The 61,115-nt window shown below is 33.9% G+C and overlaps 4 protein-coding genes across 5 annotated transcripts; 3 read left to right on the forward strand and 1 right to left on the reverse strand.

Moving 5' to 3' along the window:
* LOC109330300 lies at nt 12,006-15,020 on the forward strand. Its single transcript, XM_019564448.1, has 4 exons — nt 12,006-12,462; nt 13,129-13,385; nt 13,753-13,936; nt 14,112-15,020. The coding sequence occupies exons 1-4, from the start codon at nt 12,019-12,021 to the stop codon at nt 14,733-14,735; spliced, it is 1,509 nt and encodes a 502-aa protein (XP_019419993.1). The 5' UTR covers nt 12,006-12,018; the 3' UTR covers nt 14,736-15,020.
* On the reverse strand, nt 16,475-19,714 carry LOC109330408 (thioredoxin-like protein YLS8). The gene is made up of 3 exons (XM_019564614.1): nt 19,630-19,714; nt 19,318-19,458; nt 16,475-16,982 (listed from the first exon to the last, which is right to left on the reverse strand). Exons 2-3 carry the CDS (start codon nt 19,435-19,437, stop codon nt 16,674-16,676), a joined length of 429 nt encoding a protein of 142 aa, XP_019420159.1. The 5' UTR covers nt 19,438-19,458; nt 19,630-19,714; the 3' UTR covers nt 16,475-16,673.
* On the forward strand, nt 26,493-30,626 carry LOC109329402. The gene is made up of 3 exons (XM_019563066.1): nt 26,493-26,768; nt 26,859-27,125; nt 27,663-30,626. The coding sequence occupies exons 1-3, from the start codon at nt 26,493-26,495 to the stop codon at nt 30,624-30,626; spliced, it is 3,507 nt and encodes a 1,168-aa protein (XP_019418611.1).
* Nucleotides 43,980-45,778, forward strand: LOC109329093. Of its 2 annotated transcripts, none has more exons than XM_019562762.1 (4): nt 43,980-44,142; nt 44,717-44,842; nt 45,083-45,253; nt 45,530-45,778. In XM_019562762.1, the coding sequence occupies exons 1-4, from the start codon at nt 44,065-44,067 to the stop codon at nt 45,632-45,634; spliced, it is 480 nt and encodes a 159-aa protein (XP_019418307.1). In that variant the 5' UTR covers nt 43,980-44,064; the 3' UTR covers nt 45,635-45,778. The 2 variants fall into 2 exon arrangements, with proteins under 2 accessions (XP_019418307.1, XP_019418306.1); XM_019562761.1 differs by having other exon boundaries at nt 43,995-44,142; nt 44,714-44,842.

A 61,115-nucleotide genomic window follows, 5' to 3' on the forward strand; every position in this document is an offset into this window, starting at 1 on the left:
GGTCAGAGTTGTCTCGGTCAGGAATTGAGCCTGATGCGTCTGGCTCCGTGCCAGGGCCATTTTTGGCGCCTTGCCCAGACCCTTGGCCTGAGTCCTGCGCATGGCCTGGTCCATCCTTGGCTCAGTCAGATCCATGGACCAAGATGCTAGTGAGCATCTTTACACCCCTTTGGGCTATTTTTGGCTCACCATCATGGATAAACATTACAAGTTGTCCAAGAGCATTTTGAGCCCTTTTTGCCCGAGCCCTAGTCATAGGACCACTTATACCTTCAAGACCACCAAGATCAAGATTAGGCTCTTTGAGGATCATATCAGTAATGGACCTAAGTAATGGATTACTAGAACCAAGTAATGAGTTATTGGAATCAAGTAATGAGTTACTAGGACTGAATAACTAATTACTCAAACTAAGCAATAAATTATCAAGCAATTTCTAAAAAAAGTAACGGATTACTCATTTGGCAAAAAAAAATTGGTAATCGGTTACCCAATAAATTAATTGATTACAAAGAGATGTTACACCATATTTTCAAATCCAAACTGAACCAGCTTCATCCAAAATGAATGTTTGTCATTCTAATCTACTTCTACCTTCATGTATGAGTCTTATGGCTAACTGGAAGCCTATGTAAAGGAACTTAGACATTCAGATTCATTCAATAACTTTCTCATAAGTTTTACAACACTTTCATAACACTCTTCCTAGCAACTTGTGAAAAACTTTCACAAATCTTTAAGTTGTTGTCATGTGTTTTCTTCCATGTTTCATATATTAAAAGCACTTGAGAATTTATGTTATTCTTCGTGATTGACTTTAAGGATTGTAAGTTTATCAGAGCCAAATTCTTTCATCATAGGGTACGATGAAAAATGGAAAGAAAGTCTTAGAATAGGTGTTCTTCTAAGTGTGTAAGATTGTGGTGAGTGTGGTATGGAGACAAAGTCTCGGGATGAAATTTATAATAGGTTAACTCATCATCACTAAAATCTATTGTTCTTGCAAGGGGGTTGAATGTAACCTTCAAGTGGACAAGAATGTGAACCAATATAAAAACCTAATGTATCACTTTCTACCCTTCTCTTTACTTTTTATTATGTCTTGTATTTCTACAACTTACATTTATAATTTGCATTATACTATAAACGTTTTTAAAGTTGCAAAAATGTGTCATAGTGCAAAAAACTAATTTACCCTCTCTTAGTTTTCTATCTTATCCTTAGAATTTGTATAAGAGCTTAAGTAGGGTAAATTACTTCCTAGATCCAACTTTAAGATGGCTCTCTTTTCTAAGAGTAGATTCTGATATTAATAGACCTCCAAGTTTCATTAGAGATCATTATGCATTCTGGAAAATCAGAATGAAGATCTTCATAGAATCCCTAGACTTAGATATATGGAACTCAATAGAAAAATGTCAATTTATACTCAACATAGTTTTTGATGGGGTTAAACAACCTAAACCCAAATGTGCTTAGACCAATAAAGAGAAAATTAGAGTCCAATATGACCTTAAAGCAAAAAATATTCTAACAACAACTCTAGGGGTGACAATTTTATCCATAATCCATCCAAATTCATCCAAAATAAATCCATCCAAATCCATATGTTAGAACTAATGGATTTAAATGGATAACTCAATGGACAGTGTTGATAATAGATGAATTCAAATCCATCAATTATATTCAATGTATATTCATTGGTATATCGATTTGGATGGATACCCAATCCATCCAAAAAATAAAAACATTTTTTTTCTAATTAATTCAATATTAGTATAAAAAATCTTTCTCACGTTTCTAACCACACTCATTACAAAAGTTAGAAATTGAAATTGTGATTTTAAAAAGTGATTTTAATGTTTCATTTGCACTGTTGTGATACTGGTTTCACTCCTTATTTTATGTTATGCTCCAAGATATGGTCAGAGCCATATGATCATATATATTGGAATATGTTCTCTCATAAGATCACTTACGGTACTAATTAATTCATTAATGCTCAAATCATACATCATTGAGAATTACCTTAAAAATACATTGTGACATGGTCTCTATAAATATAAATTATTACACTTAATTCTAATACTAATTTATATATATATAGGTTAAGAGTGTGAAGGCCGTGGGGATCATTTGAAGTTTTTTTTATAAAAAAATCACTTTTAAAAGCATTTTTATTTTTCAATATTTTTTAAATAGTATTTTTTTTAAATTACTTTTTAAAAGTTTTTTATTTTTAAAATCACTTTTTAAAAATACTTTATTAAATAATAATTGAAAAATAAATTCTTTAAATAATACTTTTTTAAAATGTTTAGTTCAAATTAAAAAATGGGTTGGGTATCCATCCAATCCATTAAAATGGATACATGGATAAAATGGATGGATTGGAATTCATTGGATATGGATAGATTAGAATCCATTGGATATGGATGAATTGGAATCCATTGGATATGGATGGATTGGATAATTTAAAAATGTGATGTAATAGATTTATATGGATTGATGGATACTTTTCCATCCATCCATTAGGATCCAAATTCAAATCCATCCAAACTCATCCAATGTCACCCATAATCAGCTCTATGAGTAAAAGAGATCTTTAGAATGTCAAGTTGCAAATCTTCTACAGAAATATGGGACACTCTAGAAAAGACTCATGGAACCAAAGAAATAAAAAGCGTTGCCACAAATAGTGAAGCATCAACATCGGAGCAAGACTCCACATGCTCTAATTGCAGAAAACTAGATCATTTTCAAGGTGATTGTCCAGTCTTACAAAAACAAAATATTTAAGAAGAAAGAATGACAAGAAACGCAGAAGAGTATTTGATAGGAATAAGCACATCTTTCCTTGATGATTTCACACCAATCAAACAACGATTATATGGTTAGTTAATCTGAACAAAATAATACATTTTCATATGATGAGTTACAAAATGATTTTAATGAATTGCATGAAGAATATATTAGATTCTCTAGAGTATGCATAATAGAACTTTTGGAGATGAATAAGAATAAAAACTGGCAAAAAGACTTGGATACTTTCAAATCCAAATCTAAAGATAATTGCTCTAAATATGACATGTGTACTACTCTTGAATCAAAAATTGATAGTTTAAATCAAGAGATATGTAACTTCAAACAAAGTGATGACAACCTCTAGGGGGCTGCCTTTATTTTGGATCGTTTTTAGCTTGAAAATCTTAAGTTTGGAATCTCAAATTCGGTTTTGATGTTAATGGTTTTTTTTGGCTATTTTTGGATAGGTTTGTGTATGGTAATTACGTGGGGTCTAGGTTAGGTTGTATGTGAGGACTTTTGGGGAATGTTTGGCTTGGGTTTGGGATTAATCTTTTAGGCTAGGTTTGTGTTAATTGTTGGGTATATTTGGGGCTATTTGGATGAAGGTACGTGTATATTTGGGAAGGATTTAGGGCTGGGATGTTTATGGACAGAATTGTATGAAGTTCATGATGTTAAAGATGATTTGTGGAAGGTATGGTCACGGTTTGATGTATATAGAATTGAAAAGGGATTTGTGTTGTGCGTGAGGCACTAGGGAAATGGAAAAAGTATGATGATGAAGCGCCACAAGCAAAGGATGCTTGATAAGCCAATGCAGTCCGCCACAAGCAAGGATGCTTGATAAGAACAAGGTATTCGCCACAAGGATAACTCCTTGATAAGAATGTAGACGCCACACCGAGAGGGTGATGAGTCTTAGAACGCCACAAGAACTGATGTTCTTGATAAGTCCAATGATTGGCCACGGCCAAGATAAGAGTAGGAGAAATTCTCAACTAAACACTTAGATTTTTATCTCAAATTCAACTTAATCCATTCATGTTTAAAAAGAATACATAAATAGGGAAATTTGACTAGTCCTAATTTGAAATTTGAAATCCTAATTAAAAACATGTAATTAAATGAGTTTTAATGGCTGAGTTATTTTGGTATTTGAAGTTGGCCGAATTCCCTTGAATATTTCCACCCATGTGCTTATTTGATTTTGATAACTTGAATGTGCCTTGATATGGACGGATTCTTCAAAAAAATGCTTGAAAAGGAAAGTTCATAATTGATTGGATCTCCATGACTTGAGTTTGAATTCATATTTGAATGAGTTGATTGCCTTTTGTTCCTTGCAAATCTGAATTGAAGAGGTGAAGATTACCAATTTTCATACACAAAAACGTTGACATTAATAAAAAATTCTATTCCGCGAGTCCCATTAAGTTTCAGGCAAGAACGATCGGCGAAGAAAGCAAACCACCCCTGGAGGTTCGCATCATAAAGTCATTGCCTTCAAATATCTTTAGCTTCACCTTGAATTTGAATTCTTTGATCCATGCTAACTTCTTCTTTTATTCCTAGGCTGATTGGAAACATTTCTTTTTAGTTCTTCTTCACGCCATATTGTACTTGGCATGCCATTGATATCCCCTTGTTTAATTACTATAATGATCCTACATGGTTTCTTAGTATTCAATTTCTTGGCCACTATTGGACCATGTTACAAGGAAACAAAATACATTCCCAACCCTCATATTACATGATTTAATGAAAATAAAATACTTAACAATAATTTAAAAATACTCCTAACACTACCCATGAGAATTAATCCCACTTATTCGTGCAATAAAATAAAAACAACTACCATATAACATCTAAGGACATAAATGCCCTTTCCCCATGTAATCTCCAGGGTCAATTGAGTCCTTTGTGACCTTAAGGAGTCTTGATTTGGCTTTGGCCCTAGTCATAGGACCCTCTTGACCTCTCTTGCCACTTGAATCAGAACTTGGCCTAGGCTGGTTCATATCACAAAGTACACATAAGTTAGACACCTTATTGAGCAATCAATGACATATAAATGATTGTAGTCATTTAGGTCAAACAAGTAGGGTAAAGAAAATCATTTTCATAAAATCCAGTATTTCTTGTAAGCATTATCATGTTAGAGAATTTTATGACAAGAAATCCTTCTATGTTTTAAATGTACAATGCATAAACCTACTTGTTTTTATTGCAATACAATAGGATATGCACCTAACATATGTAATATTAGAAAATATGCCTTACCAATGGTCAACCTAGATGGGTTGAGAAATGTGTTAACCCTGCAGGACCAAAATCACGTTAAGTACTATCACGCTCTGATTTTCGGCTGCACGACTTTCTTAAAGTCGACATTATATTTTTTATGGTAAGAAAATGTAGAACAATCTTTTAGCCCAATCACACTAGGTTGAATTTTTGATATCTTGGTTTGGGAGTCGGTTACGGAGTAGGGAAGGTATTAGCACCCTATTCGTCCATTTTAAACGATATCTCTCACTAAATTGTATGACTTATTTTATACTTTAAATTTATTTGGATTATTTAATTATTTATTGATAAAGTAACAAGTTTTATTTATTTTTATTGTGATGCTTAACAAGGTGAGACATTGCTCCTACGTATCTCCATGGTAGAGAATGACTCAAGACTACATAGTTCTTAGTTGAAAAATGATTGTTGGTTGATTTTTTTAATTAGGAGCAGAAGCGACGTATCGTGATCGTCCAAATGATGAATTGAGGAAAAGGAGCCATTAGTGGCGACCCTTCCTCTATCCTTGATGTGGTTAATCATTTTTATTTTTTTAGGTAAAATTTTAATTTTTATATTTATTTAAATAAATAGAAGGGTCATAACGCGACCATTCAAAAATGATATAAAGACGAGAAGCATTATTGTGATCCTCCTCCATCTTTGGTAAATCTGCAAAAGTGATTATAATAAAACTTTTCATAAAAAGAAACATATTTTCAAGGTAAATAATTTTTTATTAGTGACATTTTTAGTGATGTTAATTCTATTTTTTATTAACATATTTTTTATTTAAAAGTTTATTAGATGGTTGCTATATAAAATGGATATTCTTGATTATTTATTATTTTTTCTATTTATCCACATAAATTATTATTATTATTGTTTTTATTATAATTGTTATTATTAATATTAGCGATGTTAAATTAGATAGTAAATAAATGAGTAGTAAAAAATTGCATGCCTATTAATGGAAGTGGAGACCAAAATATAGTGGAGAATATGGGATTAATGGAGAATAGAAAAATGAATTAATGTTGTACAAGAGCCATGACCGGTGTGATGAGTGTAGGAATAGGTGGCCACGTGTCACATTCTAATTTGCTGGAGGAGTTGTAGATCCGTCAATGATTGCTGGATAAAAGGGGTGCACGGTTTAAATGTATACTTGGATGCACTCCCACAGAGTAAAGATCCGTTGTAGTGGTGCACACATGCACCAGTCCACGTTTCATCATACGATTGGTTTTCTACGCAATCAACCAAATGAGGAGACTGGATGCCGCACAGCTGGCGTTGATTCGCTGGCCTGTGGGTAACACGGGATTCATTGTGAATTCGCCCACACTAGATTGCCATACTTAATTCCTGGACTTCACGAAATGAATATTGTAAATATATTTTGTACTTTTTTGGATTTTTTCTGCAATACCTTCTCTAAACCTAGACTCCCCTATTTATAAAAACAAATAATTAACCCACCCTTAAAATTTTGTTTACCAATTTATCTCTACATTTTTTTTAAGGGATCTTCATCCCACGTAAAATTCCTGGTTTGACCAGGTTAACCTAATCTTTAAAACTTAGTTAGGTGGAAATATTTTTTTAGATAAACTTGGTTACCCCTTTTTATGACATCCTAATCTACTAAAAAACTAGTTTTGGCTCGTTACTTTTTATTATTTTAGTATTTCGAAATACATATATTTACTTTTTTTGTTGAGAAATCAATTATTTAAAAAAGAGTGTCGGAGTTTTTCTAGACCGAAAAAAATGAGTGTTCATATGTACCTATAATTTTATTTTAATTTGTTTTGTAGGATTGCCTAAAAACCGTAAGCAAAATGTGGTATCATGACAACGACTTTTCAAGGCACATCACATGAGACGATTTAAAATTTTCATATTAAAAAAAATAATAAAGGCTTTGTTACCTATATAGAGAACAATAAAAGATCTTAGTATCGGTAAAGTTGATAATCTCTAAATTTAATGCATTGTTATAGGAGAATAGTAGACATCCATATAGATCAACATGGTGAATTAAGCATGAACCATTTGTTGGTTTTCCCAAAATTGAAATTGTTAAAAGACAAATTATAGATGATTGTGAAAAGGGTAAACTATAAAACTACTTTTGGCATGTGCATGCTTATTAATTTTTTTTATGAAATGGATATTTAGAGTCTGGTACGACCGATTAACTAATTTTCTAAGTGAAAGAGACTTTGTTAAAGGAAAGGTCGATACTATACTCTTTATAAAGAAAATAAATCATCATACTTTACTTATTCAAATATATGTGTATCATATTATTTTTGGTTCAACTAACAATGATTTGTCTAGTGAGTTTGGTAAGATGATGCAAGGTGAATTTGAAATGTTCATGAAGGGAAAGTTGAATTATTTTCTTGGATTTCAGATCAAACAATTGAATGATAACTTCTTTTTAAGTCAGTTCAAATACTACAAGGATTTGATGAAAAGATTTGAAATAGACAAATGAAAAACGACTGCCACTCCAATGGGATCAAATACATATGTCGATACTAATGAGGCTGGTAAATGCATAGATATTACAAGTATCAAGGTATGATAGGTTCTCTTCTTTATCTTATTGTTAGTAAACATGATATCATGTTTACTGTATGTTTGTGTACATGATATCAATCAAAACCTAAAGAGTCACATCTTGTCGTTATAAAAAGAAAGGAATAAAGCATGTCCTAGTGTGAGGAGAAAAGTTATCTCATCACACCCACTCATTAATGGACACTTGTATTATTCTACTTTTTGTTTTCTTATTTATTTTAAAGAATTGTGAAATATTTGAAAGGAAAACAAATGTTGGACTATGGTATCCTAAGGGAAGCGTATGTGACTTGGTTGGTTATTCAAATTCAGATTTTGCTGGTTGCAAAACTGAGAGTAAAAGTACTAGTGATACTTGTCATATATTAGGAATTTCTTAAGTCTACTGGTCGTGTAAGTAAAAGGTATGTGTTGCTTTAAGTATTGCTGAGGCAAAATACATAGCGACGTGTAGTTGTTATTCCCAAGTATTTTGTCTCAAAAAACAATTACATGATTATGGTTTATACTTAGGGTGCATCACTTTGAAATGAGATAACACTAGTGTGCATTATAGAGTCAAGCACAAAGATATAAGACATCATTTTCTAAAGGACCATGTCCAAAAGAAAGATGTGTTCTTAGAATTTGTTGATATCCATGATCAACTCACAGATATATTTACTAAGCCTTTAGCAAAAGTAACTTTTTATAAAATTAGAAGAGAACTAGACATTTTAGATGAAGTTGACTTATCCTAAAATGTATTTATATGATTATATGTTTGCTTCAGGATATTTATTGCATGCATACTTGTTTTCATATGTGTTTAAATTCTTCATTTTTACACGTTTTTTAGTCTGTAATCAATTACTATGGTAGAGTAACTGATTACCATGTATTGGGATACCTGAATAATTAAATGAGTGAGGAAAGTAATCGTTACTGGATGAAACAAAGAGATTGGGTAACCGATTACCTGACTTGAATTTCAAGAAAACTGGGTTTTCAACAGTTGAGTAATCGATTACTCTGAGTCTCTTTATAAGTGCCTTTTCATTTTTTCTAGAATTCTTCATCTTATTCATCTCCTCTAACACGTCTTTACCCCCTCCACAACCTAGAAATCTCATTTCTTGATCATTTTGCTTGAAGTTTGTGGCTAAACATACTACATTTTTTATTCTAAATACTTGCCAACACAGATTTCAGTGTTCGAGCATAAAATCAAAAAAACCCAATTTTAAATTCTTCAAAAACTAATTTTTGAAAACCTCCGTTGTCATGGATTCTACTTCAAGAACCAAGAAGCAACGCTCCAATGCTACTCAAAGGAGTCCACCGACTGCTTCTGAGACCAATTAGCTAGACTTGTCGAGGCTTCTTGCAAATGGTGATAAATGTTTCGTGTTCCAGGAATACTTCCATGGATGACCATTGATTGTTCCCAATTATGAAAGGTTTGATTCATTGGAGTTTGAAAATTTCCATTTTCCTGAACTTCTTAGGCAATAGACTCTCTTGGATTTCTGTGAGGTGAAACATGTCTATTACCCCAAACTTGTCAGTATATTTTATTGAAACCTGAATGTAAGGATGAATAAGTTGTTCTCACCAGTCAAAGAGCAAGAAATTGTCACGGACTTGAGAACCTTTAGTTCAGTTTGTCTCAAAACACCTCAATGGAGTCGAAGTCGACTTTGGACTTCATTGTCCATGGGAGAAGTTTGATAGGAAGAAATTCTACTATTCATTATGTAGATTTTCTCAAAGGGAAATGGAAAATAAAAAGTAGAGGATAATGGGTGAGTCTGTGAAAAACCAAGATATATTCTCTGTTGGAAAACTCACTTTAGATTAGCGTTTGTTGCATTATTTTCTTAGCTACATTGTAGTCCAAATTTTCCATTCATTCTCAAATCAATGATATGAAACTCCAAGTTATGTATGCTATTAAAAATAATATTTCCATAAACTGGGCTATGATGATAATATGACACATGTGGCCATTTAGAGGGAAACACATTCCATTGTCTTATGTTATAATCATAACCATCATACTTGAGCACTTTGGTATTTCAACTATTGGGGAATCCAAGATTGAGCTTGATGTGAGAGATAACAAGAGTGATTTAGATGTGATCCACAAGATGAGTTTCTTTCAAGACCCAATTGATCTGCATTTCAAATATCGAAATGATCAACAGATTGCTCCTACGGATGTTCCTATCTCTAATCAACTTAACCCTCAACCCTCTCAATTTCAATTCGATTTATCCTCATCTTCAAACATGTCTACCAGTCAGATGATCATGAATGAGTTGGTTTCACTTTGATGCTACATCACCAAAAAGATGGATGCTCTTTATGTTCAGAACCAACAAGTCCAGGCTAAACTCAAATGATTATCTAATTGAATGACTACATGGACATCAATGATAATAGCGATGAGCCAAAATCTTAGGGCTGTTGTCTGTTTTGGTAGTTGATGTTGTTTATTGTTTGTTTAAGCATTTAACTTTCCAGTCTTGCTTTGAACAATGTTATGTTTGTATGAACTATTTATGCTTCAATGGTATACGCTATATGCTTATATGGTTATTATATCTTAAATAACATCTCTAAATATTGTTCATCAGATCTAACTTTGGCTTCATGAAATTAATATAACTTGTACCATTTATGCTATATATAATGTTGTGCTTATGGAAACATGACTTTTCCTTCTTTTTGATGAAGACAAAAGGGAGATAAAAGTTGGAGTTTTGTGTTTTCTTAGCTAAACTTTTCAGGACGCTTATTCAAAAACAAATGAGAATATACAAGATAAGGGGAGCATACACAAGTTCAAATGTCTATATCAACACATGTATGCAAAATCAGAAAACTCAAAATGTCAAGAAGATCTTGATTTATGTGTGCCTTTAGGTTTACGTGTCTGACAATTATTCATTTTGCTCATACGTATTCTTAGGTGCAATAAGAAAATCAACGTTATATAGTTTTGGATTAAAAATTGATTAATGTTTGTCAAAAGAGTGAAGTAATAACTCTAATATTTGCTTCACATCTCATCTTAAGGAGAGAGAAAATGACATCGCTTTATGTGTGCCTTTATATTTATGTGATTTATGTGTCTGACAAGTATTCATCTTGCTTCTATGTATTATTATATGTAATAGGGAAATTAACATTATATGGTTTTGGATTAAAGATTGATTAATGTTTGTCAAGAAAGTGAAGTAACAACTCTAATGTTCACTCCACATCTCAACTTAAAAATAATTCAACATTTATAATTATTCTCCAATCCACTCCAAGAGCGATTTAATGTATGCTCAATATTTCCACTTGTTCTTCTTAAATGAAATTTTTTTATTATTGAGCTAATAATTATCAATTAATTTGCTTAAAATTTTTATTTGTAAACAAACGAAAAGGAATGAGCGATTAATTTTGGAATGATATCTCATGATTATTGAGTCAATAATTGTCAATTAATTCGCTTAATTTTTTATTATTTTTTATTTGTAAAAAACAAAAAGGAAGGTGACGATTAATTTTGGAATGATATCTCATATTATTGAATAATTAAATGTCCATTAAGGCACTTAATTTTTATATGAAAAAATAATGTGAATTTTAAAATGGACATTGAAATTATTTGATTTCTAAATTTATCTTTTTAAATCATTATCCTTTTGTTTATTATTTTATTTTTAATTAATTAATTAAAAATCATTTTTTACTTTTTGGCCAATAAACTTAGGTATTCACAAGTGCATACTTGTTGCTTATTTGATAGCAAACAAAATAAGATTTAAATGTTATGAATATGTATTTAACCCTCTATCAATACAAGAGAGTTCAATATTGTAATACCAGGATAAATTTGTTTAAGAAATTTGATTTTTTTATTGAATAAAATTATGGTCACTAAAAGTTTTTATTTGCACCTATCACAATCCCAGTTCTGGATGTACTAAAGAGAATCCTCATGTAAATAGCTTATTTAGACAAGATAATCACTAATGACATGTATATAACAAAAAAAGTTGTGTACCTATGGGGGCACATGCCCCACTACTCAATAATTAAATCTGCCTCTACTCCCAATTAGATGGAGTTTCGTCCATTTGGTCCCTCTTTGTTATATTTTATTTCTTAGAAGAAATAGCTGTATTATTAGAAATTTAAAAAGAAGTGGAAAAAGAAGTACCAAACAAGATATTTCCTACCTTTTCAGCAAAGACAAGATTAGAAAGCAAAAAAATATCTTGTATCTTAGATTCTTAGGACATCAAGACTAGTCACTATATATAGGAGCCATGATCAAAACTCTACCATATAATGTCTTATCCTCTTACCTTGCCTTCTTCTCAATCTCACACCATCAAAATGGCTAGTGCTGCAGCATCTGCATGCCTTCCCTTGAACACTACAACCTCTTATTCTATGATAAGAACGGAATTATCAACCTTGGGATTTCACACTTCAACTATGCACAAGTCTTTTTCTAAGTCTAATAGTTCTTCCAATTTTACATGCAAGGCATCATCATCATCTTCTTCATCAACAAGTTCCTATTCTTCTTTCATGCAAGACTTAGATTTGTATGACCTTTTGGGCATTGATAGCTCCTGTGATCAAATACAGGTGAAGATGGCATATAGATCTCTTCAGAAACGATGTCATCCTGATATTGCTGGCCCTGCTGGGCATGACATGGCTATTATACTAAATCAAGCTTATGCTATTCTTTCTGACCCAAATGCACGCATGGCCTATGATAAGGTTAGTGTTCTTTTATGGGTTGGTTTTGTTTCCTTCAAATTGTATGTTATAGTGGAGAATAGTTTATCTAAGACATTTTTGGAAGCTTCTTAATGAAATGAAATTTTTTTATTTATATAGAACTATATCCTAGTGCCAAGGAAACAATGACTTTGTAATTGAAAACTGGTGAGCAGTGTTAGACATATGTACACATATTGGAGAAGTGATGGTACTAGAAGCACGTCCAACATTTGACATAAATCGAGTTCAGATCCTCTCCAGTTTTTAGTAACCGAGATGATCTCCCATTTCTTATTTTGGTTAGCAAATTGTAACCATAGATGAGGTGAAATTGGCAAAAAAAAAATGAAGATAAAGAAATGGAGAGGATGTGCTTCGCATGTACCAAGTTCACAATAGAGGCAAACCATGATCAATAGCCTTTGCTTGTATCAATTTATCCAATTCAAACTTAAGTGCAGTTAAAGATCTTTGATTACAAATTAGTAATTGGGCTATGAAATGAACTGAATTGATGTTTGTTTCATAATAATTATTAAAAAATGTTGAATATGAAACAAACTAGCATATTATGCATTACTTGAACTTGGAATGTTTCAGTATTAAAGTAGTGAACAATTTGTTTTGGTTGGTTGCTTAGTATGATGAGAAAATATAATGCAGGAGCAAGCAAAAATTTCAGACTTCAAAGGCTTCACTGGTAGACCCATATACTCAGTTTGGTATGGGTCAGAAAGTGAACAGCGAGCAATATTTGTTGATGAAGTCAAATGTATTGGTTGCCTGAAATGTGCTTTGTTAGCTGAGAAGACTTTTGCTATTGAATCAGTTTATGGAAGAGCAAGGGTTGTTGCTCAATGGGCTGATTCCGAACAGAAAACCCAAGAGGCTATTGATTCATGTCCTGTCAACTGCATTTCGTAAGTGTGTATACCATTATACACTTTTCGTATAGACGATCAGTGAGATTAAGGTTTGATTGTTGTTGTATTTCTAGGTAATCGTATTTGGTGGGTTGATATATTCCTGGATTCTACTTTTGTCAGTAGTCAACTAGTCATTGATAGGGTTAATAGTACATGATTGCATAGGACAAGTTGAGGACATATTTCTATATTCTCTATTTATACATTGTAGCTCAAAATAATCATAGAAGTCTATGTTTGTATTGTTTTGTTGCAACTATTTCTGGAATAGGTATGTTAGTATTCTTTAGGTGTTTGGCTTGTACAAATTATGGAAGATATTTGATTGTAAATGATCATTTTTCTGCTTTAAATAAAATAGGATGGTTGAGAGGTCCAACCTTGCAGCTCTGGAATTCTTGATGTCCAAGCAGCCGCGCGGCAATGTAAGAGTGGGTGCAAGTCATACCGCCGGTGCTCGTGTCTCTAACATATTTGTAGATGTGGAGAAATTTCAGAATAGATTTCAGGAAACCATGGAAAAAGCTTCTACCAAGTTTTCTAAGGTATATGTGACACTTTAACATGTAACAATGATTTTGGGGTGCTACAAAGAAACCATGAATTGGAATAAGAAACTGTCTTAGACTCTTAGTAGTTAGTTCTGCTAACTAAGAATTCAATTGCTGTTTATTCCTCACATTCTCCACTTCATGGATTAACCAAGAACATCTCATTCAGGAAATGGACTTCCAAAGAGAATCCAGAATGTCAGCAATTCAGGCAATAAGATCAATTTCCAATTGGTTATACTGGCAATCACCTATTGCAAGTGGAAGCTCATCAAGACCCAACAACAGCATGACACGAATTACGTATGCATTACCTGATCCGACTATCGGTAAGCTCAGAGACGCTGTTGCGAGGAAGAAAATACGAGATAGCGAAAAGGCCAACCATCAAATCCCATTAAACGCAGCTCATCCCGAGGAGTACTGGGCTCCATCGACGCAAGTTATTCCATCTTCAATTACAAATATTGCAACTCCAACATCAGCCAAGAATCCTTCAGTTACCAAAGGACAGAAAAGAACAAATGAAATAGATGCTGAAGATGCATATGAGAATCAGAATAGTCCTTTTAGATGGGGATTCCCAATGGTGACTGCATTCATTGCAGTGGCGACAGTTCGATTACATGAAGTAGCGCCAGTTCATGAATTGAAACAACATGCAGCTGGTTCTTTAGCTTTGGACATTGTTAACAATCCTTGGTCACAGAGTATATTGGCAGGAGCTACATGGTTTATGATTGGATTGGCAGTTATAGAACTTGTGGCTATCATTGGTAACACAAAAAGATAGAAGTACAGAAGATTAAAAGGTTAATAGAAATGATAGGATAGATACATGTAATTATAAGTAAAGTATATGAAGAAACACATGAATAATTGCAAGCTGTGTATTACAAATTCTCTTTTTAACATGTGTTTGCGAGTTGGTTTTAGAGAGTATTAGAATAAATAAAAAGATTTAGGAGTCATGAAATACACTTATAATATGACTCTCAAGATTTTAATGTCCGTTCATTCCCCTTCAAAGCACAACTTGCAAAAATACCGTAAGAATATCATACTTCATTAATTCTCTGAATCAAGCTTCTTCTGAATCTAAGATGTGACATTAACTCAATCTTTTTCTGAATCAAATGATTTAAGGACATTGAGAATTCTAATTTATGTCTCAGGTGAGTTGGTTCACTTTTTTTTTAATGTAGGGAAAAGATTATTGTGAGAAACATCTTTGTGATTTTAGCTTCTTTTTTTATTACTTCATTTGGATAATAGATAAGAGCATTGTTTTAAATTGCATACCGAATCAGCTAATATAGCCACAATATTGTGGTTGAGATTATCGTTACAATCGCATCATACTAGACTTATAGTAAGATACTAAATTATAATGATATGATTGTATCAGATTATAACGTAACTGCATTTGTTCTCTATCTAATTCAGAAATATTTTTTATCACAAAACTATAACATTTTAATGATGAAAGTAGAGAAAAATGTATTAGAGTACATGAAAGTTAGGGGTAAAAATAGGAAAGATAGGAGTTAGAATGGGATGGGGTAATTATGTGATTAAATTGGGATATGTTGGAAGATATTGTATGGGGAGAGGGATTAAAGGGGTGAAAAACTTTTACAGAAACATATCTTATTCGTCTCATTTGAACACAATTTTACTTATGTTTTTTGGTCTTGTCATTTAGGATTAAATTAAATTTTTAATATGTTGTCAAAATTTTATTGATTATTTCTCCATAATTACGTTTTCACGCAAGTTTTTCTCTCAAAAATGTTTTTGGTAAGTAGGAGTGCCCACATATAAGCACTGAAAGTGTGTCGACACTACAACCGCAACCATGCATGTCGACTGACAAGTGGCCTATGCAAGGAGCACATCTTGTATCTCAAAAAAGTGTGTTATTTCATGTGTCATTTTTTTTGATTGGTCAAAAAAATATTTTATCATTAAATTTTAAACTTCAATATATATTTTCCAACCAATCAGAATAAGTGTCACATGAAAATGTCACACTCGTCTGATATAACAGATGTTGACCCCTGTGCACCCCATTTTTTATTTAAAAATAGTGGCAGGACATTTTTTTAAATGACTGACCCTTAGATTATCCATATTAGTAAATAGTCAGTTTAACTACCCAATTGATATAAATAATTTCTTGACTTCACATAGTTTTAAAAAACCTAAATTAGCACCAATGTGAGTTACTAAAAGGGAATGACCTTCATTAGTTTCTTGGCCATCTAATCATTCTATCAAATAAGGAAGAAAGAAATAGATTGTTGTCCACAGTTAATAACAATTTCAAAGGCCATCACATTCCATTCATATGAATTATTATTGCTAAACATCACTTATCTTTAAACAACAGATTAAATGCATTAGCCTTAATTTTGCTGTAATGAAAAAGATGAATCACATCTCCATACCCAAATATGCACCTTGATACTATTGCTAGCACCTATAAGTTGTTGAGTACTAAAACTAATGCTTAAGCAAATGACATGCTAAACAAGTAGAGCATTAAAATTAATAACTGCAAGCTCCATATTTCAGTCTAACACAATATTATGGGTGAAACATATTTAGTAGTTTTTAAAGACAATCAAAATATCAACTTCTGTTTTACAGATCCAGAGATACTTCAGATATAAGATTCACAATATATGGTTCTTACAAGAATGAAAGCAGCACTTCTGCTTGAGAAAGATTAGTAACGGTACTTGGTGGAGTAATCTTTAGGAGCAATCACCAGACCACGCCCCTTCCTTGCACCTCTGTAGACTGTCTCGATAATGTCGATGAACTCCTGCTTGTCCTTGAGCGCCCAATTGATCTTGTTGTTGTTTCCAGTGCCAAGATCTATCATAATGTGCTTGTTCCTAAAGAAGAACATAACTGTGGAAGGGTCGTAAAGCTCATACATAGTGTTGAAATCAGGCACCTCAGTGATGTCCACGAGGTAAATCACAGCAAAGTTTTTAATTGTCTCAGCAACTGATGCCAGCACCTCATCCATCTAAACATACAAAAAAATCATTAATTGAAGTTAGAATACCATTTTATATTACTGATGCAGCATATTTTCATTAAAGCAATTTAATATTAGCTTGCATCAGCCAGAAGTCCAAAATGGCATCTTCATAATGCAAAGAAGGCACAAAATACTCAAAACACGAACATCCTAAAAGGGCGACCCAATGCACAAAGCTCTGACCTAGCGCGGTCTGAGGAGGATAGATATATGCAACCTTACCATTACAAGCGAAGAGGATGTTTCCAGGTCAAAACACAGCAGCCTAACTTTAAGAATTGGCATAAACTAGGCTGGTTGTCTATAACATCCGGCCAGATGTTCAACCAACATCAGCAAATGTTTGTTGAAGAAATAAAAGCATAAGGGTGTTATTAATACAGATGAGTCAGAGGCCTAGTGAATAGTTGATAATTCAGCTACAGTAAACCAGATCAGAGTTTCTGACCCATACAAGTTTGTTGCATCAGATAGTAACAGAAGGAAAACACCAGAGGAATAGAAGAAACAGACTAGCAATTACTGATAATAATATCCCCCATTTCTGCATTAATATTATTCTTTTCCCCTCTGCTGACTTATTTCTCTCTTTTTTCTGAGTTAACTCTTACCTTTAGAAGAGGACTGACTCTCAATGCTTATTACTATTACAACTAGGAATTCAGTTGAGTATTACCAATAGCATATTAGCATTCTTTTAAGTATATTCTCTTATAATTGCTGAATGATTAACAACATCGAATCATTGAAACCTCATAACCACTGGCTGTCATGATACCATTACAAAGGGTCACTTCTATTCTATGATAAAAGTAGAAGAGTAGCAACAAACAAGTACTGCCACTTACTAGCAAGCATATCAATCTAAACCCCTGTTTTCCAAGATTGCTCTGTGAAGCAATCCATCAAGATCAAGTCTTTAACATCACATACATATTATCCATTATTATTAGTATGACACACTTGCTCCCTCGTGGTGATTTCAATTTAATTCTTTTTCGTAAAAAAATGTTGTGTTAAAGTCCCACATCCATTGAGTATGAATAAAAGCCATTTATTATGATTTCTACAACCACCTCTTTCATAAGCACTTTCTAACAAATTCCTTCTAACTACCTCACTGATGGCTGAGTTATCCTAATCCTAATTCTTTAAAAAATAAAAAGTTCATTGTTACTAAAGCTTTTAGGGAACTTCTTTTTTAAAAACTTATTCTCTTCACCCTAATGCATCCAATGATTAACACTATTTCACTTACCGAAAACTCTAGCTATCTGATTAGCCATCGACAAGGTCTCCACCCTATACCTTCTTTATCCTCTACAAACTAGCTTTTGATTGGATTTCAGCCCAGTCATTCTAATATTGTATTAAGGTCTATCTCGATGTTGGGTCACCTGTAGAAGCCCAGTCATACAGTTCATGCTCTAGACATCCAGTCCTTAGGCATAAGGCAGTTCATTAGGTGTTTTAAGTCCTATACACATGCTTTTAAACTCTCGAGTTATCTCTTAAACTCTTTAAGATCCTAGGTCATAGAAAAGAGTTAACTCATGTAAACTCATACAAGTTTACTCTAATAGAATTGATAAATTTTCGAGTTGACCATCAGGTTTACGGGCCGACATTTATGCATTGGTTTTAGTCTTGCAACATATTTTTTCCTTCGTTGCTGGATACTTAGATTGAATTACCTATATTTTGTACTATATAATAGATTTATAAACCTAGTTTTTTCATTTTTAGTATTATTTTTGTATTCTTTTAACAAGGTACAAGATAAAGCAGGTGATCAAGTAAAATTCTTATGGCAGTTGAGGTCAAATTTGAGTTATGATTATACATCATATTTTATTCTTTTACTATAAAGTTATAATGTTTAATAATAATTTTGGCTATGCCTTTAAGCTATGCTTAAGTCCTGGAATATCTTACTAAATAAATTTTGAGAGATGTAATCTGTTAAGTGGTTATTAGTCGAGTTCATAATTTGATTTTACCAATACTACATGAGTTTACTTGAACTCTTGATTTTGACAACCTTGCCTATACTAGTTGAGTAGTAAATAACCATTTATAATGACTTCATTCGGCAACCCTAAACAAAATCTAGCCTGCAACGTAAAATATCAAAAGCAATATTTTGTGTTATTAACTTATTATTATGAAGGCTCATCCGGATCAAGCTCTTCATTTCTCATGGTAAGGCTCCGCACGTCTACCCTCTCCGGATCCACAAGCCGAGAGCCTCGTGCATTAGGCCACCTTTATTACTATTATTAAGGCATACAAATGAAAGAAAAGAGAACAAATTCATTACCTGCATACACGTCTCATCCCAATCGTGGCCGAAACGGATTACAACGAGACGCTCCTCCTCAGCAAGGATGGCTTGATCCACAGCCCATCCTGAATGTAAGTGAGGCAACAGGTACGACATCTCTTTGAAAAACACCAAACCCTATCTGCAATTCAAATTCACAAACACTCAACCACTTGTGTTTTTGTTTTATAACCAAATTATCACAAAGGTAATAATAATAATAAATAAATAGCAAACAAAGAATTGATGTGAGTATTAGATCATCAACAAAAAATAATAGAGATTTTAGGAAGTGTATAAAGCAAGTACCTGAGATTTTTGGAGCAAAGCAACGCGAGAAACACAGGGGAAGATAAATTTGAGAGGGGAGACGTATTTAATGGCTTAATATGATGCCTCCTGCTTACGATTTGGGGCTGAAAAGCCCAATATTGGAATCCAATTCCAAATTCTTGATATCGTTGGGCTATGTAGCCCATTTTGCGAGCATTATACATATTATTATTTTTTGTGAATATTGAACATATCATCAATGAAGAGAGATTCCTTTATACACAAGTTAAGTTACACTCAATCTCAGTCATTCATTTTCTTAAATCTAACGCATCAAATGGGTTAGTGAAATAAATAATGAGAGAGAAAAAGAAAAAATCTTAAATAACTTTTAAGTTTCACTCCGTTGATTTGTTAGATTTAAGAAAATAAATGACTGAGATTGAGTATAACTAGTGTAACTTAACTTGAGCGTAATCGGATCCCCTCTTTATTAATAAGTATTATAAGAATTTTATATTTTTACTATTCCTAATCCCAAAAAAGTTACAACCTAATGAAATACAAAATGCCTTTAACGTTGAGTAATTGCCTTAATTGTATCAATTAAAAATAGTGGAATGTTTTCAACTTGTAGACTTTCATATTCTCAAGTTGGATATATGATGGAATCAATAGTAATTTTAGTCATCACTCAAATAAGAGTAAAATAATCTAGATGGTGTTTGTATATGTTGCAACCTTCTTTTTTTGGGTGGAATGCCTCTGCGATTTGGGAAGAGGTAAAACTCGATTTTGACCTCTCCTAAATATGATTTAGAGTTACCATTATATTTTTTGTGGTTAATACATATATAAATTTCTTTAATGTCCAATTTGGATAATATGCTCTTTTAACTTTCTAAGTTCAAGAGTCAATTACGAATCAGGAAAGCTCATAATAAAATGGTACAAACCCGTAATTTATTTATTAAAAAATATATTCTTTTTATTTTATTTTCTTTCATAATAATTTATTATGCTTCTATGTATCTCTAGATATAATGCAATAGTGAAATCAAGACTATCTAGTTTTGGAAAAAATATTAATTGATTGATTAATAATAATTAAAAATATTAATTTTAATTAATTAGATGAAACCAATAGGAAAGGTTTGACACTAATCATACACTTACTTTCTACTTTAAGCAGAAAGGAAGATACGACATGAGTCGCAAGTGTAATATCAAATTCCATAAAAATAGTTAAGATTTAACTTCTATAAATAATTTGTTAAGAAATTGAAATTAATAGCAAAAGTTTCACACTACTCAAATACCATGTTCCCGCTTGAAGTTGCAAGGAAGAGATATCACGAATCGTGACCGAAGTATCAAATCCTAAAAGAAATATTTACAATTTAATTTTTAGAAATAATTTGTTTTTAGGAAAATGAAATTAATAACAAATATTTGATACTGATCATTACGTTCCCATTTGAAGCAGAAAGAAAGGAAGAAAGAGACAATACAGATCACGACCATTCAGTTTATTGATTTTAGTAGTGGTATTTCTCTGTAATTGGTCAAAATCTTTAAATGTCCAAAATAAATATTTTGTTTTGGTCCTGCTAGTTATCATAGGAGCATATTTATTGTCCTACTATTTTGTGTCATTCTATGTGTTAGAAGATATGATTGAGTATAGAAATATTTAATAACTATAATTGTAATTCAAATAATTTTTCAATCAATCAGAAAGTTGATGACACATATGAAGTGTTACAAAAAAATGTGATAGTAAATATGTTTCCAATTATCATGTATATGTGATGCAGGTTGGCTAAATATGGTTAATGATGAGAAAATGAACCTACACGACAAATGGAGCCACTAGCCGAATACTACCCACAAACTCAGGCCCTGAGCCCATTGACTAATTCAGTAAATGAACATGACTTACATAGAGTTCGGTTATGATTAAAAAGGAAGGAAGGAAAGATGCATGAAAAACAAATATCCTGTCCTTTGATAACACTGTCACAAGGAATTTAAACAAACTTTCTAACAGGCGCACACAAAGAGGGAATGGGTGATTACCACTTTAACTCGCATTTTTTCATTTTAATTTATTCTCTTTTTCAATCATATCAATCAATTAAGTATTCATATTTTTTTAACTTCCTTTTTTTCTTTCTTTCTTTTGTCCTAGTTTATTTCTTAAACCAAACATAGTGTCTGGGTTTTAACAGCATTTAATACAAAATAGGATCAATTAGCGTATGAAACTTCCCATCAGCAGCAACACTAACACTAACACTAACTAGCATCAGACTAATAGTCTTTTAGCATCAATGACTTATTGTGTCTAGAGTTAGCGTAAAGTTATCTGATGCTATAATAAATAAAGAGCTAGTGTCAGCTTATTCGATGTTACAATGAATAGAGTTAAGTTGACACTAATTTTTAGGTGATGTGTAATTGACACTAAGTTCTTGGTGGCGCATAAGAATTGGTATTTAGAAATCTCTAAACTTTCCCTTAGTATTTGTTAATACTAAGTTTATGGTAATGGGATCATGTGGGGAACAAATATTAGTAAGTTTGGAAGGACACAAATCATGCGCAAATTTATAATTAGCGCGAGCTTGTTTCTTTGATTTACTCCTTTGAAACATCATTTTTTTCCCATTGGATAATGACTCTTTGCCACCGAGGGAGTTGAAGGTGAAAAGAAATATGGCAAGATCAAATTGCGCAATAAATCTCGTCATCTTAGAGTCGTTGGAGGATGTGGAGTCAGGAGTCGAGGCTGCCAACGTGGGTGAGGTTGGATTGATACAAGGTTATAATTGGATGAACGCCGTTTTTTTATGGTGGAGGAACGAATCTCCACCACAAAAATTTGGGAGAAAAAGGATAAAAGGTGGAAAAGGAAGATGGACTTCAACATCAATTTTTCTCAAATCTTTGTTGTTGATAATGAGCGTTAGCAATATAAAGGGGCGAACATTAGTATCGACTAATAGCTTATGCTAAGTTTTGTGTCGGCTAATTAACACTAAATACCATGATTTGATTGGGTGAACATTAATGTAGATGAGAAAAGAACTGTCACTAAAAACGATGCTTTATTAACGTTGACCTCGAATATTAATGAAGTATTAATGCCTTTGATCATATTAATTGTCTTGCCAATTGATTAAGCCAAGATCTTCATATCTGATCGTGTTTCATTGTGCCTAGCCTGACCGTGCATTATCAACCAGCGCCTCATTTTGACCGTGTCAAGTTCCATGCCATGACCGAGGCAGTTGGGCATCGCGACCGTGCCACTGCTCGAGTCATGACCAAGCCAGTTTTTAATTCTGACCGAGGTGGCTGGACATCGTGACCGTGTCACCACATCGGTCTTGACCGAGTTAGGATTCCAGGACTTGGTGCATCATGCTGAGCTTATCCGAGACAGGTCTTGGCGCATCAGAAGAGTTTCTAACCGAGACAACTATACAGTTTGGCACATCAGTGATGCCTGATTGACGCATCAAGTCTGCATCAGTTGGTGCAGACATAATTTGTTCCTTGGCAAATCCATTGGCATTGTTTCCTTTAATATGAGCATATGCATTGTTCTTCTAGAAGAAAGGATTTCAGGAAAGCCTTCCTTTAATTTGACATGTGATAAATTTGTTTTAGTTTGTTAAGCTATAGTTAGTTAAGTTAGTTAGCTTATTCTTCAAGTTAACTCTCTTGTATAAATATACAATGTACTTCTCTCTTTTACATCAATAAAAATTCAATATTTTTTCTCTTCTATCTCATGAGTTCAATTTCCAATAAATATTCGGGCGCAAAGCCAATGCTAATTAAGTCCTCAACGTCCGGTTTTTTTCTAATTTAGGGTTGGTTGGCCAAAGCCAACCTTAATAGCCAATTTTGTTGTTGTTTCATGTGTTATGGATACCACATATATGAGAGTCCAAGTCAAGTTGAGCGGTTAAATCACTTTGATGCCCTTGGTTGAAATTATCATAGTGGAGAGCTAGGTCTACGTTAAGTTAGACTACAAGTTCTATGGATTATTTGTTGTTTTCTGGCCCCATGTATAGGAAGAATATCCATCAATTTGTCTCACGAATTCCAATATATGACAAGATAACCGAATAGTCACCCATTCGAATTAAGATTTCTAATGTCTTTCATCAAATTTCGAAGTTGATATTCTTCAAGTCTAGCAAATAGTTAGCTTCTTCAACCTCTGTTCATAGCGTGAATTGCGGCATGTGTCTTGGTATCAGCTATCATATTGGTTGTTCCCAATATAGCTTAATGTAGAAGACCTTCAACTAAAATTAGTATATTAGTTATCATTTTCCTACAAGTTAACTATGCTCACTAACTCTAGTAATCACACTATAGTGACCATTTCTTTTGGCTACTTGGGACGAGTAAAATCCAAATGTGTGAGCCACGTGAATCAACAGCATGCCATGAATGGATAAAAATGTTTTATTTTATGAAGATTTTTGCGACTAGCAATTTCAGGAATTCATTATTTTTTTGTCATTTCTAAGCTTTTGGTAGCAGCCATGATGGGTCCTCATACTCTCCTGGATTTAGACGATAACAAGTGGCAAAACCAATTTTTTTAACGATCCATATTGCGAAAATAACGCGGAAGCATAAAATGAATATTGTGAATCTTCATTGATTGATTAAAGGATTACAAGTCATGTGCTTATATACACAATACAAAGATAGCTTGTGATACAAGTAACAACTAAACAAACTCTTAACAAACTAACTAAGATATTAATCACATGTGTAAAATATGCAAAATGTGCCAATTACAATAATTGTTCAACCAATGCTTCGCTTGACTTTCTAACCAATTAATCGATTAACAGTTGTGTTAATCGATTAACACTTACCCAGTTAATCGATTAACTATACAGTTAATCGATTAACTATTATTGTTGCTGTCTTGTTTTCATGATGACTTTGTTCCTCAATAATCCACTTTTGTATTTAATTTTGAAATAAACAATTTAAGAAATTACAAAATTCAATTTCCCTCACATTTCAATATTTAAGAGTTCACTAACCAAGAAAAACCTAATTTCAGCCTTCATATGTAAGTGTTTAATATATTTTTTCTCTTTTCTTTCTTATGAATGATTTGCATAAGAATTGTCACTCATAATAATTTAATAACGATTGAGATAATTAAATTATAATGGTTCATTTATGGTAGGAACATCATTTATTATGATGTTGTTTCTATTTTAATAATTAAATGAACCAAAAATATAAGTGTAACAAAAATAAAAGATTTTCAAAAGATATCATTTACAATGACATAACTATTCATTAACAATGATATTTCATTAACAATGCCTCTGCTAGGGCAAAACTATTCTCTTCTTCTTAGAATCTCCTAATTTCTTGGAATCTCCTAATTTCTTGGAAAGGAATCTCCAATTTTCTTGGATCTGAGTCTTCTTTGTCTTTTGTTCTATCTATCTCTTCCCAATCATGTCGTGCACAAACCATGCTATTCCATGGAAATGTTTAATGAGGGTGAACAATGCTCCAATACTTCTGCACAAAGAGCCAACGAAGGACAATCATGTGGTTCAACCATAGGGAGGAAAAAAATCCTTCGTTCAAGCTCTAAATAATACTCCTGACTTAGTTCCATCTCAGCTCCCTGAGCCTTGCCTGAAGGGTGATGCCATAGCCATAAAGATCCCGGAATCAGATTATCAAGAAGGTTTAATCCGTTGTAAAACTCACCTGCACGGAAGGATCATCTTCTCTAAAGGAGACACTCCATTGAAGTTCACAGATCTGAAGAGTAAGCTTACCATTATGTGGAACATGGTTGGAAAATGGTCGATGATATCTCTGGGTAAAGGGTTCTATGATTTTGCATTCTCATCTTTGGAGGACATGAGGAAAATATGCTCTGTTGGCTCTTGGAGCCTGAAACCAGGTTTCTTAAAACTGTTTTTATGGACACCGAATTTTAATCCCAACCTTCAAAAATTGTCCCACACTCAATGTTGGATCCGCATCAACAACCTCCCCCAAGAATATTGGAGTCCAAGGATAATATACTCCATTGCTGGTGGTATAGGCACTCCTATATCTTTGGATATGGCAACGAGTAACAGATCTTTTGGTCACTTCGCTAAGGTGCTTGTGGAAATTGATCTCAAAGCTAAGCTCCCAGATCAAATTTTGGTAGAACGGGAGGGATTTGCTTTCTTTGTCAACATTGATTATGAGAATCTTCCAGAGTTCTGCAATGAATGTTTGGCAATAGGGCATAACATTTCTAACTGTCGTAAAGGCAAGCATACAGTTGAGAAAAATGTTAAGTCAAACTTTAAGAAAAAAGTGGGGGAAGCAGGGGCCATCTTGACTGAAATGACCAAAAAGCAATTGCTAGAGAATGAATTGGCTAATAAAACAGTACTACAAACATCCAAGGTTGATGCATCAAACATGGCTGAGAGGGATCTAATTATCAATTTGGAAATTGATAACACAGAGGAGATCAACCTGGATGATATGGAGAAATTGGAGGTCAACACACACTCTAGAGGAAATGGCCTAAAGGGGAAGGGGTCTAATTCGGCTCACTCAGAAGGGGAATCTCCTTCTGAGGATGAAGACCTCTCTTTGTCATCTAATGATAACATGATTGTGCAAGAAACAACTGAAATTGCTAATCAAGAGGTGGCACAAGACATAAGACTAGTTGGGAGACTTTGGGCTGATCAAAGTGAAGTTGAGGAGGAAAGGGATGAATACACCCCGGTTATATCAAAGGCTCAAAAGAAAAAAATGAAAATGAGTAGCAATAAGCAAAAGGTGCACCAAACCCGAAGGGGAGGATACCTCAAGTCTAACAAATGAGAATCCTCTACTGGAATTGTAGAGGTTTTGGTAATACCAAGACAAGGCTCTTTTTGAAGAACCTGTGTGAGTCCAATAATCCAGATTTTGTGTTCATAGCTGAGCCAATGATTCCTACTGATTCTGTCAATGACTTGGTGTGGAAAGAGCTCAAGCTAAAGGTTTTTGTGACCAATAATAGAGGTAATCAATTGTCCTCCATTTGGGGTCTTTGTAAGTATGATCTCAACCCTTCAATTCTCAGCAATTCGGACCAACAAATTGCTATGGAGGTTAACATAGAAAATAATAGGATCTTCTTATGTGTGGTTTATGCTAATAACAGTTTTCTGCAAAGAAGACATTTATAGTCTGATGTTCAGAGTGTCATGGAGGCTAACCCTGGCCCTTGGTGCTGTATTGGTGACTTCAATGTGGTGCTTGGTGCTCATGAGTGCAGAAGTACCAGATTACCTGCTAAAACTCCCTGCCTTGAGTTCATATCCTTCTCTGATTCGGCTGGCCTTTTGCACCTGAACACCTTAGGGGTTCAATTTACTTGGTCAAACAAAAGAAGAGGAAATGCTCTTACTGAAAAAAGGCTAGACAGAGCCTTGTGCAATGAGGATTGGCTTACCTTCTGGAACCAGGTCTCTTGTGGTACCCTGCCTAGATTGACTTCAGACCATCATCCTCTATTGCTGCAATCAACCATTAACAGCCAGGCCAGAATCTCTTGTTTTAAATTCCATAAAATGTGGATCTCCCACCAGGATTGTAGGAGACTGGTGGAAGACAGTTAGAGAAGCAAAGTGTATGGTTGTCCCATGTATGTCCTTTCTCAAAAGCTCAGACATCTCAAGAGGGAGTTTAAGTCTTGGAACATTAATGTTTTTGGCAATGTGCATCTAAAAGTGAATAATGCTAAGGCTTGTGTGGAGACTATCCAAAATTGCATCAATATTTTGGGCCCTTCTTCTGAGCTCCTTGATCAGGAGGACAAAGCTCAAAAGGATCTCTTGGATGCCTTAATGACTGAAGAGACTTTCTAGAAGGAGAAGGCCAGAGTCAAGTGGTTCACCCATGGTGATAGAAACACAAGTTTTTTCCATAAAGTCACAAAAATAAGGCATGCCACAAAGTCTATCTCAAGGCTGCAATCTAATGACAGCATCCTCTCTAATCAGGAGGACATTGACAATCATATAATTGGGTACTATAAGGATTTGTTTGCCTATTCTAATGACTCTCACCCCAACAACCTTATTCAGAATGTGATCCCTTCTTTGGTTAACCAGGAGGAGAATAGCAGGCTCACTGAAATCCCCTCCAATGAGAAAATAAAAAAAGATGTCTTTGACTTAAATGGTGAGGGTGCTCCTGGACCTGATGGATTTGGTGGATGCTTCTACCAAGCTTTTTGGGATATAATTGGCATTCAGGTCTGTGATGCTGCCAAGCAGTTTTTTATCCAAAGCTGGTTGCTCCCCAACCTCAACTCCAACAATGTTATCCTCATTCCTAAAACCCCTGGTGCAGACAGAATAGAAGAGTTCAGGCCCATTGCTCTGGCAAATTTTCAATTCAAAATCATATCCAAGGTGATTGCTGATAGGCTTGGCACAATAACATCCAGAATTATATCTCCTCAGCAAAAAGGTTTTATAAAGGGCAGGAAAATTCATGACTGCATTTGCATAGCCTCTGAGGCAATTAACTTACTTGACTACAAGACTTTTGGTGGTAATTTGGCCATTAAGCTTGACATCAAAAAGGCTTTTGACACCATGGATTGGCTTTTTCTGCTGGATACTCTTAATGCTTTTGGTTTCAACCAGGTCTTCATCCACTGGATTGAGGTGATATTGAAGTCTGCAATGCTCTCTATTATTATCAATGGCAGAAGTGTGGGCTTTTTTCAGTGCAAGAGAGGGGTGAGGCAGGGAGATCCTTTATCCCATTTGCTTTTTTGTATAGCTGAAGATGCTCTGAGTAGAGGAATTTCCAATTTGGTCAGAGAAGGAAAAATTTCTACAATTTCGGGTCCAAAAGGTCTTCAAACTCCTAGCCATATTCTTTATGCTGATGATATCTTACTCTTTTGTAAAGGTAAGAAAGCTGAATTGTGTGAGCTCAAGAAGTTGCTTAAAGACTATGCTGAGGCTTCTGGTCAGCATGTCAACAATTCTAAGTGTAAGTTCTATACTGCTTCTTCTAGTCCTAGAAAAATGGCTTCCCTGACTTCCTATCTTGGTTTTTCTGTGGGCTCTCTGCCTGTTCTTTATTTGGGCATCCCTTTGTTTAAGGGAAGGCCTAAGAAGATTCATCTTCAGCCTATAGCTGATAAAATTTTGGCTAAGCTTGCCACTTGGAAGGGTTCCACTTTGTCCATCATGGGCAGAGTTGAACTTGTTAGATCCATAATACAAAGTATGCTTGTCTATAGTTTCAAAATTTATAAGTGGCCTGAAAACTTGTTGAAAATGGTTGACAAAGGAATGAGAAACTTTATTTGGTCTGGTGATATTGGAGTAAGAAAGTTGGTCACTGTTGCTTGGAATAAAGTCTGTGCTCCCCAAAAGGAAGGAGGGCTTGGTATTAGATCCACCAATAATTTGAACAAGGCTGGGCTCCTAAAGCTAGCTTGGGAGTTAAAAGCCTCTGATCAGACTTGGGCTTGCTTCTGTAGGCAGAGGTTTGGCTCAACAAACTCTGCTGCTAACAGACAATTTCAGTCCTCTATATGGATTGGAATCAAGAATAATTGGATAGAGGTGGTTGAGAATTCTATATGGTTGGTAGGGGATGGCACAAAGATTAACTTCTGGACTGATAATTGGACTGGGACAACTATGGTAGACTCTCTGCAAATTCCTCTGAACTTGCACTCTAAGCTTAAAGCCAAAGTGGCTAATTTTGTCATGGACTCTAAGTGGTTAATCCCTGCCCCTATGATAAGAACTTTTCCTACTGTGGTCTCTAGCATCTCTCATATCTTGAGGCATAATGGTTTGGACAGATTGGTCTGGAAGAATTCTTGTGAGGGTGACCTTCACTCCAAGATTGCTTATGATCATGTTTCAACCAAGCAGCCTCTTATTGAATGGTGCAATTTAATCTGGTCTCCAAACATCCCTCCCTCTCAATCGTTCATCACTTGGAGACTTATGCTTGGTAAATTGCCAACTGATGAAAATCTCAAATTGAGAGGATTGGCCTTAGTCTCTAAGTGCAATTTATGCAATGAGTTCCAGGAGGACATGGATCATCTCTTCTTTAATTGCAAGTTTGCTTTGGCTATTTGGGATTGGTTTTTCTTCACCTTTGGTACTTATACAGCAAACCAGACTCTTCCTCAATTAATTTGTAATGAAAGTAGGAATTTCTCTAGCCAAACCAGGGAAATTTTTATTGCTTGTGTGGTGCACACAATTGCCACTATCTGGTACTGCAGAAACCAAACCAGATTCAATGACCACATCATTTCTATCAATCAGGCTATTGCTAAGATAAAAAGAGCTTCCTCTTTTTCTGGCATATGCTCTAAGTCTACTTCTCTTTCTTGCTCTGTTGCTGAATTGTTGCTTCTCAGAAACTTCCAAACTCCCTTAAGGATAAGCAAGGCACCTCGAATTGTTGAAGTTGTTTGGGAAAGGCCTAGGGAGGGTTGGATAAAAGTTAACACAGACGGGGCTGCTAAAGGTTTCCCTGGTATGGCTGGTGTTGGTGGAATTTTTAGAAACAATCATGGGGAGTGTATAGCTTGTTTTGCTGAGTTTATTGATTATCAATCTGTTCTTTATGCTGAATTTTTTGCTGTCATACAAGCTGTGAAGTTAGCCTGCAACAATGGTTGGAACCATTTGTGGATCGAATGTGATTCCACAACGGTGGTGGAAATCTTCAACAACAAAGCTAAAGTACCCTGGAAGATCAGCACTGCTTGGGAAATTTGCAAATCAAAGTTGTTATCTATGAATTGCCTTATTTCGCACATTTTTAGGGAGGGAAATTCTTGTGCCGATAAACTTGCAAACTATGCTATCCTTTCTAGGCATAAGTCCTCTTGGACCAACTATCCTTCTTTCATAAAGGATGAATTCAATAGAAATAGATTAGGCATTCCTAACTATAGGTTCATTAACATGTAATTTGATCATCTTGGTTAATATATTCTGGGTGTAGTTGCACCTTTGCATAAAAAAAAAAATGACATAACTATTCGGAAATTTGTGTTTCATGAAAGAATGTGTGACATAATAATACTTTGTCATGTCCAATATATTAAGGATTTGATATTCCTCACTTTACCAAAAGATTAATTTCTTCATTGGTGTTGTATGGTTAAAAAATAAGTGAAGAGGGAGAAACTAATATCCTAAAGATTAAAGAAAACAACATTCTATAAAGTGTATGTTCAACGTTTGAAAGAGATTCCCATTTAAATCTATAAAAAATATATTTCTTTCTCTTACTTATCATTACGAAAAATATGAAGTTTTAAATCTTCATATCAATATATTTATGATAGTTTATACATGAATATAAACTAGTGAAAGTTTATGTAGTACCAGAGTTGTTGTTTAAGAACTTATGTTTTCCGGAATGATTTATGAATGTAATGTTTTCCATTATTACTAATGTGTTTGACAATGAATATGTGATTGCAAAAGTCAATGTTCCATTGATTATGTTTTATTCTTCGGTACTTGAGTTAATCTTCAAAATGTAAATATTAATGTGTGCTACCGCATACATGCATGCTTGATAATTTTTTATATGAGATTGTTGGATGAGGAAAAAAAGTTATTTAATGGTAGTAAAATATTAAGAAAAACAAAGAACCGAATGTTTTAATGATGATTGAAAGGCCACATGCAGTTTAAAGTTCAAATTATGATTTTTTTTATATTTGATGATATATAATCTGGTTGTCTCGTGTATTGTCATCGATATTAAGAATGAATGGTTGTGGAATGGTCAAAGTTAAATTAACTTTATAGTGAAATACTTGTATACTTTAAGCATAAAGAATTATACATTATTATTGTAAAATTTGTTATTACTTTTATTTAAAAGTTAATAATAATTAAATATGGATGAGCGAATATATAATAACAATGTAAAAAATTCTTATTTTCTTTTAATTTTAACTATTGAATGATTATATCATATGAAGCCTTTTGTATGTGAGAAAGACTTGTGTGAAGATATATGTATGTGGAGACAATCAATAAAACCTTGTCAACACATTACAAATTTAATTCTAATTAAAATTTAGTTATAAATTATAACACAAAAAAAACATAAATACACCCGACTCAAAATGTGGCGTGTATATGTCTCCATGCAAGGTTTTCTCCCTACTAAATTCTCGTACCCACGTGACATGTCACTATAATACTTTATTTATTAATATACAAATTATATGTGTAACTGGATAGAAGAATTAATAAGATAATTTAGTATGAGAGTATCATTACTCTATAATATTGTATAAATGATAATAGTGTATTATCAAAACCTAAAATAAACCAAAATAAAATACAAGATCTCCCTCTTCCAAAATACTTAGGCTTGGTTTGAAAAAAGTTTATATAGTTCAAACTAATGATTTCAACCCAAATCCTCAAACATTGAAATGTATTATTTAATATTAAATAAGTTTACTATAAATCAGTAATGTAATTGTGACTAAAACTACAAAAAGTGCAAATATCTTCAAGTCATGCAGAGAAGCTTATCAACACAGTTTTACAAACTAAGATCATAAGCAGTTTTGAGCTTATTTTTGTAAGTGAATAAAAAACAACTTTAGCAATGATATAGATAGTGTTTCGACAGTGTCTGATTCGAAAATGGTCACATCATTTCAAGTACGACCAAAATGTTTTTTTTTAATAATCAGTCATTTGATCTTGGGTTTGGTCACAACATTGTGGAAGTCTTATATTTAGATTGGTGTGAATCTTGATTATCCTCTCTGATCTTTGTTTGAGGATTATTTCTTGTAAAATTATCTTTGTAATCATATAAAGAGTTAGAACATGGGCGGTACACATATAATATATTTCTTTGGTGATAAAGTAAACGATGTAGACAATAAAATATTTTTTTGGTGAAAGCAATAATTTATTTTAAAGTGTAATAAAAACAAAATTAAAAAATTAACATAATAAAATCTACCACCTTACTTATAGTAAAAATAAAAAATTATTAAAAAATAGTTTTTCATACCTTAAATGACCAGAGGGCCCTACAAGATTGCCTTACCTGCCTTAAGACAATTACAGCAGCCACGACGACATTCGTGGTATCGTCCTTAAAGGTTGTAGAGTATTTATATATAAAAGTTGAATTTATGGATGAAGAATGTTTTCGAGAGAGTTTGTTAATTTATAAAATAATAGGTAGGCACTTATAACAAATCGTTGTTCATGGATGATGCTCTTATGACACTTCTTTTTATTAATAATTAATCCTGCTTCTCATTAGTAGTTCATTATTATAGAGAGTTTATGTCTACAAATTTGATAGTTAGAGCTCTGGGATATTAAACGTTAGTGACATGTTCTTTAGAAAAATGATGTAAATAAATAAAAAAATTAAGATGATCTGCAAGAATAATCTCAAATGACATGTAAATTATAAATAATAACCTCTAAATGTTGTTATTAAGAATTAAATTTTTGGCCATAAACTTAATATAATATTTAGAGATCCAATAAGATCTTAAATTATTAGAACAATGTTTCATTGGTAAAAATAAGTTTTTGCTAATTAGACAAAGAGTTCAATTTTGGATCCAAAATTTATGTCATGGCTAATGTGGGGCTTGGTTCAACACCTTCAGCAAAATATTTCTATGAGGGTAGGGACCATTAGTCATTACAGTATGAATGTCATAGCTGGTGTACGGCTCATGTGATCCACCACTTTGTATTCTCTGTGTCTAATTGGATATTTCTTCCTTGTCTCCAAAATTACAGTGGAAAGGTTTTGAAAACTTAAACGCTACAAGATTAAAGATAGATTGAAGATTATGCATCTCATTATTTTGATAAAGATAACAATTCATGAGAAGACATACTACAATATACAAGGAAATCCAAGAATTCATTTTACTGTTAGGATTTAATATATATATACTGACAGTGTAAGCGTATTTTACACTATTAGTAAATCATCTACCATTAATTTGTTAACCACTATTGACTCTCAAATAAAAGTAATACAAATCAATGGTGGATGATGTGCTGACAATGTAAAAAACTTTACACTGTCAATGCACATATTTTAAACTCTTACGGTTATATCTTAGTGTACTTTTTTATTTAATTATATTTTTAGGTCTAAGACGTAATGATGGGTAGAGTTCAATAGGGCTCATGCATCTCATCTCATTAATTTGAATTAGGTCCACTATATATGATGATAGAGATGATGCTTGAGCTAAAATTATGAGTTTAACCTCATATAAGCAATTAATATTAGATTATGCAATAAGTATATTTTTCTAGAAACTATTTTTTTAATGCAGTTAATTGATTATTCTATTTGTAATTGATTAAGAGGTTGTAACAAACCAGTAATCAATTATGATTAAGACTTAATCAATTATATAGTGGAGAAAAATAGTTTTAGAAAAGATTTGCTTGATCTCACAAAGGATAGTTAGTTCAAGTTCATATAAATTCAATTCAAATTTGTTTTACTTTTCTCAAAGTAAGAGAAAGCTTGTGAGAATCTTGAAGAAGTGTCATGTTCATCATATTCATCCATTCATTCCTCCTCATCCCCCCTCCTCTAATGTTCATATTCATTTTGATCTTAGTTTGTTAATTTGATTAGAAATAAGATAGAAATATTCCTTATTCTGAATTGTCGTTATAAATGCACAAGAATGTATTCTTGATACAACAAATTTGCTATTTTTCTGAATTTAAAGAAAAAAATTATGTTTAGAGGTGAGGCATCCTCTAGATTAAGAGAGAAGAAAGGTTAGAGGTGTGATATCATTTTGTGAAAGTTGGGATTGGTTTGTGTTGTTTGGGCTTCCATATCTGTAATTTTTACCAGGATGTCCCCTGGTTCATTGGTCACAACATGTGCTTATCCATATTTCTTCTTCACAAAACTGGGATTCTTACCTGTACTCGTTCCAATCTATTCAATAATAATCTTCTCACTTTTCAAGCGACTCTAAATTTGCTTTCCTAACTTTACCAATGCGTTGAAACCCGAGGCAAAATTTTCCACAAGGTAATCAAAATATGGCTCTCACAGAGTCACAACAAATATGGGCTTTTGTTCCTCCTCTTCCCGCCTAGTAAATACTTGAGAAGCCACACCTTGTAAGTTCAAGATGCCAACTAAGAGGAGGTGAATTAGTTGTTGGGAGAATATGATTGATTTTTCTGCTACAATATCAAAGTGTAAGTGTAGCAAATTGTTTATGCAGAATTCAATCAAGTAAAGCAAAAAATAAATAACAAAAATGAGTAGAAGAAGAGTAAACAAAGAATTTTTATACTGATTCACTTTCTTGTCCACCGAATGTTACATCCAGTATTATTGTCACACAAGATATTTTTCCACTAGATAATTTGAGTTGCAATTACAATTTCTCCCTGATACTTTTGTACCTTACACACTCACAATTTATCTACATTTGAAAATTCCATTTTCAAGTGGACTCTTTACCCCTTCTTAACATACCATTGTGTCAAAAAATTTACAACAAGATGAAGAAAATAACAATGGCTTTGGATTACCTTTACAAGTTTTGAACAAATCTATAACTTGCAATCCTTGATCTCACAATATAAATACTTAGTAAAACAATGCTCTTAATCTTTTGAAAGTTTGTTCCATGAGTTCAACCAATTCCGGACGACTTTCTTGACTATATTATGATTCAACGATCAGCTTAGACAGACAATGGGTGTTGTATGGGTGTCTTAGAGCAATAGCGATGAAACCTAATAAATAACATTTTAGAAAAATGATGGTTAGGTAAATAAAATTATATTTCTTAAAAGATACCTTTTAGTGTAGCAAAGATATTAGATCCCACATTTGATAGCTAAGGGAACATAGCCCGTCATCTCGCATATGGTTGATGACAATATTTAGAATAAGGATAGGTTTGAAAACACATTTGTCAATAAAAAGAAGAAAAATGATTCACGACTTGATGCATGGAAAGCAAACATACAACTAGATAATACAATAGAACATAAATCTTTGCACATCAAGAAAATCTTTGTCAAAGGATATTGGTTTGTCATCAAAAGGGAATATTTTCAAGAAGATCATTTTCCTTGACCTTGACTAGGTTTTCATGAAGACACAAAAATCAAAAAAAATATGAAAAAATATTGAAGAGTTGATGCATGGAAAACAAACACACAACTAGATAATAAAAGAGAAGAAAAACCATTGCAAATCAAGAAAATCACTATCAAATGATATTGGTTTGTCATCATCAAAAGGTGGAGATTGTGAAGAAGATATTTCGCTTTGAACTTGGCTAGGTTTTGTTGAAGACACCAACATCAATAAAAATAAGAACAATGATTGAAGACTTGATGCATGGAAAGCAAACACCCAACTAGATAAGATTTTTTATTTCTTTCTAGGTTAAGTCCTTCCTTCCTAAGTCTATTAATTCTTTATATCTCAATGCTCTTAGGAATAATTTTGAATTTTTTTATAAACTTAAACTAATATGTAAATGAGTTTCAAATGTTTCAAAATGAACTTATAGAAAACTGAGTATCAAGTTACCTGAAACTGAGTAACATGTTACTTAAAACAGAGTAAGGGGTTACCCAAAACAAAGTAACATGTTATTAGACAAAAATAAAGAAGTTTAAATGATTACCCAATCACGTAACCAATTCCCTTACCACACAGTAAGTTTGAGTAATCGATTACCTATTGCTATTGCAGTAGTTTCAAATTTCAAACTGAAACAACATCTCCTACACGAGTCGTTGACACTCCAAATGATTTCTACCTCTTGGAAAAGGGAATGGTGACTTGTTGAAATTATATATAATCCATCCTAATGTTTAGAAACTTAAATGCAACATTCATAAACAATTTCTAACAACTTGAATCACACTTTCATATCTTGCATTCAAGTTACTTAAGTTTTAGAGAAAAAATTTCTTGCACTTTCATAAAGTCTGGAAAACTTAGAACATTGTGTTATATTAATTGTAATTGTCTTACAAAGATTAATACCAAAAGTGAGTGAATATCAGTAATCCTTACGCCATTCTTAGAATTCTTCATAAGAAGGGGAATGACCATATGTGTGGTGAGAGAAAATGTAAAACAAAGGAAGTGATGTAATTATTTGTTTGAGAATTCGGGTGATTAACTTGAGAGAAATCTTAGTGTAGGATTTGTAAAGTTTGAACTCAAATTATAGTGAAAATCTCTTGTGCTTTTAAGAGGTATGGGTCTAGCCTTCAGTGGTTGAAGGTGAACCAGGATACATACTCGTGTGATTTTCCATATCCCTATACTTTTTATTTATGTTGCATTCAGTTCTTGCTCTTAAAGTCCTTCATTGCATAATCTAATTTCTATATTTTTAAGAAATAAGAAAATGTAAATAAAACTAATTCAACCTCTTAGTTTGTCACATATACTTATATGACAAGTATGGTTGAAGAAGAATGAGAGTATGTGGACTTTGTGGAATGGTAAGAAGAAAGTTTATAGGAGGAACGTGAGGAAGAAAAAAGGTTAAGAAATATTATGGGGGTTATGAGATTATTTTTAATAAAATCGGGGGCAATACGCCATAATTATCTTTTAACAATTCACACTCAATAATGTTTGTGCATGGAACACTATTAAATAATTGGCGATTGAAAATGAACAATGCTCTGCGAAGAAGGTGATGTTGAATTTGTATTATCAACATTGATTACTTCATTAAGAATTGTTGATTGTATGACTCAATGATTCAACAACGCTAAGTGGAGAACACATGTTAATTGTTATAGATCCAGCAATGCTTGTTATTAACTGTTGTTGATTCTCACGTATTAAACAATGCTTAACGTAGGGAGCATTGTTGAATATTTGATTCTCATATATTTAAATACAAAGGCTCACACACTCGTTTATTCAGATGCTAAAATTAGAAAATCTTCCCATGAAAGTGATCTTCCCACGAGACTCACCTTCCCACGACATTCATTCAACTCACCTTCCTACGACATTCATTCAACTCACCTTCCCACACAATTCATTAAACTCACATTCACACGAAAATCATTCATTCTCTGTTGTGTTTTTCATCCCACGACATTCACATCATGTAAAAGCTGAAAACACTTTGAAGATAAAGAAAGTGAGTTTTTCATCCTTGAGTTTTACCCTTTTTATCCCTTTTATAGCATCTTTGTGTTGTCCCTTTTTGTGTCTCTGACTGTAGGGTATAATACCATTGATTATTGTATAATTTGTGGTTATTGCTTATCAACATCAGTTATGAGTTATTGGTTATCAACATTGTATAAGCTTAAATATGTTAATGGTGGACACATGAAAGCTTTACAAACTTACTTACCTTTTGAGAGATATGTTGTCGAAGGATAATATGCTCCCTTCTTAAACCTATGATGCTAAAAAATGTTGTGATATATTAGTACTAACCACAAGAGGATACATGCATGTTAAAATGATTGGATACATGCCTATGATAATTTCATATGCATTCCAAAGCCTCATTATATCAAAAGAACATTTGGTGAAGAGATTTCTCAAAAACATATATTATTTGTCTCAAGGACAAAATTGGAACAAATACACTTATATGTTTTACTCAACGCCAATGAGATTGAGCCAGAAGTTTGAAAACAAAAAGAGATTCTTAGGAGTACTGTCGGGAAGACTTGAAATAAGTTATTATGTTAGTCCCACATTGCCTAATATTAGAATAGAGTAGAGTATCACTCAAGTTCCTTGTTGTAATGTGCACCAGATATAAGCACCAAATAGAAACACTCCATGGGCACTTGGGCCCATGGGTGTGCTAGGGTTTTTAATCTTTATTCTCTAATAATATCTTGGTAGCCGCTCAGTACTCATGGGAACGTAGGCACAATTGGCTAAACCATGTTAGCAAATTCTCTTGTTTCTTCTCTTTTATTTATTCTATGCACTTTATTTGATTGTTTGTGGCCAATGCTGCGCAACCATCACTTCTGTTGCACCAACAATTGGTATCAGAGTCAATTGGTAGATAACTCTTAACCCAAGCGTTAGATATTGACCAAAGAGGGTGAAGACGTGATGGTTAGACAATGTGTGTCAAAGGTACTACTCAAGGATAAAGTATATGAGTTAAAGGAGAATGAAACATGACGAAACTATAGTGTGGGCGATATATGTGTTGATCCAAAATCTCAGGAGTTCATGTACTGGATTAGTACAAGATGAAGATAATGACTCATGTAGTGAGTTAGGCTCTGAGACATGTGCTGACAATATCTCTCTAGATGTTGAGAGAATGATCTCATTTGAGATGAGAAGTGAAATATCTCAATGGTATGTCTGAGACATCATAGTAAAGAATATTAATTGTTAGTAGATCCATAAAAGCACAAAAACGTTGGCTGACTTTGATGTAGGGTGTAACATGAGTATTGACTTTGATGTAAGTTGTAACATGGACATTGGTAGAGATGTAGGGTGTGATATGAGCATTGGCTTGGACGCAAGGATTTGACACATGCATTATTTAGCATTGATGCAAGGTGTGTGTTGTGGGTATGCTCCTTAGGTGGAGTTTGATAGTTCTTTTGAACTATGATTGTCGGACTAGACAATGATGGTAGTGGTTGAAGACTCCCCATTTTCAGTCTAGTCCAACAAGTGATATCAAAGTCGATGGTTCGGCTGAGACATGGTTGAATTAAGGGGGAGCGGACTGAAAAGTGTGTGGTACCCACACTTGAGGGGGAGATTGTTGAGTTTATTCAAGTGTGAAGTCTCACATTGGATATGAGGGGAGGAGTGCAAGACTTTATAAGTAGAAAAGACCCATAAAATTATTGCCTTAAGGTTTTGGTTCAAGACGTAGAGTTTCACTTGTGGCTCTCCACTCTTCCCATACTCTAGTAACAATGGAACTCCCCGGTCACAGTTTGGTCCAACAAGTACTAACCCAAATAAGAATGAAAATTGGACTTCCAAAGACCATAATGGGTATTTTATAAAATGACTAAGAAATCATTTTATTAAGGAGTTGAATAGAATCACACATTCTATTTCTGAAAGATTGAAATGGTTAGTCAACGATCCAAGTATTCATGTCTTATCTTACATTGGTTACCTAATTAATGAGTACATATTTTATACTAAAAAGCAAGATGATTAAAGTACAATGCAAAATAGTGGTATATTATTGTTACTCAAACTATACATATGTCAAGTGCCAAAGATATAAACCATATATATGTGAATATGTCATACTTTAGAGTCATTGAATGCATATAAGAATTTGATTACACAATGTTTCAAGTACCCGTTTTTTATTGCAAGTGAGTTTATAACAACAGTGACTTTCAGGTTGATGAGTTAGTGTTCATACAGGTGGATCTTAATAGGTCAGGATATGAAGATTGACATTTTATTTTAGCATCACAAGTTGATCAACTACTCTAGGTCGATGACCCAACTGATATGAAATGTTCAATTTTTCTTTGGACTAACACAATGATCATCAATTATATTGTTGACCAAAACTACAAGGATATTGATACTGGAGATGATCCTTTATTTAGGACATCACAATCGCGTGATAATGATCCAATTACAAATGGTGATTTATATAGAAGAGTTGATCATAAAGGATATTATAGAACAGATTTGATAAATATTGATAATTCTCAGATAGAGTATTAAAACAAAAAAGTTCATTAGATAACGAACTATCAAAGAAAAAAAACCTATATTAAACATGTGCTATGGTATGTTTTTATATAACTTAATCTTCATTTTATTTGTTTTTAATTGTAATTCCTCTACCAAAACAATAAATTGTATGTCATGCATGTAAGTGGAAATATTGGCTTGCATGGTATTATTGGATTGTACATATATTATATATAATTAATATTTGATTTTGGATATATATATATATATATATGTTTACACCGAATTTAAGTTACACTCAATTTCAGTCATTCATTTTCTTAGATCTAACAGACCAAATGATTGAAAATTAGATTTCTCTTTTTCTTTCTCATCACTTATTGACTCACCCATTTGGTCCGTTGGATCTAAGAAAATGAATGAATGAATGACTGAGATTGAGTGTAACTATATAGTGTAACTTAAATTATGTATAAACAGATCCCTCCTATATATATATTTATTTATTGTTGGAAGTGTTTGTTTTAAATATATGCATGTATTTTTTGATATAACAATTGATGCATTAACATTATTGTTATAAAAAATGGTACCATTATTTTTTAACAGCATGCATCCAATCAAGTGAGCTTGTAGATTTGTCACATTTAACAATGGTCTCACTTGAGCATGCACGGTTGATTCTCACTTTCTACAATGTTTTATAAAGTAAGTGTTGTTGAATTGACAAATTTACAAATGCTCACATGAGAAGGCATTGTTGATTCTCCACTTTCTATAACGCTTTTGAATCTAGCCCTATAATCAATCTATTATGCTTACATAGACAACGCCTAAAAATGTTGTTGAATGTTAATTTTAAGTGTTGTTGTTTTGTCATTCTAATATAGTAGTGTCCAAAATATAACTCTAGTTAGATAAAAAAAAGGAAACATATTACGAGGAGATAACTTGTGATGCAACAATCATTAAAGGGTTACAAAATTTTGATTCTACGATGAAGCTTGATTAACTGAAATGGATAAGAGAAACCATGGGATTTTGGTTAAAAAAATTGGGTTTCTTTTGTAAAATTCTTGTAAAAACATATCCGAAAGCAACAAAATGTCATACATGAAATCTAGAGTCGTCACCTTAATCATTTTAATTAATCTTTTCATATCATATGAGTGGCAGAAAAAAACACAACACACAGCCTGAAACCTTCTTGCTATATAATTTGGAGAAATTGGAAATTAACAAGTCCATTGTTTGAACTTTGAATACCCAAAAATACAATACTCATTTGCATACAATATATTTATCCTTTATCCTAATTTTTTCATATATAATGTGGTAGCATTTAATCTCACTTATACCAAAATTCAGGTGTCGCATGGGATATCAAATCACATGGAATAAAAGTACATTTTAAAAAAAAAATAGTTAACAAATTGCATATAGTTCCATTTTTTGGAAAAGAAATTCCAGCACATATAATAAAACCAAAGTTTCTTTTTAACTTTTTCTTGATAGATATATAGGGGAAGCCAAACCAATAGAAGAGAGAGAATTCCTTCCCCGTGAGGAAAACTTGGAGGCATCCAAAGAAGACACCTAAACCTCTGTAACATGTTTATGACACTTAGCTTTATGCTATGTGCTAGTTGACACTGTCAATGGTTGTGTCTTAATCACCCATTGAGGTTGGAGTTGAGGAAAGAGGTTCAGGTTCGAGTTTCACCCATAATAAATTTAAAAAATAAATAAAAATGACAGTTAAAAGGTGATTTGATGATTATGGTGAAATAGTTGAGGGAAGGAGATTGAGAATTTGAGACTCAACAACAACAAATATTAAGATACTAACAATTGTCAAATGAAAAAATCACCCATTGAGATTCCTTGCCAACTTCCAACCTTAACCCCACTGATGCCAATGCAACATAACATCTCTTTCATTATTAGTTTATATATCACGTTCCCATGCAGAATAAGCGTGTTTTTTTTCAGAAACATGTAGTGTACTGTTTCTCCTAATTTTATGACCCTACACGCTTCTTCTTTGATAAATATGTATTATTCATAATTTCATAAACATGGTTCATGGCTTATTTGACAGAGGACAAAATTAAACCAGCTTGCAGATATTGTCTATTTCTCTATTATCCTCTTTGACTGCTATAGAATGTAGCAAACAATGGTTCATCCAAATTGATGAAATTTCTGTTTTCGTCCAACTAATTCAATTTGTTCTTTCATATCCAGTTAAAGTATGTGAAGAAGTAACTGATATTGGACAAAGTTTATGAAAACCAATTGAGAGAAAAATATCATGATAACTTTTTTTTATCATTTTTTCTGATTAACAAAAAAATATACCTAAGAATTCAACCTTTGTAGGACTAAAACTCTCGTGATTTTTTTCCTTCTGTAAAAGTTTTTATATTTTTTAATAAAAATAAAAATGTATTTAATTGGGTTCAGAAGTATACCAAATAGAGAGCAATATATAACCATCACAGACAGGTCCAAGGCAAAAAGCCAAACAATAAAAAAAAATTGACTCTTTGTAAGTACTTCTTTAAAATGAGTCCTTACGTCCTAGTGTACCTTCCTAAAATGACCCAATGTAATGATGTAAAATGAAATTCCTAATTTATATAAGAATTTATACTTATTTTTTTTTATATTATTAAATATATTTCCCCACCTTTTGAGTAAAGAAACTCCTTTCAAAGTTTATGGATATCTCTCTTAACTAGTGTCTATTACAGAAATTGAATTTTTGACAAAAGAAATTCACAATCTATCATGTATTTTATTGATAAATGTTAGTATATCAGTTTTTATTGTGGATGAGATTTGAACTATTATCATTCAACTCCTTCTTCTTAACCATCAAACCATCTTATAGTTTTTTTTTTAAATTTGCTATGGTGAGACTTAAATCAACAACCTCTTTTACCTTAACCATTGAATCACCTTATAACTCCCAAAATTAATAGCCAGATAAGAACAAATTTCTACTTACCAAGTATTTAACACAAAATGGACTGAATGAATAATAATTTGATGCATTTCTAGATCAGGACGTGGCAAATGTTATTACGGTAGTATCTTCTATAGTAAGACTTAAACCACCAACCTCTTTCAACTCCAATCATTCATTTTAACCATCAAATTATCTTATAACTCATTTTTCTTTTTATGTTTTAAATTTGTTATGAGTAAAACTCGAACCCACAACTTTCTTCATTTCATTCCTTAAAGTCTTCTTCCGATCACAACACCTCCTTAAAAGGTAGTTAGAATAATCAAATGACCTATCATTGTAGTTTCTCTATAACTTCACACTTTGTAAGTTTTTCAAAATTTTCCCTACGATATTATTATTATTATTGTTTTCAAGACACAAGCCATAAATTTATTTTTATCCCGTGAATAAATGCATTGTCAAATTAGGTCCTAATTAGCTCTACAAGAACATAGTTGGTTCAGTGGCAAAGAATATAACACAAGGAAAAAAACAAGATTGCCCTTAAAGTTAAAACATTACCTACATATGGTAATTCCAAAACTTCATCACATGTGATCAACAAGATTCTGTGTCCTCGTTCTCTTTATAAACCATCAAATTTCATTTACACTTCTTTTATACATAGTTGTCTTGAGAGAGAAAGATAGAGAGTGAGAAAAAGAGAGACAATGGTTTCCAAGGTTCACAAGAGAACAGCCTTGTACAGGAACCTGCAACTACTTCGTTGGATCACATGTTCCCATTCGGTGATTACTCTGAAACATTTCTTACTTCTCTAAATGCTCACCTTTTTCTCATTCAATTTTTTGATAACCTTTTAGTCTTTTACAACATATATAGCTCAATTCCATTTCTTCTTCTTTTTAAGAGCAAAGAGATTTTTTTTGCAGGGTGTAAGAGGGTACTTAATCCTTGGACATATTATTGAAAATTGTTACATTGAATTCCATTTCATTTCTGTTACCTTGATCATCTTTTCTCTTTCTATCTTATCACATATATTTCATCATCATCACATCCCATTAATCAAAGATTATTCTAGTGGTTGCTATACTTCATTTTAAAAATTGAATAAAATCACTTACTCAGTTTGATCAACCCTTTACTTCTTATATTTATATATATGATCAGATAAATCCATCTTACTTTTATTTTGCTTATACCTGGAAACAGTCTTTCCACTTATCGGGGTAAGGTCGTGTATATTTACCATCCTCGGACCCCATTAATTGGAAGTCTCGTGCATTCGATCACATTTTTTTTCAAGAATTGAAAAACATGTTGAGATAAAGATTTATATTTTTTGTGCTTATGCAGCAGCGAAAAACCTCAGTGTTGTTGGATGCATCAAAGTACATACAAGGTATAAAGAGAAAGTTGCAAGAATTGAACAAATTAGCAGCTGCATCATCACAAAACATAATTGCCTATGATCCAATGCCTAAGGTATAGTAAGCTGATCAGTAATTAACTAATTCACTTATTCATATAAATAAGGAAAATCTCACCACCTTTTCATCTCATCATTCATAAAAAAAAATTGATTAATGATTATAAAGTGAATGTGAATAGTGATGTTGAGAAACTGATGTGAGAATATGATTGCTCTTTATATAATCCCCTAGAGAGGATTAATTCTACACTGCTTTTAATTTACTTTTATGCTTGTTCTTAATGATTTTGCAGCTTAAAGTTGAGCCACAAGAAGAGGGATTTATGATCAAGGTGCAAAGTCAAAGGAGTTGTCAAGGGTTACTTGTGTTCATACTAGAAGCCTTTGAAGAGTTGGGTCTTGATGTGCTCCAAGCTAGGGTTTCTTGTGAGGATAGGTTCTGTCTAGAAGCACTTGGAATCAAAGTAATGATGCCACCTAACTAACACATACACAAAACTATCTGAAATAGTTAATTTAAAATGTATCACAATGTAACACTTCTACAAAAAAATTGAAGTTTATTAGGAAAGTATCAATATTTTACCTTATTATAAACCTAAAAAAATGTTACAAAAGTACAGCACTATAATATACATATAACATTGCTGAAAATTGCTAATATCTGGAAATAATTCCTCTTATATTTCATATTTTGTTGTGGAGTCACTGATGGAATTAATTACTTGTGAATATGTCAGGAGAACAATGAAGATACTCGCCATTTGGATGCACAATTAGTTGAACAAGTAGTGTTGCAAGCTATTCAAAACTGGAGGAAGTTACACAGCAATAATCATCCATAAACTACTGTCCTAATAATTATTAAGAACAAACTTTTTTTTATTTAGTTTCGTTTTGGAGTTTTGGTCATTATTTCATCTTTTAAATGGGTCATGAAGTTTGCTTTTCTGACGAGTTCTTATATATTGTAAGATTAGACAATTTGCCATTTATATGGTGGTAGGGTTATTCAATAAATAAATGGTTAAAAAACTTGTTAAAGGCAAATGTTAATGAGTAGCTTACTATGGAGCAATGTTCTGAAACCTGAATCGGACGTCAAACTGGAAGATGTCACGTATTAGGTTTAACCGTTTTGAATGGTTAAACCTTCCGGTATGATCAACTGATTTCATATATAATTAATATTTTTATCTATAAATATATAATTATATATAAATGTAAAGTTTTATATAATTAATAATTATGTATAATTATATTGAACTAATACTTCTTCATTTTTTTGGAACAGAGTAAAACAAAATATTAAAGAAATGTTCCATTTTTTAATTTTTAAGTGGACCGTTTGATTTACTTCACAGGATAATCCAGGTTTAACACGGTCGGACCATAATTTTCTCGTTTCAAAGCAGTTCAACTCTCATTTGATTAAGACTGCAAATTAAAGTCATTTTGAAGTCTAGTAATTATCAAACTGGTCGGACCGTCCAGTCAATATATAAAAGCGTATATGGAAAATGGGTATACCTAATTTAGGCTTACATATGGTTTTGAACTCCACATTTATGGAAAATGGAGGTATCAAATACTTAAAACATCAAAAGACAATGACTAAAATTAGTGTAATTTTTGTCCGCAATAATTATAGATTGAGATAATTTTAATCAGTGTGATTTTATTTTTGAAAGTATTTCATTTGTCCACTTCAGTATTTTCCATCTAAAGTTAACTACTCAAGTTAGCTAAATGGAAGGGCTCTAGTCTCTCTATTATGGGCAGAGTTGAGCTGGTTAAATCCGTGATCCAAAGCATGCTCTTATATAGCTTTCACATCTACAAGTGGCCTTCTCAATTGCTCAAGACATTGGATAGGAAAATTAGAAACTTCATCTGGTCTGGTGATACTGAGGTCAAAAAGCTGGTAACTGTGGCATGGAATCAGGTTTGCAGCCCCCTAGCTGATGGAGGTTTGGGTATTAAGTCTATATCTATGATCAACAAAGCTGCTATGTTGAAATTGGCTTGGGAAATGGTTTCTTCTAATCATGAATGGGTAAAGTTCTACAAAAACAGATTTGGTTGTAGCAGATCTAAACCTACTAGGTACTTTAAATCTTCTATATGGCCTGGTATCAAGGAGCAATGGAATTTGGTCTTCAAGCACTCAATCTGGTTGGTTGGAGAGGGGCACAGTATCAATTTTTGGATAGATAACTGGATAGGGGACCCTCTAGTGGAGCTGTTGGATATTCCCCCTCATATTCACTCTACCTTGCAGGATAAGGTTGCTGACTTCAGAGATAACTCTAACTAGATCATACCTAATACTTTTGCCACAAGGTACCCTATGATCAGTAGGAAAATTGCTTATACTATAGCCTCAGATGGCATGGACAAGCTGGTTTGGAGCAACTCCAATGATGGTAAGCTATCTCTAAAAGCTGCCTTTGCTTGTGTGCGTAACCCTGATCCTCCTTCTGGCCTAAAGCACATCTGGTCAACACACATTGCGCCTTCAAAGTCTTTCATCCTCTGGAGAATATGGAAGAATCGTATGCCAACTGATGAAAATATTCAGAAAAAGGGGTGTGACTTTGTTTCCATATGTAGCCTCTGCAGAGCCACTACTGAAACAGCAGAGCACCTCTTCTTGCAGTTCCCCTTTGCTGCTTATCTGTGGTCTTGGTTTAGGGATGTCTTCTCAAACTCCCTGGACTGCTCCTCAATTAATAGTATCATGGCTTTCTCCAAAGCAGCATGGAGTCCTTTGCTAAAGCATGTGTCCTTAGCATGTATTATCCACACAATTAGCACCATTTGGTATTGCAGAAACCAGCTAACGTTTGAAGGCAGGAAAATTTCTATGGCCCAAGCAATTGCTAAGATTAGAAGAGAAACTACTCTAGCTGGATCTTGTTCTAATGCAATTGCCTTCTCTTCTCAGCATGAATTCAGAATTTTGAAATTTTTCAATGTCCCTCTTAACTATAGCAAGGCTCCTGCATACTCTGAGGTGATTTGGAAAAGGCCTACTTGGGGTGTGCTTAAAGTTAATACAGATGGCTCTACCCATGGTGCCCCCGGTCATGCAGGAGGAGGAGGTATTTTCAGAGATCATCATGGTAATTTCATAGCTTGTTTTGCAACCTATTTGGATATCAATAATGCCCTGTTTGCTGAATTGCATACGGTGGCAATCCTTGCTATTGAGATAGCTAATCACAAAGGTTGCAATAACCTTTGGCTGGAATGTGACACAACATTGGTGGTTAGTATTTTCAAAGGGTCAACCTATCCTCCTTGGCAATTACATAACAGATTTGTTAGATGCAAGCTTCTCTTGGGTAATATGAATTTCAGCATCTCTCACATATTCAAAGAAGGGAACACTTGTGCGGATAAGCTTGCTAATCAGGTATTCATACTAGATCAAGCACTTGGTGGAATACTATGCCTAGTCTAATTTGCTCTGATTTTGTGAAAAATAGGGCAGACTTACCGGCCTATAGATTTAGGAATATGTAATGCTCGGCTATTTGGCCCCTTTTTAATACATTTGGTGCAAGGCACCTTTGCTTAAAAAAAACATATCACCTTTCTTTGGAAAAAAAAAATCTAAAGTTAATTACAAGGATGAAAATCAATAATGAATCGAAATAGAGGGACAAATTGTTAAATATATTAGTCAAAGCAGATAAATAGCTTCCTCTTTTATAGCTTTCTGTTATGCGTATGTTTAGGATATTGATTCCTAGTTTGTAGCCGAAAGTCAAGCCTTTTGTTAAGCATATACGTTGTATATATTCTGACCAAATGAATGAGAATGGCAAGGAAAATATTCCTGATTCTAATACAAATTACTTAAAATTAAAGACATATGGATTAAATATATGTAAGGTTTTATTTAATACTCAAAAGTGTTCTGATATCCTATAAAACAAATTCATATTTTATTCCTTAAGTTTTGTATTTCAATTTAATTTGTTGATTTAAATTTTGAATTTTTTAAGCAAATTGAAAAGATTCAAGGGGTGCCCAACTCCAATACAAAAGATGATCTTAAATAAAGCCTCAATATATATATATAACCAATTAATGCAAGACCAAGACACGACACTTGATATAAATAAATATTGATATATATTATTTATAATGTAAAAAAAACTAAATATAAACATATCTAATTTTCAAATTGGAAATCAACAATTCAACATGTATGCATTTCCCTATGACATTGAGCCTGGGAAAAGAAATCACTTTAGAATGTAAGCATAATAACATTTCGTAGATTTACAACATAAGTCACAAAACAATAAGTGATTTATCTTTTATATTTAATCTGCCTAAAAACTTCTCCTTCTTGATTATCATTATTGGAATAAAATTCTCTCAATGTGATTCATCAGGTGAAGGACCTTGTTGTGTCCCTTCTAGGCCCATGACACAACGAATGAAGTTTTTGTTCCCCTAAGGTGGGACACATTACGATTGAGCCATGACACCTATCAAATGGTGGGTATGTTTGCAAGTTTTTTTTAAAGCAAGTGTGCAAAGCACACAATATATTAACCAAAAGAGAGCATAGAAGTTACAAGTTTCTAAATCTATAGTTTGGAAGGCCTAATAAGTTTCTATTGAACTCATTAAGGATGATAGAAGGGATAGAATTCATGGAAGAATTTGTTCTATAATTAGCCGCATGAGAAGCCAACTTATCGGCACAAGAGTTTCCTTCACGATAGATATGAGATATTTCCCAAGTCATGGAATCCAAGATTGTTTTGGAAGTCCACTCATTGTGTAAGGACCAAGGAGATTTAGATTTGCTCATGAAAATGTCCATAACTAGCACTGAGTCCACTTCCAACCATAGATGCCACCACCCTCTTTTGTATGCCTTGTTTACTGCTTTAATTGCCGAGAAAAGCTCTGCAAGTTGATTTTGGAGGAAAATAAAAAAATAAAAATTATTAAATATACTTATGAATGATTCTATAATCTTTATTTTATTTTTATTATTCTTCAAAACTTAACTCATAAACGAACCTTAATTTCAGAAGTGAATTTCAATATTCTTTAACTGAACCCAAATTATTTTCCATTCACCAACCCCACACAAACTCTTTTTATTTCCAGTTACAAGAAAGGACGACGTCTTTCACAGACGTTCCTCTCAATGTCCCACATCAATTATTTAGAAGGACCACTAATTCTAACTACCGCTTGATACATAAGTGTTAAGATGAAACACACCTTCGAGTTTTCAGTTATAGCCAAATTGGTACTCGATTTGATGTTAACATTTACTGATATCAGAAAATTGTAAAGTTACTGAATTATAAGAGAAAAGATATATGCACTAATAATATACTAATTTTTTACACTGGTTGTATATATATTTATTCATTTTCAAACATTATTAACTCTTACATTTATTCTATATAAATCATTAAACTGTTGTTACATAGATATTAATTACAATCTAACAATAAAAGATAAAAAATTATATTACAAATTTGGAGGACCTTTGAATTTACCATGTTACCTTAAGTTTCTTGGGTGTCAAACCCTCATTCATTTATCTTGACTATCATTTCCTCATCATTTTTCATTGAATTTATTATAACTTATGAATACAAATGTGCATTGCATAATTTTGATAAAGACAAAACATAAAGATGTGAACAAAGCTAAATCAACAAAAATATTGAAGATTCAAGTTTAACCGTCAGGAGGATTAACAAAAGCTTAAGAGTAATTTTTATTTTCTTAGATTCTAAGATGTTTTGAATGGGTAGAGTCTAGGAAAGATGAACTACATGAAAATCTCACAAATTAGAATGATGATTATGATTGCACATGACTTTAACATTATACACGATTTCATGATTTTGATGCATTAACATTATTAAATAATGTTAGAGGTTCATAACATGTCAATTAAGTGTTTTTCAGAAATCAGTTAATCGATTAAGTCTTTACAAAATGGGAAACTCGTTAATCGATTAAGTTATTAGTTAATTGCTTAAGTGAGTGTTAGTTTTGAAAACTTGAATTTTTAAAGAATGTTAATCGATTAAGTATCATCATAATCGATTAAACTAATAGAAAACTGATTCAAACTGAAGGTTAATATAACCAGCAAACCCTATGAGTACTTGACATGTTTTTCAAGATCAAACCAGAGAGTTCTGAAAAAAGAGCTAGAGACTTTGAAACACAACAACATAATTCTCCATGAATTTTTGAGAAGCTGCATTGAAGCATTCATATCACATCAATGTGTTTTCAGAATCTTTGCATCTCATGATCATAGATCATATCCTAAGATTATGAGATATTTTGAATAAAGTGTATACTAGCACACAAAAATGTACAAAAGCATTGTACACAAGAAGAACATTTGATTTGTAATTCATCTCTCAAATTGTGTAGATCATCATAGAAGGAGAGAAGAAATCAGAGAAATCCTAAGCAAGAAGTGGTGAGGCCATCCATTAGAAGGTAGGTCCACGAGGTTCTTGGTGACTGATTGTTAGAACATTTCAATTGTCTTAGTGAAAGCAAATCTCCATATCAGAAGGGGAGAACTAGATGTAGATTGTAGTGGTTAGAAATCGAACCAGGATAAAATTGAACGTCTCAAATTCTCTTATCCATAATCTTTTATGTTTAAGAAATTATCAATTTCTAGCATTGAATTCATATTAGTGTTGTTGTATAATTGTCTCTATATGATTGATCATATAAATTGAATTGTAAAAGTGTATGAAATAATAGATTTATCATTGCAAATTGTTGTGTCAAAGAACTAAATATTTTCAAGAAACAGATCGAGTTAATCGATTAACTGCAGAAACCTGTTAATGGATTAAGCAATTTGTTAATCGATTAAATTAATGAAAATCTGAGAATATCTTTCAAAATCTAAAAGTTTGAATCGTACACCAATACACCTATTCACCTCCTCTCTAGGTGTGTTAGAGCCCTTGTTATCCAACAAGTAACATCAGAGATAGCTCGAATTAGTGCTAGATTAATCGCTAAATTCGTGTGTTTAGTGGAGAAGGTTGCTTAGCCAATCGCCTACTATGTTTAGTAGAGAGAGCTATGCTTATTGGAAAGTTAGGATTATGATATCCATAGAGGTCATTGACACGGACATCTGGGAAGTCGTGCAAAATGGACCTAATGTACCACTACATTTAGTGGATGGTGAAATAAAATAAAAACCTAAGAGTTTGTGGACATATGATGAAAAGAGAAAGGTACAATACAATTTAAAAGCTAAGAACATCACCACATTTGCACTATCTTGTGATAAATTCTTTAGAGTTTCACAATGCAAAAGTGTCAAAGAAATGTAGGACACTTTACAAGTATTCCATGAAGGCACAAGTGAGGTTAAACGTACTAGGCTAAATGCATTAACTAATGAGTATGAATCGTTTCGTATCTTTCCAAATGAATCTATGAATTATATACCAAAACATTTTACTCAAATTTTTAATCATTTTGTTGCTTTAGATAAAGTATTTGCAAATGGTGAGCTTACTAACAAAGTTTTAAGATGTCTTAATAGGACATGACAACTAAAAGTGATCGCAGTTGTGAATCCAAGGATTTAGACACAACGTCACTTGCAACTATTTTTGTAAAACTACAAGAGCATGAGATGGAGCTTGGACGCTTAACTCTTCTACATGAAGAATCAGATAAGAAGAAGAAATGAATTTCCCTCAAAGCTACAACTTCAGATACAAAAGTACAAGAGGAGAAATGAAATGAAGAAGTGACATTGATGATGAAACTATGACACTCCTAGTAAATAAATTCAACCAATTTTTAAAGAAGAAAATAGTGTTCAGAAAGTTTCAAAGAAGATATACAAAAGACTCAACTAAAAGAAGCAAGAACTCAAGAGACAAAATTACTTGCCATGAATGCGGGAAGGTAGGACACATGAAATTTACAAGTCCTACCTATCTCAAAAGGGCTGAGAATGAAAAGAATGATTCAAGGGACATCAAGACTAAAAAGGCTTATATTGTATGGGATGTACCCGAAGAAGATGCAACTTCAAGCACCTTAGATGATGAAGAATCAACCATACTTTGCCTAATGCCTCAAAATCATAATTCTTGCAAAAACAGTAATTATAACTATATGGTTGATTTGGATAATATTACCTCTTTCATTTCAAAATGTTTAATTTCAAAAGGGCATAATATTTGGATTTGGCATAAATGTGTTGCACATATATATTTGAATCACTTAGACAAGTTATCTACAAAGGACCCGTTAATTGGCTTACCTAAACTCAAATTTAAAACAGAAGAAATGTGTAATTCTTAGTGCAAACAAATCAAAAACTTCGTCACTTCTAAAAATATGATTTCACAACAAGACCATTAGAATTACTTCATATGGACTTCTTTGGACCAGCTCAAATAATGAGCTTTGGTGAAAGTTATTATGCCCTTTTAATTGTAGATGACTACTCAAGATGCACATGAACTTTGTTTCTTGCACTCAAAAGTGAATCTTTTAAATCTTTTAAAAGGATTGCCTAATTAGTCCAAAACCAAATGAACCAAAAGAAAGTAAAAATTAGAAGTGATCATGGTAGTGAACACACTCCAAGTAGCCCAAAACGTTGAAGCTAGTTACATGCTTGAAGACTAGTAAGGATCTTTTCGCATGGACGATAACTTACATGTCGAGATTTGATCCTTCGGTGGCATGCCACCGTTTGACGACTAATCCAGGGGCTAAACTAGTCACCTAGAAAAGGAAGAAGATGAGGGTCAAGAGGAATGAAGATGTCTTGAAGAAAACATTTGAACTCTTCGAGGCCGAATTCATTCGGGAGATCACCTACACCGCCTGGCTAGCAAACATGGTGTTGGTCAAAAAGTCATCCGACAAGTGATGGAGGTGGGTGTTGGACAACTCATCCGGCTATCAGTACTTGTTTTTCATGGATGATTATTCTTGATACAATCATATTCTGATGTTCCCACCTGACTAGGAGAAAACTGCATTCATCATAGATCGGGTGGCCTATTATTACATTGTGATGTCTTTCAGTCTGAAGAATGCGGGAGTCGCATACTAGAGGATGATGAACAGTGTGTGAAGGGCACATTGGTCGGCACATGGAAGTCTACATGGATGATATGATTGCCTATAGCCTCCCTTAAGAGGACTATGTCTCCATATTCTAGGACATTTTCAGGCAGCTTCGCAAGTACAGTATGCGACTCAATCCTGAGAAATGCACCTTTAGAGTAGAAGTTGGTAAGTTCTTAGGCTTTTTACTAACAAGCCAAGGAATTGATGCAAACTTGGCCAAGTATTAGATAGTGATAGAGATGAGGAGCCTTCGGACACTAAAGGAGGTACAATAGTTGAACGGTCGCCTAACTGCCCTGTCCAGATTTCTCTCATCCGCAGTCAGGCACTCATTCCCTTTGTTCTAACTCCTCAAGAAAAACAAGAAGTTTGCATGGTCCACCAACTATGAAGAGGTCTCCAAAGTCTTCAAACATTATCTGACCGCTCCACCGATCCTCACCAAGCCGGAACCTGACGAGGTTCTATACATATACCTTGTAGTGGCTGATGAAGTCGTGGAAACAACACTGATTCGAGAAACTGATGAAGGATAGAGCCTATTCTATTTCACCAGCAAGACACTGCATGGCCAGGAGCACAAATACCAGAAGCTAGAGAAAGTAGCCTATCCCCTCCTAATGGCCATAATGAGGCATAAGCAATACTTCCAGTCACATTCAACTATGGTTCGGACTAATTAGCCGATCAACCATATCCTGCACAAGCCCGGACTAGAGTGCATAATGATGGTCCATTAAGCTCTCTTAAATTGACATCCTATATGAGCCTAAAACAGTTATCAAGAGCCAAATATTGTCATACTTCATCACTGATCTTACAACGCTAAGGGTAGTGGGCTGTAATTTTGCTGGAAAATGATTGAGGGATGACCATAAAGAATTTCTTGACTTTCGCCTTCCCAACTTCCAACAACCAAGTCGAGTTTGAGGCATGTATTGTTGGCTTGCAGTTAGCTAGAGAGATCAGGGTAGATAAGGTGATTATACGCAGTGACTCCCAGCTGGAGGCGACCTTATAAATAGCATGTACTTGCCAAACCAAAAGCCCACTTCTAGGTAAATACTTGGCCAAAGCGGAAAAGCTTATGTTCATGATTGAAGAAGCAACCATCAGACATGTACCAAGAGAGCAAAATGTCAGGGTAATTATTCTCTCCAAGCTAGCCAATACTAAGAGCCTGGGCAACAACATGTCGGTTATCCAAGGGACCATCCTAAAACTGGGCAGATCATTAGATACCTCTTCAATGGCGACTCGCCTTTCGATAAAAGGAGCTATAGATATTCCTCTAGTGTAGTTCATGGTACACTCTTGTCGACGGGTCCCTATACCACCAAGGCTTTTTAACACCTTTTCCCAAATGTGTGGGCCCGAAACGAGCAAGGTACATCCTTAGGGAGATCCACGAAGGTAGTTCTAGACACCATCTTTGGTGAAGAAATTTCCAAGAGTTGGATATTTTCGGTGCCAACTATTTGTCGACCTCCATAAAGCCTCGCCAGAGGAATTAACTATAACCATGACCATGTGGCTCTTCTATAGATAGGGTATGGACACCCTGAGACCTTTCCCCTAAGTTGTCGACCACCTAATGTTCCTAATTCTGGCTATTGATTACTTTACCAAATGGATAATGGTCGAGGCGTTGTCCGCCATCACATCCGCCAACATCTAGAAATTCCTTTGGAAGAGCATCATTACTCTCTTTGACATCCCATCAGTTATTGTCATCGATAATGGAACCTAATTCACTGTCTAAAAGCTCAAATAGTTTCTAGTCAGCCTACACGTCAAGCAACATATCACCTCAATAGAGCACCCTTAAACTAATAGTCAAGCCGAAGCAGCCAACAAAGTCATCCTGAGTGGTATCAAGAGAAGGCTAGATGGAGATCGGTGAGCCCACATGGAGAAAAATACAGTTCAAGGAGGTGACTAACCTGACCTTAATGCGACACATTTTGGATTGGATTGAAGAAAAAAGGAAAAACACTCGGATTAGAGAAACAGCCATAAAACGAAGAATAACAGACAAATACGACTACTTGGTCTTGTGCTAAGAAGCTTTGTGTCGGGTAGACATCGGGTAGGCCAATGGGAAACAAGCACTCAGTTAGGAAGGACCCTATTGGGTGATAGCCAAAACTGGCATGAGAGCTTACAAATTAGAAGATTTGGTCGACAAAGAAGTCCCCTAGACCTAGAATGCTTCCAACCTCTGAATATTATACTCTTAATGCACTTACGTCAACCCCTTTTGAGGTTGTGCAACAAATGTAAAACAAAACATATATATATATATGTGATAACAAGGTATTATTCAACTACCGTGTTTTCTATTTAACATGAACTTAACTTATCAATAGTCTCCCCCAAAGACTTCGATTGCGCTCCCTTTGGCGATGGTGAATATCATCCTCCAATGCGTGGACTACGTCCCCTTTTCCGATGATCCTAGTTACTCCCCAAAGGCGTCGACTTCGTCCCCCTTTGGCGGGGGTCAACATTCACCCTCCTAGGCCTGGACCAGGTCCCCTTGGCCAACGATCCTAGTTATACCCCAATCACGTCGATTGTGTCCCCTTTGGCGGCATCCAACATTATCCCCTAAGGCACGGACTGTGTCCCCCTTGGTGAGTGATCCCACACATGGTGTCGAATGCTTCCACCCATGGCGATAATCAACATTTACCCTCCAAGGCATGGGCCATCTCCCCTTTGGTCGGCAATCCCAGTTACCCCTGAAAGGCGTTGACTGCATCCTTCATTGACGATGGTAAAACATTCACCCTCCAAGGCGTGGACCACGTCCCCCTTCACTAACGTCCACAATCTGCCATGTGCGCGAACCATGCTCCCCTTGGTCGGGAGGTCTTGATGTGAACCTTTTGGGTAAAAGGCTCTTGAAATGATCTATCTTGGTTGGTGTATGGTCTAGGCTCACGGTTGAGTGAAGCCTTTGAGTTTATGCAGCGGAAATAACTTATGTTTGGATAAAAGAAGATGGAAAAGATTTGAGGTGAGGCGCCACAAACAATTCAGTTGTTTGATAAGCCAAGTGATGCTCGCCACAAGAACTTGGTTCTTGATAAGAACTTCTAATCTTGGTTCAGCCAAGAAGGTTTGGAGAATACTCTCACAAGGATATAATCTTCTTTGATTCACAAAGGAATACAATTTAGTTTTTGACTCAATGTGTTTATTTCATAGCATGAAGCATTACATATATAAGCAAGCCTCTAAGGCTCCCTCGGCTGGCAACTTAAAGTGCATGCCTTGCACGCTTACATTGGATACTCTAAAAGCAATGAATCTACTCCTAATTTAGACTATATTCGAGTAGTAAAAGAAATGGCACATGTGCCTTATTACAATTGAAAACAAACTTAATGACTTGGCCTATTGAACTTGAATGCCACGATTGAATGGGCATGAGATTCCTTTTCCTCTTAAGTACACAGCTCAACCATTAAGTGAAATGATCAAGAGACTTGAAGACTCATTAATGCTCACGAGTAAGCCTTGATGAGCTTCGTAGGATTCTTCTAATTTTGGCACATGGAAAATGTTGGATTTAAGCCTCCTTAATGCTCCTCGGGTACACTTGGACTTGGCATAGGATTCCTTGGCTAATGAATGAATTTCCCACGGCTAAGTGTTGCTGAAGAATGCACTAAATAGCATAGGATGTCGTTGGTGTAAGTTGGTAGGCTACCAACGGCTAAGTCATGGGCATAAAGCACCATTAATGCACCATTAAGGTCTCAAACGACCATATGCAAATTCCACACGAGCAACTTTGCTCCAACGACTCTGGAATTAACTTAGGATGCTTTTGAATAAATTATGCTAAGATGGATTTAGCTCTAATGGTCCAAACATAGTGTTTAGGCTCCATAAATGCTCCATTAAGCCTCTCCACGGTCACCTTGAAGATTCCCTCGAGCAATTTCCTTCCAACGGCTACAATAGACTTTATTTACCTACCAAATAATATTAGACAAAGTCAGAATGAGTTTGGTTTACGAAAATATTAAGTTGGTCCAAGCATTAAAGTGTCGGTTACACTTTTAGGCTTGTCTTAGCCACTCACGAGTCAAATTTCATTCTGGTCAATTTTTATGGGCAGATTTATTACAAACATGCTGAAATTAATTAAACTAAGTTTTGGACAAAAGGTAGCCCACACATTTATTATAAATATTAAAATGACTCAATACTAATTAAATTGGCTAGGCCTAACTCGGTCAGGCTACGCCCAGTGCCTGATGTGGCACGCTAGGCGCATGCGCCACGGTCAGATTTCCTGGCCAGACCAGTTTGGCCCAGCACCTGGTGCAACACTAGGTGCACCAAAATCCCCAACTCGGTCAGGAATTGCGCCTGATGCGTCTGGCTCTGTGCTAGGGCCATTGCTGGTGCCTTGCCCAAACTTGTGGCCTGAGTCTTGCACATGGCCTGGTCCATCCTTGGCTCGGTCAGAGCCATGGACCAAGATGCTAGTGAGCATCTTTCCACCCCATTGGGCTATTTTTGGCTCACCAAGGGCATTTTGAGCCCTTTTTGCCCGAGCCCTAGTCATAGGACCACTTATGCCTTCAAGACCACCAAGATCAAGATTATGCTCTTTGAGGTTCATATCAGGTCTACTTTAAATGAATCCCCCAAGGCAAGAACCATTTTCCCTTTGGCCGGCGCAATCAATCCATGTTGAAGCGTCAACCTTGTGAATAAAGGTTTGCTGCTCAAAGTCGACCATCCCCACCTTAAAAACGCACATGATATCAAACATCATCTAAGAAAGATGACCTGATTTTTAGGGACTCATCAAACTCGACTGGCACTGGCGAGCAAAGATCCAGTTCAGATTGCTAGACCACAAGCTACGCAAGTTCGAGGATGGGCAAAGAATCAAACAAAATCAAAAAAATAAGATAGTAACAAGATAACTTAATTAGAAGAAATGACATTTTATTTATTAGAAGCAACTATTATAAGTCTTACATGTTTATATTGGAAGAGACACCTACAAACCTTGTAATCCACAACCAACGGAGCTATTGCAAATCTTACAAGTTTTACTAAGTTGACAAAAAGCAAAACATACAATCAATTTGTTGAATTCAACAAGTACAAAACCTATCAACATCTACAAAGCTACCTACAAATCCCAGTTGGGAAGAAACTATAGCACAATTCATTCCAATCAATTTGCACCCTAAGGTTCCCTTCCCCATCGATGAGGAACTCAACCGATACGAGAAAATGATTGGTCTGAACTCTGATTTTCATTTCGTGTGACCCATAACGGTTGTCCAGCCATGTTGTGTAAGACTAAGATGGCAACTAAGAAGGTGGTGAATTAGTTGTTTAAAAGTATGACTGATTTTTCTGCACAATTCAAGAGTTAATAGCATCGGAAAATTATATGCAGAAATAATCAAATAAATGTAAGGAGATAAGGGAGAAAAGAGTACACATATGTTTTTATACGGGTTCACCTTCTTGTCCATTGAAGGCTACGTCCAGTACTCTTGCAGCACAAGAGATTTCGTCAATAGATATTAAGAGTAGTAATTACAATTTCTCACCCCGAGACTCTCTTGTACCTTACTCACTCTCTAACACCTATATCATTCTTTAGAAAACACCATTTCCAAGTGACTCTATCCCTTTTCTTATAACACCCTGTGAAAGAAAGTAATTCACAACTTTGAATGAAGAATATGTTTAATAATGGCAATGGATTGCCTTTACAAGATTTTTAAGTTATAAACTCTTGCAATCCAATAACTCAATATATGCTTTAGTACTAATGCTCACAAGGTTTGAATAACTTGCAATAACACTTAAGGCAACTTTGCAAATCAAGTTCTGAATGTTAAAAACAAGTTGCACCAAGTTTAGAACAAGTATTTCAGAAAATTGTAGTTTTAGTGAGTGATTTCAATTTGAGTTATGTTATGAAAATTGTGTGTTCTCTTTTTTCCAAATGAGTTTCAAAGCCTTTGTATAGACTTTCCAATCAACCAGAATACCTCTATGAAAATGTAGGATTCATTTGGAATGAAACCATTTCGTTTGGGTTGAAAGTTGTGTGGTTTGAATCTGAAAAACTGGTGTAACAGCTCTCAGTAATCGATTGCTTAATCGATGTAATCGATTACCCAAACTTGCTGTCCAACTGAGAAATTGATTTTAACAGGAAGTAATCGATTACTCAAATGGTGTAATCGATTACCCAACTATTATGTCCAACTTGGTAATAATTTACCGTGTTGTGTAGTCGGTTACCCACATGGTGTAATCGGTTACCGTAATCAATTTTGGTTGGATATATCGTTTCTCACTCATGTAATATGTTACTTAGTTCTGGTAACCTGTTACTTTGTCACAGTAACCTGTTACATAGATCTCGTAACCTGTTACACAGTATTTTGAAAATTGTTTCCATTTATGCTTGTGTTTATCAATTTTCTTTTAAAATAATTTTTAGCATTATTATTTAACATATAAATTAGAGTGTAAGGATAGAAGTACCTAAAGACTTATATTCTAATTTCTTGAAGCTTTGTCTTCATAAGTATTCTTCTTTTATGTGATGTTGGTATCTTGATCAAAATATTGCCAAGGTCAGGAGCCAGATCTTCTTTACATGTTGTGTAACACCGTGAATTTTATGATTTTGAATTATAAGATTTTATTAATATTTTTATTAATTCTATTTTCGAAAATGAATTTCTGGGAATTTTCGGTAAATAATTAGACGAAACTGTAGTTGAGTTTTAGTCTTGTAATTCTATTTCATATTTGGTGGTAAATTTTCATGATTTTCGGAGACAGTCGGTTTCGGACCGCTGTCGAGGCCAAATCTCACCCGATACGGCTCAAAAAGTGGTTTTTGAGTTCCGTAACTCGGAATGGAATTCTGATCGCGCCGTTGGCTTTGTAATCACAGTTCGAGTCAAGATAGACCCTGAGTTGGTCCATAACTATTTTCTAAAATATTTTCACTCGGAATGCCGAAATTCGAAGTTCCAACCGTAAAGTAAAATCGGGCAATCATTTTTGGCTACTCGAATATTGGCCGACAATACTCGAGTATGGTTTTAATCGCGCGCGTTTCACCGAAGTCGTCGTGTCGCATGAGTCACTTCACAAAATCTACCTACTAAATCTTATAGA

This window comes from Lupinus angustifolius, chromosome LG16, assembly GCF_001865875.1.
Source record: "Lupinus angustifolius cultivar Tanjil chromosome LG16, LupAngTanjil_v1.0, whole genome shotgun sequence".
NCBI lineage: Eukaryota > Viridiplantae > Streptophyta > Magnoliopsida > Fabales > Fabaceae > Lupinus > Lupinus angustifolius.

Bases quoted from the DNA above. Each gene is read 5' to 3' on its own strand.
- LOC109330300 (XM_019564448.1), top strand. From the start codon at position 12,019: ATGTCTTATCCTCTTACCTTGCCTTCTTCTCAATCTCACACCATCAAA. The intron at 13,386-13,752 runs GTAAGTGTGTAT...TAAATAAAATAG, and splicing joins TGTCCTGTCAACTGCATTTC to GATGGTTGAGAGGTCCAACC. The intron at 13,937-14,111 runs GTATATGTGACA...CATCTCATTCAG, and splicing joins CTTCTACCAAGTTTTCTAAG to GAAATGGACTTCCAAAGAGA.
- LOC109330408 (XM_019564614.1), bottom strand. From the start codon at position 19,437: ATGTCGTACCTGTTGCCTCACTTACATTCAGGATGGGCTGTGGATCAA. The intron at 16,983-19,317 runs GTAATGAATTTG...TTGTATGTTTAG, and splicing joins GGGATGAGACGTGTATGCAG to ATGGATGAGGTGCTGGCATC.
- LOC109329402 (XM_019563066.1), top strand. From the start codon at position 26,493: ATGAGAATCCTCTACTGGAATTGTAGAGGTTTTGGTAATACCAAGACA. The intron at 26,769-26,858 runs GTTAACATAGAA...TCTGATGTTCAG, and splicing joins ACCAACAAATTGCTATGGAG to AGTGTCATGGAGGCTAACCC. The intron at 27,126-27,662 runs GTCTCTTGTGGT...CTCTCTAATCAG, and splicing joins GGCTTACCTTCTGGAACCAG to GAGGACATTGACAATCATAT.
- LOC109329093 (XM_019562761.1), top strand. From the start codon at position 44,065: ATGGTTTCCAAGGTTCACAAGAGAACAGCCTTGTACAGGAACCTGCAA. The intron at 44,143-44,713 runs GTGATTACTCTG...GTGCTTATGCAG, and splicing joins GGATCACATGTTCCCATTCG to CAGCGAAAAACCTCAGTGTT. The intron at 44,843-45,082 runs GTATAGTAAGCT...ATGATTTTGCAG, and splicing joins CCTATGATCCAATGCCTAAG to CTTAAAGTTGAGCCACAAGA.